The sequence below is a fragment of the Lactuca virosa genome, chromosome 6 (assembly GCF_052849685.1).
Source record: "Lactuca virosa cultivar CGN04683 chromosome 6, Lactuca_virosa_CGN04683_v6, whole genome shotgun sequence".
NCBI classification, from domain to species: Eukaryota; Viridiplantae; Streptophyta; class Magnoliopsida; order Asterales; family Asteraceae; genus Lactuca; species Lactuca virosa.
Window position 1 is genome coordinate 30,914,312 of NC_136431.1, and position 72,089 is coordinate 30,986,400.

The 72,089-nt window shown below is 34.4% G+C and overlaps 5 protein-coding genes across 7 annotated transcripts; 1 reads left to right on the top strand and 4 right to left on the bottom strand.

The window, feature by feature from the left end:
* Positions 1–4,046: 4,046 nt before the first annotated feature.
* Positions 4,047–4,510, top strand: LOC145121414 (uncharacterized). Its single transcript, XM_079057164.1, has 2 exons — positions 4,047–4,232; positions 4,289–4,510. The coding sequence occupies exons 1-2, from the start codon at positions 4,047–4,049 to the stop codon at positions 4,508–4,510; spliced, it is 408 nt and encodes a 135-aa protein (XP_078913290.1).
* Positions 4,511–18,568: 14,058 nt separating this feature from the next.
* On the bottom strand, positions 18,569–22,630 carry LOC145119481 (tubby-like F-box protein 3). 2 transcript variants are annotated; one of them, XM_079055144.1, is made up of 6 exons: positions 22,201–22,630; positions 21,009–21,096; positions 20,626–20,755; positions 20,342–20,521; positions 19,559–20,099; positions 18,569–18,935 (listed from the first exon to the last, which is right to left on the bottom strand). In XM_079055144.1, exons 1-5 carry the CDS (start codon positions 22,516–22,518, stop codon positions 19,598–19,600), a joined length of 1,218 nt encoding a protein of 405 aa, XP_078911270.1. In that variant the 5' UTR covers positions 22,519–22,630; the 3' UTR covers positions 18,569–18,935; positions 19,559–19,597. The 2 variants fall into 2 exon arrangements, with proteins under 2 accessions (XP_078911270.1, XP_078911271.1); XM_079055145.1 differs by having other exon boundaries at positions 19,559–20,096; positions 22,201–22,629.
* Positions 22,631–28,174: 5,544 nt separating this feature from the next.
* Positions 28,175–31,901, bottom strand: LOC145120590 (choline-phosphate cytidylyltransferase 2-like). The gene is made up of 8 exons (XM_079056396.1): positions 31,670–31,901; positions 30,886–30,999; positions 30,718–30,813; positions 30,338–30,380; positions 29,498–29,653; positions 29,301–29,381; positions 28,613–28,723; positions 28,175–28,498 (listed from the first exon to the last, which is right to left on the bottom strand). Exons 1-8 carry the CDS (start codon positions 31,801–31,803, stop codon positions 28,337–28,339), a joined length of 897 nt encoding a protein of 298 aa, XP_078912522.1. The 5' UTR covers positions 31,804–31,901; the 3' UTR covers positions 28,175–28,336.
* Positions 31,902–39,171: 7,270 nt separating this feature from the next.
* On the bottom strand, positions 39,172–41,915 carry LOC145119847 (WAT1-related protein At4g19185-like). Of its 2 annotated transcripts, none has more exons than XM_079055610.1 (7): positions 41,521–41,915; positions 40,739–40,801; positions 40,458–40,574; positions 40,109–40,367; positions 39,869–40,024; positions 39,575–39,726; positions 39,172–39,504 (listed from the first exon to the last, which is right to left on the bottom strand). In XM_079055610.1, the coding sequence occupies exons 1-7, from the start codon at positions 41,727–41,729 to the stop codon at positions 39,339–39,341; spliced, it is 1,122 nt and encodes a 373-aa protein (XP_078911736.1). In that variant the 5' UTR covers positions 41,730–41,915; the 3' UTR covers positions 39,172–39,338. The 2 variants fall into 2 exon arrangements, with proteins under 2 accessions (XP_078911736.1, XP_078911737.1); XM_079055611.1 differs by lacking the exon at positions 41,521–41,915 and adding an exon at positions 41,344–41,421.
* Positions 41,916–56,696: 14,781 nt separating this feature from the next.
* Positions 56,697–59,760, bottom strand: LOC145120587 (ABC transporter G family member 14-like). Its single transcript, XM_079056393.1, has 5 exons — positions 59,555–59,760; positions 58,711–59,473; positions 58,450–58,614; positions 58,074–58,261; positions 56,697–57,520 (listed from the first exon to the last, which is right to left on the bottom strand). Exons 1-5 carry the CDS (start codon positions 59,687–59,689, stop codon positions 56,876–56,878), a joined length of 1,896 nt encoding a protein of 631 aa, XP_078912519.1. The 5' UTR covers positions 59,690–59,760; the 3' UTR covers positions 56,697–56,875.
* Between the last annotated feature and the right edge of the window lie 12,329 nt (positions 59,761–72,089).

A 72,089-nucleotide genomic window follows, 5' to 3' on the forward strand; every position in this document is an offset into this window, starting at 1 on the left:
CAGCTCAAAAGCACATATGACAGGCACATAAGGCATCCTTTCTAGATCCTTAGTCCTACTCTAGCATGCTGTTCTACTAACCGATAAACATAACATAAACTTGTATGGGTATTTTGGGGTACTTACTTGAGCTCGGCTGATTGCATGCACCACACCCTTTTCTCTTTTCAAAGTTCTTTTCTTTCTAAAATTTCCTTTCGCTTTTTCTAAAACTCTTTTCTTTTTTTTTTAAAAAAAAAAAACTTTATACCGCTTCCTTAGTTTGAGTTCAGACACACTCGAGAGTGCGCCCGAATCCCTCAAACCAAGGCTCTGATACCAACTTGAAACATCCCAAAATTCAAGGCCAAAATTTCATTTTTAAATCATAACTAAACCATAGTATTAAATCATTTCAAACATACTAAAAGAGTTATATGACAAATCAGAGTATCTTTTCAAAACACTTGTTCATTTCATCAGAGTAAAACATCCCAGGCTGTCTAATCAATGGTGTGTGCCATGCGATCACCCCGAGCTCTTCCCTCCGCCACCGGAAGTACCTGAAACCAAAACTGAAAACCGTAAGCACGAAGCTTAGTGAGTTCCCCAACCTACCACATACCCTGCATAATCACATACTGCAAATACCGAGCCACGCCCACTACCTCGGGCCTCGCCCGCTTCAACGGCCCCGCCGCTCCTGGCCCCGCCTGGCTTCGAGCCCCGCTCGGATACAGATCTGTTTCTCTTAGGCCCCGCCTGTCCCTGGGCCCCGCCCGCTAACATATACGAACACATAACTAAATATATATATACTACTGAATCCTGTTCTAAGGCCTCGCCTATCTTGGGCCTCGCCCTTGTCCTGCTACTGATGAATCATGGAACCCCGTCCACGCTTCTTCTGATAGTGAGATACGGGCCCATCCCACACTCACTCCTTTCCTAACTTGGGCCTCGCCCCTGCTCTGCTGCTAATGAGATATGGAACACCGTCCACACTCTGCTATTGGTGAGATACGGGACCTCGCCCACACTCACCTCCCTACTAGGCACATACAAGTATCACACAGACAACAAGTATACTCTATCATGCAAACCATTCCTTGGGCACCCGCCCGACATTGGACCTTGGTCCTGAATATCATGCTAGCAAACAGTGCCTAGGGCTAACCCCCGGGTCTTCCTACTCATGGGCCGGCATTGTGGCCGTAGACCCATTCACACAAAGGGAAACTCACCTTAAAGTCAAAGTACTAGTCAAAGTCAACCTTCCAGTTGACTCGACTCGCCGAGTCAACCCGAAGACTCGCCGAGTCCTTAAACTCAGAAGCTCTCAAAATACTACCCAACTCGCCGAGTCACCCCAGGACTCGTCGAGTTCAACGATCTCTGAGTCCCATCCTGTCCAACTCACTGAGTCACCGCTCAACTCACTGATCTGCGTCTTAACCAGAAGAGGTTGGGGGTTCTGCGACCCGACTCGTCGAGTCCAAGAACAGACTCGCCGAGTCCTAGGCAATCTTCAACAGACTCGCCGAGTTGTTCTTCCAACTCGTCGAGTTCCTGCCCATCTTCATACAACTCGCCGAGTCCACCCATGTGACTCGCCGAGTCGCTTCAGTTCTTAAACCATACAGTGGCTTTTCGAGTCATGTAGGGGCTCCAAACTGTAGATCCACTCTTCTAAGGCCCATCCTTCACGTAAAGTTGCAAACTTTACGTGAAACCAAGGAGCTATAGGCTTAAAACACTCTAGGGCTAGGGTTTAAGACAAACATGCTTCACCAACACACCAAGGGCTGATACTTTATGGGTTTTCGGACCAGGACAAGCCTAGATCTGAAGTAGCAACCTCAGATCTGGACTTCTAACTCGAAATGGCTCCTTTACATGCCAAAAATGGCCCCAAAACATCATCCAAGAAAAGATCTAGAAGCAACAAAGGCAAAGTGACAGATTGTTACCTTCAAACTGATGCTCACAACCAAAGAGTTGAATCCTCCAGCTCCTTAGTGGTCAAATCCTCCAAATCTTCCTCTTGCAAAAGCCCCAAGTTCACTTTCCTCCTCCTCTTACTCAAATTAGGGTTTGGAATCGCTTAAAGAAGCTTCTGGCCGACAAGGGGGATGAGGAGACGACATAAGGTCCTTTAAATAGGGTGCAAACCCTAAGATTAGGGCTTTTCTCGTCCAGACCAGACTCGCCGAGTCGGTCACTTATTTTATAACCCGGATCCCGCTCCGACTCGTCGAGTTCTTCCCTGGACTTGACGAGTTGACTTCTTGACTTAGAGCTTTTCCTTTCTTTTCTTGGTCTTTCTGATTCTGGGTGTTACATGGAAATGGAAACATATTCTTATATTTTTTGCTTAGTATAGCCTCTGATTTTCCTTTTTTTTAGAATATATGTTTTTAGAATAGATGTGACATGTTTTGGTATTTAGCATGTAACAGTATTTAATAAAAATTGGAGAATAATGTTTAATAAAAATTGGAGAATAATGTTTTACTCCAACTCAACCTATATATGTGACCTATTTAGCATTTAGCATGCATAAACAATTTATTTGTTTTGTGTAATTATCTGATTGTCAATTGTACAACCTTCATTTGTTATCATTTAGAACCCATAAAACATATAAAAAATCAGTTGTTTGTTAGTGACCTCCTAACTACATAAGCATATATAATGTAAAAAAATATGGTTAGGTAGAAATTTATACTATTTCACTATATTTTGAGGACCATTTCCATAACTTTTTCTTATATATAACAAATGCATTTTAAAAAGGACTAACATTTTGCTATATTTTTCAAACTTTTTTTATCAACAAAATAGTAACTATTAACTGAAAAAGTTAAATTTTTATACTTCTATGTTACATAGGTACCATTCCTGTAAAGTTACGTGTTGTATTTTAATGGGGACTAGAATGTGATATTGTTTCAAACATTTATTTTTAACGAAACATGGACCTTTCGGTTAAAATTTATTCTTTTAGATTTTCTTTTTTGTTATTTATGATGAAGGATCTATGTATGTAGTTTCCAATTATATTATAGCATTGTATTTTTTAAAAGTTTTTTATTTGTGACGAAAATGTTGGGTATTTGCTATTTCTGTAATTATGTATTATTTTTACCATTTTAAGTTCATGAACAAGTGCTTTCAAATTTATGATTAAATACTATGTTTTTTATTATTATATATGTTCTTTAGATTCGGCAACCGTGTAGTACACGGGTTATAACCTAGTATTAAAATTAAATAAGTAACCACTTTTCTAAAAATAATTGCTACAAGGGTATATTAGTCTTTTAGACAATAAATATAAAAGGAAAAAAAATCATATTTGTAGGCATTTTGCCGAAAATCAAGGGATAATTTTTTTAAAAATAATCCAAATGTATTCTAAAAGAATACATTCGAACAATCATCAAAAACTAATTTTTCATTATGAAAGAATGTATTCATTCTTGATTTTTTTTTTTGTTAATTAATAATTTGATTAGATTTGTAGGGATTTTTGAGATTTGATTGCAAATAATCAACAGTACCAATCTACGATATCATTCTTTTAGAATACACCATAAACGAATTTTTACAATAACATTCTTTAAAAATAAATACGATTATGCTACATACACATATGATACAGGTGATTGTGATTTTTGCAATTATGATACATACAAATTTGTTATACAATGATTTCAGAATGCATTAAAAAAACTAAAAAACTAATAGAATATTATCAAAATGATTCCATAATATATTATTTCAGAATGCATTTTAATACAATAGACTTCATCTTCTAAAGAAATCTTGTTATTATCCTATCATAGTAGATTACTATGATTTGTTTCCTTTTATCTTTTCCTGTCTTATAGGCTTCTAGGCTTCTAAATAGAGTTTGTTTAGAATAAGGATTTGTACATTTTCCGGTGTGTGTATATATATATACCATATTTATGATTAAATGGAAGTAAGGCTTTTCGATAATCAATTTGTTTATGGTATCAGAGTAGTTCTCACATCTGCTATAGAGAATCACGTCACCAAAGATGGTGAAAGACAAACCAGATTCATCGAAAGATGGAGTCGTCACCACCATTGACGCCAATTCACCATACTACATCCACTCCTCAGAATATCCTAAGCAGATGCATGTGAAAGATGTTCTAATGGACAACAACTACAACGATTGTGCTCAGGAGATGAGAAAATTTCTTTTGCCAAGAACAAGATCGGTTTTATTGATGGGACTATCGAGAAACAAGATGCGAAATTAGAAACCTATATGTAGTTGATGCGCTGCGATGCCATGATAAAAGGGTGGTCGACCACTGCCATGGAGAAAGACATTAGGTCAAGTGTGAAATACGCTAATGCAGCTAGCGAGATTTGGAGTGATCTTGAAGAAAGATTTGGGAAGGAGAGTGCTCCCTGGGCGTATGAATTGAAACAGACACTTACAAAAACAAGGCAAGAAGGAAGTTTTGTTTCCCGTTACTACACAAAGTTGTGAACCATATCCAATGAAATACAGTCGATGACATCCACCCCTCGTTGTGAGTGTGTTGGTTGTACGTGTGATAAGGGTAAAAGGTTAAATAAGTCCAAAGATAGAGAAAGGCTTTATGAATTCATCATGGGACTTGACAGTGAGTATTCCACTATAAAAACTCAGATTCTAGCCACGAAACCCACACCAAGCCTAGGCGTAGCTTATCACCTGATGGTGGAAGACGAGCACCAATGAGCCATCACTGCTGCCAAGAAACACACAAACGAAACTGCAATTTTTCAAGCATTTGTTCAAGGGAGAAAGGAGATTAGCGGTGATCATAGGCAACAAAACAAAAAGGCGGTGCATAAGGATCCCAAACAAGGGAACATGGATGAATCAGAATGTACCTTCTGTAGGAAAAAAGGGTCACAACAAGGACAGTTGTTTCAAACGTATCGGGTATTAGGATTGATGGCCATGTAAAGGAAAATAGGAAAAGGGAAGGCAAAGGTATCCTACGCAAACTGAGAACCTAGTCCCATACCTGGTTTTTTAACTGAACAGTACCAAAGACTACTCAAACATTTTTCAATAAGAAACCAATGTTTCTCCCACTGTTAACATGGATGGTAAGACTGATCACGACGAGGCTTGGGTCGTTGACTCTGGCACAACTGAACACATAACTTGCAATCAAAGGTTACTTGGAAATGTCACTAAGAACGCCTTTGAGCCTCCCGTCACCATTCCTAACGGTGATCAGATAATTGTTGAATGGATATGAGATTGCAAGTTACAAAACAATATCAGTATTGATAAAGTTTTGCACATGCCTAACTTTAACTGCAACTTATTTTCTGTTAGTACACTCACCAAATATTTGCAGTGCACCATAACATTTCTTCCTGATTTTTGTTATATGTAGGACTTACTCTCGAGGAACCTTACTCGTGTGGGTGAGTGCAAAAAAGGTCTATACCAAATGAGCATGGAAGTGGGGCAAAGAAGAGCGCCGATAACGACAAGAAATATGGATCTATGACACCAAAGATCGGGTCACGCTTCTCAGTCCAAGCTTAAACATGTTAGTGTATTAGGTAGTTTTTGTAATGGTTTTAAGGGTAGAATTTGTGATTCATGTGTAAAGGCAAAGAAAACTAGATTTCCCTTTCCAAAGAGTTCAATAAAAACTTATATTTGTTTTGAGTTAATACATTGTGATGTTTGGGGTAAATATCGTACACGTGCATATTCGGGTGCTAGTTACTTTCTCACTATTGTTGATGATTGCAGTAGAGCTTTGTGGGTATATTTGATGAAATAAAAGAGTGAGGCATGAGCTTGTTTGATGAACTTTCATAGTATGGTCAAAACACAATTTGACCAAAAAGTTAAAATAATAAGAACTGAAAATGGTGGTGAATTTGTATCATTAACAATGAAATAAGGAAGGAATCATGTTTGATACCACTTGTCCCCACACCCTACAACAAAATGGTGTTGTGGAACGTAAACATAGACATATTCTTGAGGTAGCACACGCCCTAAAGTTTGAAGCAAACCTTCCTGTCAAGTTCTAGGGGGATTGTGTCCCGGCAGCCACATACATCATGCATCACCGACACACGATCAACATGCCTCGACGATACATGATCTTGCTAACTTTGTTTATGTAACATCCGGATCCTCGAGGTACTAAAATTCCAAGTATTTTGCATTTTTGGGTGGGTCGTGACGTGAGGGATGCATCGTCACTTCGTAACACGGCCATGATTCGCGGGTTGGTCAGTTTTAGTGTCACGACGTGACCATATATTGTTCATGACGTGACAACCACCTAGAGACCAAAAACCCTATTTTTTTGGGTATTTAAGGAATAAGGGGGGCCTAGGGTTTGCCCATCCTCAGACTCCCTCACTCTCTAACCTCATAAAACCCTAATCATAACCCTCTTGGTGATTCTTGGCCCTTGTGATATCTTTGTCACACCCCCGAACCAGACGGCGGAAACGTCCGAAGGCTCGTGTGACTTAAATTGAAATATCATCACAATGAATATACATGAAACATAACATAAACATCACCATGCATTAATACATTACAACCGTCATTGTTCACATCAAGTACATTGTTTACATTACATAATCCAAAACATAAATTGTTTATCGATTGACATCACACAAAAGACTTTCAGGAACACGCTTGATAATTCTTCATTCTAACGGTTACCTGAGAACACAAGTTATTTTGAAAACGGTCAACATATATAATGTTGGTGAGTTCATAAGCCGGTTTGATGTGAAAATGTTTTGTATTGTTTGTAAAACCCAGAAAATCCGATATTTTCTGTAACAGAAATTGTTTACAAAAAAAATGTGATGATCCATAAGTATACGTGTATATGATTTCAAAACATGTAAAAGTGAAATGCCTTTTATAATAGTTCATTGTATTATAGTTGTTGTAAGTAGAAGTGAATAATGTTGTTCCCCGGAAAACCCGATGTTTGCCGATATAAAAGGTATGATAGTTTTGTATTATTGTATAATCTCTTTGCATCGTCACAGCGTATGAATATGATTTCCCATGATTACTTAGATGATAATGGATCTCTATGTGAGTCGTTATAACCATGCATAATAATGACTAATTCGCCTGTCTTGGCATTTTATCGAATGCCGGTCTTGAATTAAGATTTTGTCACCCTAGACTGGCCGAGTCTAACTGTAGCGAACAGCTCAGGTGTGGGGGAGTAAGCTAAATGTGTGAATATATTGGGCCCAATTATCATGATATTGGGCCATAAAGACCCAATAGCACGAACAGAAGATTTTTCAGCCCAATCATTGAATCATTTTTAGTTTATCGATTTTAAATTCGTAGTGTAGGTATTTGTTGTAAGCTAAATGTTTATTCGAAGTGTTAAAATACTTTGACGTTTGATTTATAACGAAGCTTGGTTATATATATATATATATATATATATATATATATATATATATATATATATATATATATATATATATATATATATATATATATATATATATAAACCATGCGTTATAAACTTGATATTTTTAACCCAATAATTTAATATTTGTTTATTCGGCCCAAAAACATTTAGTTTTACCATTGCATCCCCTTTATCCATAAAATGGCACTTTTAGTCCATTTTTATGAAAATTGACATTTGTGCTCCTTAAACGATTTTTCTTGACATTTTCGACCCAAACTTTATTTAAATAATAATTTCAGCCCAACACTATTGTATTTACCATTTCCAACCCTTATTTGTAAAAATTTTACATTTTTGGCTCAAATTCCGTAAGTTTTACAATTTTGACCCCAAAAATCAAAAACTTTGCATTTTTAGTCAAATTTTTGCATCAAAGTCATTTTCAGCCCCTAAAATAGTTTATTCACATTTTAGACTCATATTTTGATAAGTTTACCACTTCAGCCCCCAAAACTCTTCATTTTTCGCAACTTTGGGCCCAAAAACCCGTGAGGCCCAAATGCAAGCCCAATAAGCTATAATTTATGTTTTTGACCCCTAGAAAAGTGTTATTTTCATAAAAGTCAGATTTTTATGTAAATAATACTATTTTATCCTTGTAAAACCGAAAATATCATATTTTACCAAAATCTTTGTTATTTTTGCAAAAATGACACTTATAAGGATTTTTGACTTTGTTTTCACTTCTTAAGCCTAAAGACTCTTAGATCTTTGAAGTATGTTGTTTATTATGTTATTTGTTTATGTATCCTTCACATTTTAGCCATAGATTTCAAGATATAACAAATAATATCATGTTTTCACAACACAAACCAAAGAAATCACATATAACAAGCATACACATATAGATCAACACATAACACTTGTATTCTCCCCCAAAAAACAAGTAAAAACCGAAAACAAGGGGGTATGAACTCACCTTGCTTAGTTGCTCACGGTTTTGAAGAAGAATTGGGAGAGGTTGATGTGATTTTCGGCCCTAGTAAGCTTCTTGAGAGGACTTTGGTTTAGATGGATTCTAAGGAGCAGATCACGAATTTTGCATGAGTTAAGAGGAGATTTTTGATGAAATAAAGAAACTAAGCCATGGATCTAAGTAACAACTTACCAAGGATGATGATTTTTTATGAAAAAACCTTCTTGAAATGCCCTAGATCTCGAAATTTTTGAGAGTAAATGAGGGGTTGTTGTTGTGAGTGTTTGAGAGAAAATTCAAGTGAGGTGTGTGTGTGTGTGTGTGATCCTCGGCCAAAGATAAGAAGAAGAAAGGGAGGAGAGAAGTAGTGAGGTGATAGATGCATGGGGATGTGAGAATGGTGCATGGATATCCCCCATACAATTTTGAGGTATCACCCCCCCCCCCTTAATAACCCATTAGTCTTATTTCTCTCTTTTTTTTTTATCTTGGGCTGAATTCTTGGGCTAGGAGGAAGGAGGTAATTTAATTTGGCCCACTTCTTATCTTGGTTCGAAATTATGAGGTCCATAAAGAAGTTTTCGGCCCATTGGGCCTTTAGGGTAGTTTACGGCCCAATTTGCATAAAAGAATGAATTTTATGGCCCATTAGGGCTAATTATATTTGTTATGGACCAACAAGGTTAATTAGGCTAGTTATGGCCCAATAAGGTTTATTGGAGTAGTTTATTCCATTTTAGGCCCAATATGGCCCAAAATGTCAAATCTCATGAAGGTGGGTTGAATTAGAGCTCGATTAAGAGTTCTAAGCCCAAACTAGTCAAATTGGAAACTTATTGGTCCATTAGGCCCAATAAGGAAATCCTAGTCCATAATGGATTTAAACCGAGATTTTTAGGGTTTCCAATCTTTTGTTGACCATTTGAAGTGTTTGTATAGAGTGTTTGATGGAATTTTGTTGTCATTGGATAAACATCATGCATGCTTTCAAGTTTTAGTTACAAATGTTATCCTTGTTAACGTTTACAAAAGCATTAGAATTTCCTGGTTGTGACAATCTTGATACATTTGTATTATGATGGTTTTGAGACACTTGATGTATGGTTTTGATGATTTTAAAAATGAAAAATTGTATCACTACTTTTGGGTTGTTATAGTTTCTTATGATAAGTTTACAGATTCACACAAAGCTTTTCTAGAAGCCATTAATTACCACGAAGAACCCACGTGTAACACCCGTTTCCGGGATTGGATCATTTAAGGGCATTAAGGAGTTAAAAACCTGGTTTTTTGGGAAAACCGAGTGTCACAACGTGACCAAAGAGTGGTCACAACGTGACAACCTGAGCAGTCACGCCGTGACACATAGCTGGTCACAACGTGAAAAGGGCTGCAGCTCAAGCCCATGATCTTTTAGGGTTTTCTTCGTATTTAAGTACCCTAAACTCGAACTTAGGGTTCATTTCTTAGCCTTAATCTCCCTTAAACCTCATAAACCCTAACCCTAGTTTATATTGGTGGTTTTGACTCATTTTTTGGATGGTTTTAGCTCTTTGATGAAGAAGAAGGTCCATTTGGTGCATTGTTTCAGCAATCAAGCCTCTTCCTCACCAACTTGTGTTGTTTCTGGACCTTTGTAAGTCCTAAACTCTTGCCTTTTTCAGTTAAGCATGTTGGATCTAAGTTCTATTCATTTTTCTTCATGATTGGGTTGGGTAGAATGCATGAGATCCATAAAGTTAGCAACTTTATGGATTATTGAGGCCTTTTAATTAACATATGTCTCAGATATGAGGATTGGTGGTGTTTTGGACTCCAAACATGAGTTTTGTCCTTATTTTCCTTTATTTTGACCTAGAATGGGTAGAGGACATGCATGGAGCATGCATGTCCATAAAGTTGTCATTTTTATGGACCTTTGGAGTCCCTTAAAGCTTCTGGAAAGGTTGGAGCTGAAGACTTAAAGGATTAAGGACTCAAATAATTAGGATTTTGCTTCAGACAGCGGTCACGTCGTCACCAGGAGAGTGTCAGGACGTGGTGATGGGAGGTTCCTTGACTAATTTGTCTGGAAGTGTTCACGACTTGACCATGGAAGGCTCATGTCGTGAAGTCGGCCGTGATGGGTTTAGTAGGTTACAACAACATACACAATGCGGAAAAACACTTAACAATTAATAACGACGCATGCAACCTAAAAGGATTTATGTCTTCACATTAAGGCAACATACTTTGAATAACAAAATTATGATGAACCCTGGTAAATTTTGAAAATCACAAAGTAGAGTTACATACCTTAAATTTGTTATAGCAAACAAGTTTACTTGATTCCTTCCTTTGTTGAGCTTGGAAAGCTAGCACCAAAAGGATGATGCCTCTAAGCACTCACACCGAAACCCTAGAACTAGAAGACACTTGAGGAGAGAGGAGGATATGTATAAAATTTCGTTCACCACCTTTGATGGAAGTGTATGCATGAATTTGAGGTCCCAAGGGGTACTATTTATAGTTTAGGTAACTTAGGGACACAACAAGATTTGAATAATTAAATAATAGATTTAAATCCAGTTCAAATCATTTCCTTATTAACATACAGAAGGCTTATGGAAACCCTAGAAGTGATCCCAAAACCATGTATTACATGTGTCATATTCTTCCTAATATCTTGACATTTTCACTAAAAGTCTTCCGTCACCTCTTTTTCTTGAGCTTCGGTTCAACTTAAACATCTGGATTCTTATCTCAATCTTACTATATGTAACACCCTGTTTATTAAATAAATAAATAGATAAAGTTGATGAATGGATAGTAGCCCTAAAATCAATAATTATATAATAAGAGTTGGTCTCGAGGAATTATTTGTTACAATATTAGAAGTCGGGGGCTAAATATGTAAGTTTTGGATTGGTTCTGTAAATAATTATGAGGACAGGGACTACTTGGTAATCTATTGGGACTTAATTTGAAGAGATTTTGGAGGCTCAGGGACTAAATGGTAACTTACGGTACTTAATTTGAAGAGATTTTGGGAGCTAAGGGCTTAATGGTAATATATGGACTTCTTTTGAAAACAAATTGTAAGGGAGGGGCTGTTTAGTAACTGTTGGATTGATTATGAAAATAATTGTAAGATTAAAGGTGTAATAGGTAAATATGGGGGCTATTTTGAAAAGGTTTTATGGAAGAGGGGCTAGTTGTGTTATTATGGGAAAGAGCATTAGAGGTGTCGGTTATATATGCTTTACTTAACCCTAACCCTAACTTGTAGCACCAGCTGCCACCCCCACCTTATCACCTCTCGTCCAGCCGCCGCCTCCGTGAGACCATCGTGAACCGCCGACGAACCCCCTTGCGACTCCGATGACGGGTACCGAGGCTGCTGTTGCGTTGTTCCTTCATCCGAGACATCCGTCGCTCTCCGTTATCATTATCCTCCTCCCGTTTCTTCTCCATTTCGATATGCTTCCAGTCGACGATGAAGGTGGGAGCCGCAAGTTGAGGACAGCCGCTGAAGCTCATGCTGCCGGCGAGAGCAAGGACCACCGGGAAGCGAAGTTTCGTGCGTACTGCTGCCGTACTCTCCTTCCCCTGCTCCGTTGATGTGACATCCCCTAATTTCTCGGCCAGAAAAGACCGATTTAATTTATGCTTTTTAAAATAAAATCAGAGAAATCTTTTCAAAAGATGTTGCGGAATTGGTCCCCAAACAACATATGATAAAAGTTTATCAAAACCCTTCATTAAGAAGGTATATATTTTCCATATATATCAAAACCTCGGGATGTCATGTTCCGATACAGATCAAAAGCATAAACAAGACATTATAAGCCTTACTACAGTTATTTACAACTACTGGCCTATAATCCAAAAATCTCACGTCATCCTCCGACTATGCTCGGGGTCCACTACCTGTAATCATAAAAAAAACTGAGTGGGTCAGGCTTGGGAGCCTGGTGAGCATATAGGGTTTTCAACCCACAGTAATAATAAACTTATTAAGTTCACCAATCAACAATAACCCTGATTACCCGTTCCCGTTATCCTCACTTTACGTCCCTAAACACTTTTCACAAGGGACCTAGCCTAAAGAATATGATCGGGATGGACACTACTGCTAAGGGGTTTCCTCAGCCATACATGTCCTAAAGGCAACCATGAGGGGGATGGAGTACAGCGAATAAACACTCCCAAGTTCATTAACACCTACAGGTTGCGGGCCTGCTAATGTTTCCCACTGGACTGTCTAGAAAGTCCGTGGTCGTCATCCAAACTCCGCTAGATGACTGAATCTCAAATCACATCGAGACCTCTCATCACTTTAGTTTATCACACACCAACTATCTACCCATGTTCTACCCAACATATTTGTAGATAAAAATACTTATACAGTTTAAAACTTGTATAAAACATCAACTCAACAGTCACCTCAAATAAACAATTAATATATTTACACATAGCACGTATTATAAGGTAAATACTTCATATCTATGTGTAAAATGAAAGTGACTATACACTCACTTGATTTAATGAAAATCGGGCAGCAATTCGTTTCCTAAAAACGATCGTTTCTAATAAAACCGGGAGTTTTATTCAGAAATCGGGCTCTGCGAGGGTCGGGCTTCGAAACCGAAAAGATAAATTTTCCGGGCTTCACGGGCACTTCGTGGCGTATTCCGGGGCTTATAATCGATAATCGGGCTGTGGGGGATGTTAAGATGAAGAAAATATGAAGAAAGGGGCTAAATATGGCAAAATCTCAAAAGTAACCGGGAGGGTTCGCATGACCCTTCTATTTATAGGGTCCGAAGTCGGTCTGGTGGTGGGGTCCGCAGGCGAGGGTGCGCAGGTGGCTGCACGTGCGAAGGCCTCGGTGGCAGCTGCTGATTGGACCGAGGTCTAGTGGTCCATCTGCGAGGCTCGGAGGCTAAGGCGGTGCGAGGCTCGGTCCAGCTGCGAGCTTCGGATTGGGCCTCCCTTCGGTCGAATCAGAATCCGACACGCAGCTACTGTTCATGCGAGGGAAGGCGACACGTGGCTTCGCATGACTCACCAATTTCGGACACGTGGCACTCTTTCAGCGAAGGTGACGTGGCAAAAACGTGACTATGCGAATTTTCTCGATTTTCACGCCAAAACTTCTAAAATCCATAACTTTCACATACGAGCTCCGTTTTTTACGTTCTTTATATGCACGCGTAGGTAAAACTACGCTCTACAACTTTCGTTTAGACTTCGTTGGCTAATTTTGACTTTAATTTTTATATTATTATTTTTAACAGACCGGGACATGAAATCCGTTAAAAATTCATAACTTCTTCATCCGACGTCTGTTTTTGTCAGACTTTTTACCGTTGTGCTACTATTTATGAGACCTTCGATTCTCATTTAGGTCGTGTCGGCTAAAAATCACTCGATCTAAAATTCGAGTTTTTAGCTGTCTACTGCTAAGCTGAAACTTCGAAAAATCATAAATTCCTCATACGAAGTCAGATTTGGGCGTTCTTTTTATACTTACTCTCGGTTTAACGAACACTACAAGTTTCGTTTAGATCACTAAGGCCAAAAAGTAGTTTATCGAAAACTCACTTTTTACGACATTCGGCCCCGTGCCAGTTTGTCGCGAAACTTCGACAGGTCATAACTTCTTCGTTATAACTCGGATTTCGGCATTCTTTATATACCCGTAATCCTTGTCACGCCCACTACAAGTTTCTTAATAGATATAGGCTTTATCTAAAATTTAATTTTTGACGCTCATTTTCATTCTTAATTAATTAAGCCCTAATAATTAAGCATAAAACATATAATTCACATAATATTCACATAATTCCTTTTCATTTCTTCAAAATGAGTTACAAAGGTTAACCTAGACTATAATGTCAATATGAATGCCTAGCCTAGAAACACGGGCATTACAGTTGTCTCGCGTCGTCACCGTCCCAAGTGGCAGACCATTTTATTCCGACTAAGCGTGTGCCACCGAGAGGAGTGGCTGCGTGATGTATGCTTCGTGTGTGTGTGTAGCGGCTGCACACTCTCTCTCTATTCTCCATGATTTCTGGAAGTCCCGTCTCCGATCACTACTAACTGCCGCCGTTAGCTGCCGCCTTCCCGTCGCCACCAGCCACCGTGGAAAGTGGCTGTGTGCGTGTGCTGCTATGTGTTTAGGTGTGTGATGGCGTATTGTGTTTTAGTGTGTGTTGTATGTAGTTTTGTTTAGCCGGAAAGTCGGGAATAACCACCGCCACAAGCCACCGCCGGCACCACTAGGGTGGCTGTGTGTGTTAGAGTAGTTAGTGTGTGTGTGTGTGTTTATTTTGAATTAAAAGCTTTGTAATTGTAATTAGCAAAAGATGTAATGAAAAGAACCATAACCACCACCGTAAGGTGGTGGTAGCCGCCGTGAGCCGCCATTGACCACCACTACCCTAGGTGGTAGTGAGTGGTGCCGCACTAGCAAAACCCTAATGGGCTTAATGATTAGTTTTGGGCCTATTGGTCCATGTTTGGGTGGGAAACCCTAATTAGGGTTTAGAAAACCCTAATTCTTGATACTTTGGGCCTTGGACTCATTGGGACCCACTTTTGGGCCATTGAGATTGGATTGTGTATTAAGCCCATATTTTTTAATATCATTTATTTAGTAGAGTAAAGGACTTAATGGATTAAGTCCTTAATGGGTTAAGTGAGAAACACTTAACCCTAATCGTCATTTTATGTAAAACCCCTAATTTCACTTGGACCTTGAGTTGGGCTTTCCTATTGGGCGTTGGTAATTGGGCCAATATGGGCCATCCAAGAATAATCTTATGTACTAGAACATTTAGATGGGCTTTAGGGTAAGGCCCATATGAGGGTTTGGGCCCAATTTGGAAAATTGGACCATAAATGGGCCATAGATTGGACCTTGATGATTATATGGTATTGGGCCCTTAGAATGCCAAGAGTTGGACCAAGAATAAATGATTGGGCCTTAAGGCAAGACCATGTAGAGGTTTGGGCCCAATTTGGAAAATTGGGCCATAGTTGGGCCTTGGTCCATTATTAGACTTTTTGGCCTTTGGATTGGGCCTTGGGCTTGAGTCAAGCTAAGTTAGGGGGTAAAGTAGTCTTTTACCCCAAGCATGGATTTATGAATATGTGTTAGAACCTAATTATTAATTGGGTGTTATTTTGATGTTGACAGATTCGAGAATCTGTCATCCAACAGCTAGGGTTTTATCAGCGGGACTTTAGCAGTGTGAGGTGAGTTTTCCTCCAGTAGGAACGAGTCTAAGGCACCAATGCCGGCCCGTTTAAGTAGTAGAGTATGCCGGGGTGAGCCCGATGCCGGGGTTAGCTCAATGCAGTTTATATGTTTCCGGACTTCGGTCTGATGTCGAGGCGGTCCCGAGAAGTAGTTAAGTATGCTTGATGTCTTTGTGATTCATGCATGTATATGTGTTATGTGTTATGTGTTCCGGACTCCAGTCCGATGCCGGGCAAGCCCGATGCAGTATATGCGATTATGTTATATGTTATGTGTTAATTGTTCAGGGGTAAGCCCGATGTCGGGGCAAGCCCGATGTATGTTAGTCATTATGTCATGTATTATGTATTGCGGGGCAAGCCCGATGCCCGATGCGGTCGGATGCCGGGGTGAGCCCGATGCCGGACAGGAGTCCGATGTCGGGTAAGCCGATGCCGAGACTCGTCCCGATGTAGTTGGGAGTAGTCCCAGAGTTATGTTATTTTTGATATGCTATGTGTATGGTATGTGGTAGATTGGGGGAGACTCACTAAGCTTCGTGCTTACAGTTTTCAGTTTTGGTTTCAGGTATTCAGTTTTCAAAAGAGGAGCTCGGGAAGATTGCAGTGCACACACCATTTGTTTAGCCTGGGATGTTTATACTCTGATATATTTTGACATGTGACTTTGATACATGACTTATGATTTTTATGTGATGAGGATATTTATGGTTTTAATAATGATTTGAAAACGAAAATTTTGGGCTGTATTATTGGGATGTTACACTACAGGGGTTGTTAACATATCATTATTTGTGTATTATGTATTATTAGTCCAGTATTGTTCATCCCAATTGTATTTGGGAACATTTCCTTTGTAATTTATATATATACCTTTTATGTTGAATGAAAGAGGGTTACGGGATATCACAATTTCAGTTTATAACTCTAATCCCGAAGATCCGAGATGCTAAGTTTGTTTCTAACTTTCGACCGATAAGCTTAATTGGATGTCAATACAAAATAGTTAGGAAGATCTTAGCCAATAAGTTAAGTAAGGTGGTGGGTGATTTAATCAGTATTGAGCAATCAATGCTTGTCGAATGAAGAAAAAGTCTAGACAAGCCTTTTATTCTTAATGAGGTGGGGTCTTGGTGTAAAAACTAAGAGAAAGAAAGTGATGATTTTAAGGTAGATTTTGCTAAAGCATACGACTCAATTAGTTGGAGTTTGTTAAATGATATCCTAGAGCGATATGGGTTCAGTCACAAGTATAGGAAATGAATTTAATGCTTCTTAACCTCATCTACATGATTGGTGGTGGTTAATGATAATGCTACTAATGATTTCGATTTCTCAAGGGTTTACATCATGACGACCTGCTTTCCCTTTTCCTTTTTCTTTTGGTGATAAATAGTTTAAATATAGCTTTTAAACATACTATGGCTGCTGTTTTTTCACAAGCATTTTGATTTGGATTATTTCACATATTTTAGGCAAATGATGTTTTTATCGGGAATTGGAGTTCTTCTAATTTTTCAAATATTGTTCAGATTCTGCATTGTTTTCATTTATCTTCAAGGTTTAAAATTAATCTCCAGAATTGTCGTTTGCTCGGGATTGGTGTCACAGACTCTGAGGTGTATATGGTGGCGGTGGTGATGGGGTGCAGGTCTATGACGAATCCTACATGGAGAGTAAAGTCATTATCGGTAGGAGAGATATTGACCCTAGTCAAATCAGTGTTGGGAGCAATCCCTACTTATTACACGTCTCTTTTTAAGGCTCCGTTGACTATTCTTTTGAAAATGGAGTCGTTGAGAAATCAATTTTTATAGGGGATGATTTGGAGGAGTGGAAAATTACATGGATTAGTTGGGATAAATGATAGCAAATAAGCAAGTGATGGCTAAGTAAAAAAATGGTGGGTTGGGGATTAGTAGCCTTTTTTGCGTTAAACCGTGCTTTGTTGTTCAAGTGGGTATGACACTTTCGGATGCAAAAAAAGGTTTTTTAAGGTGAAAGTTGTTAGTACGATTCATGGCATTCATGGTTTACCGGATAGAGACTTACCTCCTCATAAAAGGTCAGTTTCGTTGAAGGGAGTTCATGATCTTCATAACAAAGGAGTAGATCTTTTATCCTTATGTCGGTTACAATTCAGGGATGGGTCTATTATTTCTTTTTGGAATGATATCTGGTTGGTTGATACACCTTTGCATCGACATTTTCCTACACCGTATGCGTTGGAGTTAGATAATGGGGCCACAGTTCAAACCAAACTTTGTACTGATTGGGTTATTTTCAACGAGCTCAGTGAGGAGTGAAGCTCTTTCAGCTCCCGACCTTTGTCTCCTTATTATCCTCTGTTTCTCTTGGGGATAGTAGTGATAGATGGGTTTGTTTTTTATTTCTCTGGTGTGTTTGTTGTGTCCATGGTTTGTGAGTTTATAGATTAGTTGTTGTTGTCGTTCCCAAATCCAACAAGATGGGTGAATCTTATCCCAATTTAGCAATTATGTAATTGTTCCGTCTTTGTACTCTCCTTGTAGGTCGCTAGTTTAATAAAATCTTTTTGCAGTTAAAAAAAAATATGACATGACATGTAAATAATCAACGTAAATGGTATAACACATTTACCCAACAAAAAAAACAAGTGTCTTAACATCCTTGTTCCCACGTAAGTCATAAGTAAAATCTCACCTAGTCACCTTCCTTGCTGTTGGGGGGGGAACTGAGATTTACCTTATGTTCTAAAGCCTTAGGTTCGGAGAAATAAGCATAAAGAGAGGGGAGGGCAATGGAATGGATCATAACACAATATTTACAGTTAAAAAGCTGCTTTTTTTACTGAATGAAAAATTGTGTGTAAAAATAGCTGGAAAGTAAAATCAGTAAATTGTATTGTATTGTATGGTTCCACAGCAAACATATAACATATATTAATGAAATGAAAAGGTGAAAACAAAACAAGCAGTTTGACAGTTTTTTTAACGCAACGAAATAAATACTATTTACAACAAAAAAAAAAAAAAAAAAAAAAAAAGACCGAAAACCCACACCATCACCATCAATAACAATTACGATTGGAATGGAATGAGGCTTCTTATTTGAATTTCCCTCTACTCACTTTCATCAATGCATGCATAGAGTCTTCAAATCTGCACATTCATGCCCCATGAAACCATACCATACCATACCTCTTTTATTTCCATCTCATACATGATTTTTTTATTTTTTTTTGTTTTTTTTTTATTTTTTTTTTAATCCCATCAAATTTGTTCCTGTAAGACACCAAATAAGCAATAAATAAATAAGACCATAGAAAACTATAAGTAACAGGACTTTTATGACTCCAAAATTACATTTTTATTTCCGACTATAGTTAGTTTTTGCAATTTTGGTCCCTGTATCGGTTAAGCTAAACAGACTAGCTATTATTATTAATTTTTTTTTTTTTAAAATGTGCACTTTGCCCTTGGATCAAAACTGAAAACAACAGTATACCATGATAACCAAATTTGTAATTTTCTCTTATTTTTTAATTGAGGTTTATAACATTTTATATGTGCACATATTCATTTTGAATTTGGTACTTCTATAGTAGTATTACAAAATAAAAAATCATAAGCAAATATAAAATGTTATAAACCTCGATCAACAAATAAGAGAAAATTACAAATTTGGTCATTATTGTATACTGTTATTTTTTCCCAGTTTTGATTCAAGCGCAAAATGTTCATATTTAAAAAAAAAATAAAAAAAAATTAGACAACACACAGACCCGAATCGTTAAGAAGATTCAAAATAAGGACCAAATTTGGAAGAGAAAACTTTTAGGGACCAACATTGCAAAAATCAGCAATACTCAGAGACCAAACATGTAATATATAATATAAGCAATTACTTGAAAGTTGTAAGTTGTAGGTTGTAACATGTGTTTATCTCATTCACAAGCAATCTTGGTGTCAAAGCTGCTTAGACAGATGGCAAATGCTTGAAAAGCAGAGATTGGGTAGCGATAATCCATGGTGAAAACATCTTTCCCTACTTTCCCAAATTGAAGAATAACTTTTTCGTATTGTGGGCCCGATTGTCCAGCTGGCGGTGTGGCTACCAGCTGGAAGTTTTTCACTGAAGCAACCGTGACACGCCCTTGAAAATTTAAACACCAACATTGAAGCTGTTCATGCCATCTTGGAGATTTGTTTTTTAGAACAAGAGGTCCGTCTCTTTGACTTTGACTTTGACTTTGACTTTGACTTTGACTTTGACTGGTGGTTAAGGTTTTTTCCACACAGCTTGATCTTGAACGAAAGAATGGAATTGAAGGAAAAGATTCACCGCTGGAAAGGGGGAATTCGGTTTGTGTGGGGGCCACACCTCCAGCTTCAATGGAAGAACTTGGAATTGGATCCATGATGCATTGCATTCTTCTTGGACCCCTGCTTTTTAATTTTGTTATAAAGACTAAATTTTAGAAAAGTTTTTATATAAAAAAAAAAATAATCATCTTTTTGTCAAAGAAATAAGAAAAAGTTTATACAAGGAATCAGATTCCTCCAGGAACAGTCCATTCCATTCCATCAGGCAAAACAAAAAGCTTCTTTTTCATTGGAATGGAACGAACCATTCCATTCCTTCCCTGATTCCATCATACCAAACACTACCTGATATAATATAAGCATACCTGGATCCCAACATGTTCAACTCATATGAGATGTGAGCTACTGGATAGCTTCCAGCAGGAACTCTAGGGGAAACCTGAGTGGACCCCATAAATCTTGTGGAACGACTCTTTGTCATTTTAGCTCCATCATGAGGTGGCAAACCATCATATACAATAAACTTTGTTCCCAAAAAGTTTGACCTATGTCATCAAATCATATAAAGAATATGATGTTTACTTTACTTTCCAATCATATCATAACAAACCGAATGTTTCAAATGGTAATTGTAAGTGTAAATCCTCACCTTAATTTTCCAATATATCTATTGCTCCCTTTTGACATGTCATCAGCATGTAATGAGATGATGTAATCCGTACATGTGGTGCGTCTAAACTTGCGAGCAGCAAGAAGAAACTTTCCATCATCAGCAAGTGCTGCCAGATTACAGGGACAAAATAGTAAATATGGAACCCAAATGTGAGAAAACACAGAGCTCATAATAAAACAAGAAATACCCTTCAAATTTAATCAAGCTAAAAAGAAATTTAGGAATTCCAACTTTATTACTTATTACCATGTTGTTTTACAGAAGAAATGTAAGTACAATGGTATAATAATAATTAAAAAAAAAGTACATTGCTCTATTTCATGCGTTTATCCCTAGAAAAAAAAAGATGTTTACTTTACCTTGAGTCAAACTAAGGAAAAGGAAATATGTTTGAGTAGACCGTTTCCGTTTTATAAAGCATTGGAGAAGAGATTCTCTAGGTCCAGGCTGCACGTTAGCAAGAAACTATTAATTATTAACTGAAACAGTTAAGAAGCCAATTTAACTGCAAAACTCCTAATTATACATTTATTTGAAAAAAAATTAGGAGCTTATACATTATGTAACAATGTATTCACATGTGTCAGCAAGAAATATCAATCTCAAACACTAACTATATGGAAACTTGTGACATATGAGGCATGTGATAGTTAACAAAGGAACAAAAAAAACCCTATAAGGTGTCAATTTGATGAAAAAGTATCAAGATTTACAAAAATAAGAAACAGAACTCAAATAGAAAAATGAAAACATCTTACTCTATCTTTTGTGGGATAAAAATTCAAATGAAGCTTGTCCTTTTTTGTCCATGTGTGGTTTAATGTACGTGTGTGAAACTAGAGAATGGAATAAAGGAGCTGTAATGACATGTGTGCTTTTAGAACATTTGAGCAAGTTGTATTTCATTTGTTGATTCTATTGTTTTATGGTGTTTTCTTTATAACTTTGTTAAATTTTCATGAATCTTGGTTTGATTATATCTTATATTGTTAAAATAGTTGTGATATTATTCTGTTTCTTTTCTCATTTAGATTGTAATTTTCTGTTAGTTAAGAAAACTGATCAAACAACCATGTTTTCATTTAATACTTATTCAGACAGAGGAATAAAATGGTAATTATTTATCATTTAACTCATCATTCAGAAATCAGAATACCAATCAAACTGTCTGGCTGTCAGTTGCCATACATGCACAGTCTAAATAAGTGGATAAGTAACACATAATCAACCCTAATAGTGGATCATACAAGTATAATAGATATGGCTATCTCTTAATTTCTCAGCCCATGTACCATATATGTATTCTAATATTTGTTTCCTTATGTGATTAACACAATCAATCCCTTGTGTATCCCTTTGTCTACACCCAACAAAATCCTTATAAACTTATAGATATGAACTAACACGTCAGAATAATTACCACACAATAAAGGGATACACCCAAATAGTGAATCATACAACAAAATCCCAACCCTAAAACGATTGATAATCATCGAGGCACACAAAAAAAAAACGAAACAATCAGACATAGTTGTAGGAATTGAGGTAAACCTGCTTGACAGAAATTGGGAAAGTCAACATCCCGGAAATCTCAGGCCTCTTAACGATCTCCTTCATGATCTCTCTCCAACTCCTACAAACAGTAGCACAACCAACAACATTCTTCCGGGAAGGCCACTTATTTTCGGATGATTCAATCCTGATCAAGACCTCTCTCAAGAGCTCTTGAGGCATGTTAGCCCAACAGCTCTGTTTCAAACCGTCATCAATTTCTTCAGCGTCATCTTCGAGTTCTAAAGCAGCAACAGCCATGGAAGTCTCTTGAATGACACGGCAGGATCTGGTTCTCAAGCCACAATCCAGATTCATAAAAGAGAGTGGGTTATTGCTGGTGAAGCCAATTATACAAAGGGGAATTGAAGAGGGTTTGGGTTCGGTGTGGAAGGGATGTCAAAAGAGTAGTGGATACACAGAAACCGGATTTGGTGAGTTTTCGTTTGGTTAAGGAGCGCGTGAGATCACGCGCATCTGTAACGGACATTGACAGATCATTCATCTCTATAAAAAACGCAAATTGTTATTTATGTAATAAACTTATATATTTCTAACTAATTTATACGATAATTAGAATTTTTTTATCAACTTGTATTATCATATTTTAATTCATTAACAATTTGCATTACATATATATTTACGTAGTTTCTTTTTTGTTTTGATGTGATTCAGTGATTCTTGCTACTAAATATGTGTATAATTTCTAAATGAATTTTCTTTTGATATTTTTAATAATTTTTATGTTTCATTTATATCACTTCATTTTTCTCTCACCCCACAAAACTATGGGTGTCATACCACATTTTACTATACTTTTGGTATTTTTTTAATTAGATAAAATGTAGTTTAATAAAATTAATAAAAAGAAAAACACTTCATTAATTTAATTAAGAACGATTACATAGCTAAAAAACAACAATCAAATAAAAACACTATTTATAATATTTTTTTCATAATGTCCACTCTAGCCTTGAAAACCATATGGAGCTCGATTTCACTGAGATAATCGAAGGGTTTTGTTAAAAATTTCATATCCAAACTTCTTTGCTTCTTCTCTCTAGCTTTCTTTTTGTCCTCCAACTTCTCCTTTTCAAAATTCAAAGGACTTTCATTTTAAAGAGGTTTAATAGTTGAAATTGAAAAAGATGCATATAAAAATGAATATGGTGTGTATATATATATATATATATATATATATATATATATATATATATATATATATATGTGTGTGTGTGTGTGTTAATATTAAAAAAATTACCGTTTGTAAATAGTTACACACACCAAAAGACACTAAAACACACACACACTTAAACGACTCAATCTTCCGCGGTGAAAACTCACCGTGCGACAAGCTTACCGCACTAAAACTCCCTAGTCGGAGTTGTGTTTCTCGCATTGTTGTAGTGCCATGTAAGCCATCGCGGTGTGCGGTATGTCGTGCACCGTGTAGCCTTAGGGGTGACATGTGTTACCTCTTAAATTTCCAGGCATAAGGTAAATTTTTTGAGAATTTTTTCGGCATAGTGTTAATTTTCCGTCGTGTTACCCCGAAATTATATGTGCTACACCTTGGACTTTGTCCCGATTCCGTCACTACTTTTTATTATATTTTTTTTGTTCGATGTAAAATATAGGTGTGTGTATCGGTTTAGATTCATATCATATTGGAATTTATAGAAACAAAACAATAAAAATAGAAGACCATGAAACCAAATTATTCTAAACCAACTTGGTTATGATAAAAATTTTGTTCAATTTTTAAATCGGATTGAGAACCAAATACATACTTAAGTTTGCTTTTACTTGAAAAAAAAATTACTCCTTTTATGAATAGGACTAGAGAGAATCGTAACTGATTTCTAAAGAATCTTGAATGTATAATAGTATTCATAATCGATAACAGACAAAATATAATCATTTTGATTTGATTTTAGTTCGATTACTTAAGTATATGTTTGACAAAACTAATTGACAGTTAAAAACTAATAGCTGGTAACTAGTAGTTGAAAGCTAAAAATTGTAATTTATACAAAAGTACTGTTAACTTTTGAAAGTGTAAAACTATACACAAATCAAAGCTAAAAGCTCCCAAAATTTGTTTAAAGTAGTTTTTGGATTTTAAGTTTTTTATTTAAAATAAAAAGAACGAACAAATTTTTTCGTTTTTTAGCATTTATTTAAAAGTTAAAAGCTCTCTAAAACTTTCAAAAGCTTCGGTGCCAAATTCTACCTGGTTTCTTCCATGTGAGCCAAAGTTTGTACATACCTAATAAAAATTATAAATGTACATTTTACTAAATAAAAGTTGGTAATAAATGAAAAGTAATTAATATTTTTAATAATTTCTAGTAACTTCTGGGACATTATTAAGTATCTAATAGAATCTATTAGAAAACAAATGTGTCATTCTTGAAATGAATAATTATTATAATACTTATAGACTCATAATTAAGATCAAGGCTCAAAACTCAACGTAGCAAACCATCTAAACTCGATATTCGATAACGACTTAAAGCTATAAAACTAATGTCACTCTCTCCTTTGAAAGTGTGTGATATCATTTTAAGGGGTTGCTTGATATGCTTTTAATTTGGTCCGGTTTTCGATTACCTGGTCACTCCTTAATCGGTCTTTGGTTATTTCGATTCTGGTCTTGTTCCGAAATCAGTTACATCCCTAGCAATGTCTGACTTGGTCAGATTAAGAAATTTTGATATTATATTTAGAAGCTCTGATATGCATCTTACTTAGTCAGACCTTGACCCAATCAGATCCAACTCCAAACAAGCCCTAAGTGTTCAAAATTCTTATATTGGGCTTGCTTGAAAGACAAAATAAAATCGTTTAAGTAGTTTTTTAAGGGGCATTAAACTTGATGAACACAAAACACAGTCATATTAAGCATTAAATGTGTGATAAGATTATTGTGTTAGCACTTTAGTTGCGTATGAATCTTAATTGACTAGTGTTTGTCGATAATGTGATTTGAGTTTTGTATTTTATTCAAAAATAAATGATAACTGGATTTTTTTTAAATGCATAAACGAAAAGATTATAATGATTTAAATAAAGTTAACTTCACATCAATTATTAGAAATAATGTAAAGAGTATGATTATACTAATTTAGACATGTAATAATTAAAGTTGATTTTTTTAATACACAAATGAAGAAAGCATAATATTATTTTAATCCATCTCGGGCCTTCTTTGTCCCTTTCTTCGTTTCATAATCACGTTACCTGTTTTTTTTTATCGATTATATCTATGTAATTCAAATTGATTATCATATACAATACAATTAAATAAAATAACTTTCATTGAAAAAAATATTATGTCTACGCTAGCCATAATAAAAAGAGCGATATGATGATATGATGACTATTTTTGTCTATCGAATTTCATAAAAAAAAAAAAAAATAGATTGCACGTTTAAAATAGTTATAGAGTTTTATGATATTTTATGAAATGAGTTATTTTGTACATAACTATTAGTGAAATATTTTAAGTTATAATAGAATACTAACTTAGATAGGTATAGATTTAAAGGATAATAATAACATAAATATTTCATTTTCTCCGCTAATTGTTGAAGAAAATTATATTTTAATTTAAAATCAATGTGTATATATATATATATATATATATATATATATATATATATATATATATATATATATATATATATATATATAAAACATAGCAAATGAATACAACAAAGTTGTCAAGATCGGGATCCTACGTATGATCGTTTTTGGGTTTGCAAGAGCGGGATCGGAATCCTAAGATTCCACAAAATAAAACATAATTTTAATTTATAAATTTAAAACATGAAAAATATTAAAACATTCAATTTTTCGTTCAAAAGTTATAAAAACTTCAAAATATTAATCATAAGTCACAACACAAAATGATAAATGGTAAATTGGTAAAGGGTAAAAGACATAAAATAGTAAAAAAAATCATTTGCAAAAAAAAAATAATAAATAAATAAATAAATAAAATTAAGGGAAGGTAGGATCGGATCGGATCCCGATCCTACATACGATCTTACGATCCTACTTGCGATCCTACCCAAAATACGATCCGTTTATTTTTTAATAATTTTTTTGGGGTTTCAACTTTCAATGGTTGTTCAGTAGTTTCTTATTTTGTTGTCAGGGTTGAGCTTTTCTCTTGTTGGCCAGCAAATGTAGATCATTTGGACTGTGGAGTACCCCGGAAGATATTCTATAATAGCCTTTTATATATATATATATATATATATATATATATATATATATATATATATATATATATATATATATATATATATAGGTTTAGGTTCTATGTAAAACAAAAAAACCCTAAAAAAATCCTAAAAATCATAAAAATGCATAAAAAAATACGTAGAGATCACAAAACTTTTTTTTGAATTTTTTTTATCAAAAAATCGCAGCTTTTAACATAAAATCGTTGAAATTTTTTTTTTTTACAAAAAAAAAAAATAAAATAAATTGATTTTTTTTTTCAGCGAAATTGTCAAAAAGGCTGCGATTTTTGATAAAAAAATTCAAAAAAAAGTTTTGTAATGTCTAGGCATTTTTTTATGCATTTTTATGATTTTTAGGGTTTTTTTGTTTTCCAAAGAACCCTTATATATATATATATATATATATACACACGAATAATAAACGGTTGCATTTAAAAAAAATTAAATTAACTACCAAAACAACTACTTATTAATTATATTTTTAATTTTCTTTTATAGAAAATCATGTATATAGTTTTGGATTATTAATGTTTTCTCATCCCTTTTTGCTTTAATTTAATCATTTATGTTTAGATCTGACAACGGAACGAGTTTTGACTCTGATCCGCTCTAAATCCGTGCAAAGTTAATGGGTTTGGATCATATTTTATGATTCGTTTACCCGTTAACCCTTTTATTAAAAGGGTCGAGTATTGATCACTATCGATTCGATCCGTTTATGATCCGTTCCGTCTAGAATTTTAAAACATAAATATATTTATTATAAGTTATACATTTATCACATAAAAAAACATTCTAAAAAACACAATTTTTTTTGAACGACGGTTTAGTGCAGCAGACAATGACATTCGATATGGCAGTATGTCATAATACCCAATGAACCGGGGTTCAAACCCTCCCTCTCTGAAGATAACATCCTTAGCAACTTAGTTTTCCATTAAGGAGCTTCACAGCTTTGGACACATATATAACTCAACACCATTCCCCCAAAAACCTTTGGGAGGGGAAAACTTGAGTGTGCCTCCATCCAGATCAGTTGAACTGAACCTCATTGGCTAAATAACACAACTAAATATTGATGTTATTTATTATAAGACAGGGATAAAAAATCTCATTTACTCGTTTTAATATCACGCCAACCGATCACTCAGTGAACATAAGAAAAATAAATCACAATGTGGCTCCATACCACCACTTATGGATACTAACATTGTCTTGAAAGTCTCTCTAGTGGTTAAGATGTAGAATTTCATACAAGATGTCTAAGGTTCAAATACAATTTGGCATTCTAATCTAGTGGTTAAGATGTAGAATTTCATACAAGATGTCTAAGGTTCAAATACAATTTGGCATTCTAAACTATTGTCAGTGTGATTTACATACATGACATTTTGGCACTCTAAAATATTGTCAGTATGATTTACATACATCACCGTTCATGGTACGATTTATTAGTATTATTTTTTTTATAACCTTGGACTTTTAAAATGTTATTTTAACATGTGCATTGGAGCTAAACCTATCATCAATAATGTGAAGAAAGTGTTGGTCTAGAAGTATCTAGGGACAATAGTCTTTTCATTTGCACATGATACAACATTCGAGTCCTACATGTCCTCGCAAAATCAAATGGATATATGTATAAAAAAACTAAGTTGATGAGGGTTAGTACAAAAAACCTAACCAGATGACCAAAAACAATATCAAACAAAGTGTCAAAATAGTCCAAAACATAACTTCCTGTCACTTGAAACCCTTAAATTTGGGTACATTTAGAAAACCAACTGAAAAGCCAAATTGCAAATTTATGATACACAGACTAAAACACGCCATTTATATCACACAAACACATTCTATAATGTCCACACCACACAGATGTTGATTCATTCTGATCCACTGGATAACTCTTCTTCATCGGTGCTATAATCATAATAATATTCATCTTCATCTTCTTCCTCTTCATTTTCATTATTCTCATACGTGAGTCCCCTCCTGTTTCCATTTGCCTTTAACTGTTCTTGTATTCTGTCTCTGATGGCTGTTCCCTGAAAGATTTATTAAATATATATTCAGATTAGAACAGAAAAAAAAGGGGTTATCACTGGATCTCAACCCTAAATATATAAGAAAGTATGGAAGAGAAAGAGAAGAAAAGAAACCATTTTGTGGCAACCCTCTTCAAACATTTCAAGGAAACCAGCAACCAAGCGATCAGCATTCTCAACCCACAGGTTATGATTCATACCAGCAGTTTTTGCAACCGTCTGGATCTGCAACATTCAAAAAAAAATCACACAAGGTTCAGCCAACAGGGTTATTTTGGTCAAACTGCATCTACAATTTTATATGGAATCCTTGTTCTTATCCTATTTATTTAGTATATCCCCAACCATTTATTACACAATCTTAGAGTAAGTTACATTTTTGGTCACCAAGAAAATAGTAAGTTGATTTTTCAAAAAGTTTTTCTCTTGCAATTTTGGTCCTTATTTGAGACAAAAATTGCAAGAGAAAACCTTTGGAACAAAAATTGCAAAAATCAGCTATACACAGGGACCAAAAATAGACATTTTACTTAAAACAAAGACCAAAATCTTTACAAGAACCTCAAATAAGGACCAAAATTGCAAGAGAAAAACTTTCGGATAAAAATTGCAAAAAAGAACTATACACAGGGACCGAAATAATCATTTTACTTGGAACATGGACCAAAAATGTTACAAGAGACGCAAATAAGGACCAAAATAGAAAAATCAGCTTACTCAGGGACAAACAATGTAATTTACTCTTATAATCTACAAAGTAGTGTCTCTAATGTGCAGAAAATGAAATTATAAAAATACTTGCCTTCTCTTCCACCTTTTCTTGTTGCTTTTTTACTTTTTCACGCAGCTTCTTTAAACCCATATTCACTCTCAACCGCTTTTCCTAAAACAAAGAAACAGATGGAAACTCAAACCTCAACCTAAAAAAGCATGAGACAATAAATTGATCTAAAAAAATATAAAACAATAGGTTTTAATTAATCAATAAGAAAAACACACTTTTACGTAGCTGACACCAAGATCTTTTCTTGAGTACCCTCGATCCAAGTTGCGCATCACATACTCGTTATAGTCTTTTACAATTCTCATGATTATATCTGATGTGGAAATCCCATCTGTCCGTTTTGTCTCCTTAAATCTTCCAATTGACTTCACCTAAAAAGGGTATTAATGTAAATATCATCAATACATCAAAGTAAATAAAGTTGACCTAAATAACAAATATGTTCAAAATCTATCATAGTAAGGAAGCAGTTTGAGATTTTAAGCTGAATATTTTATGATGGTAATTGGTATATTTAGTTTATAACATTGAAGAACTGTTTCTTTTTAACTAAATGAGCTCAATGAGTTGAGAACTAAATCTTTACAGATAGATATACATGGCTGTTTCTTTCTGACTTAATCTGAAAAAAATGATTTAATGGGTTAAGCCAAAAAAAAAAAAACTGGCTTAACATATTAAGGCACTAACCCTTTACCCATTTGTCTTTCTTCATTTTTCCTCCCATCTACTCTCATGTTAAAATGAACTAATATTTTTAAAATTGATGAATATTGCGAAAATTGTTTTTTGGAATGTGAGGGTAAAACGGTCATTTAGTCTCATTCATACAGTTTATTCAGTCTAGAAAAGAAACAGACCTCATGTATACAACAATTTATCCAGACAGACATCATTACCCATACAGCACTTAATGAAGAAAAAAGAGGAAATAACCCATAAGAAAGCTACTAATGAGTACACATGGTGGTTTTTTATATAATAACTACATGAAGCTAATAAAATTCAGCAGAAGAAGGGGCATATCGTAATATTTAATAACAACTTCAACTTACAAATTCATAGACGTCTTTTCCAGCACCACTTGCATCGGCATAACTGATTTTAAGAAGTCAGACACAATTAATATATCACACGCAGTCCACAATTATATGCACCAAATTTACAACTACACAATAAAAGTCCAAATTTTCAATTAATATTTTCATAACCATATGCATCGTATACATAGACAGCCATGACCTTTCATGAAAAAAGAAAAGTCTGTATGCTTATATACATGAATCATGTATACGTGTATATGCATGCAAAGAGAGGAATATGAAGTGTTATATGAGAAAAATGAAACTTTTTATATATATACCCCTTCAAGACAAAGAAGGCCTTGGGGGTTTGAGGAGCAAAAGGAATGCAGCTTTGGACAGGTTGACCTTACGGAAGAGAATCGTGAGCCACATAGTCTATCTGATGTTTGTCAATAAACTCTTGTGTAAGTACCCATGGTGCATCTGGAATAACTTCATCAACCCACCTGCATAACACCATTTTAGAATATCATCATAAAGTTCATTAATACAAGCATGATATCACATATCAAACCTACTTGCAGTGGCGAAGAGATTCATAACGCTCCTTGTCAGTCATGACCGTTTTACCCTTCAGGCTGTGGGTGACTTCATCATTGCAACATCCAACAAGCAAATAAGTATTTGGAAACCTGTATTAGGATAAGATGAGAAGAGAAGTTGCAAGATCTGCACACTTTATACAATTCTAAACAGAAACGGGATGATTAACTAACACAAATCAAAGACTCGTGTATGTGATAGTGTATCATTGACATGAATACATAGAGACAATGAGATGAGGAGTGGAATTGATGTGAGTAAAATTTCTGGAAGTGCTTTCTGCCCTAGCTAAAATCCAAGTTTGTCTAATAAACTTTTGACTTCTATAAACTCGTTTGAATGTATTAAGGAACTCAAAAACACGGTTACAATTTCCAAATTCATTGATACAGAGCATTAACATCAATAAGTAGTATGCCTTGTTATCAATTGTTATTAGATCTTCTCTGGTTCGTTAACTGAAATTTAACCTATTCATTGCCATCAATGGATGCAAAGTTGAGAAGAGACTTCGAAAAACTACAAGCACCTAGTTCTCTTCTCCAACCTTAATATATCTCTACACGCCGTTTCCATCCAAACACCACCACATTAAGTTAACATAATCACAATTATGAAACAGAAGTCGTATAAAGTAAGGTCAAACAAAATTTTCTCAGACACATACTCCATCGACCAACCAAAAGCGAGATCCATATTTTCAGTATGGAATCAAAAGTTACGAAATCGATAAAGGTGGGGGCAGTCGAGAGCACTTACGATTTTTTGGCTTGCTCAAGGGAACGAGCATGGCCGAAGTGGAAAAGGTCATATATGCCGTCGGCGTAGACACGAACTGGACGGTCGGTGGGTGGTGGAAGCATCCAATTTCTCTGTTTGTGTTCACCTTCCATGATCGACCTTGAATCCTTGATACCTTCTCAGAAGATCTTCGGGGCCTGCCCCCCTTTGCTCAATGCCACAACCTATGAAAAACCCAGGCCGTGATTGCCGTAATCTTAATTACCAATATACCCCTCGTTCAAACTAGCAGGCTTCCAATCCACATATTTTTAGAGTAAAAATTACATGATTATAATAACAAATACTTTTTAGAGTAAATTACACAAATTTATAATAACAATACTTTTTAGAGTAAATTACATGAATTTATAATAACAAATCGTCCGGCCGGTTTGCTCCGATCTACTCGTTTCATCCTTATTTTTTTCGTTTTTATTCGGACCATCCGATTTAGTTTTAAACCTGCACACTTCATTCCAATTAGAGTTGATAAAAACTTACACGACACGAAATAAATAGATTTAAGTAAGATATTTCAATATGTTTAATTAAATATGTTGATACGAGACGACACACAAATTAAATTTGTAAGGTAAATTCAATTCGAATATGATTCGAAAATGACTCATTTATTTATATGTAAGTTTTGTAAATTCTGTAGATAAACTAGAAATACCTAAAACCAAAATAATATGTAAAAAGAGTTTGGGTTCAATCAGTTTGTAATATGGAACGACTTAGCCGTCTAGGTTAAAACTTTATTTTCATTTTTCTCGTTTTTCCATAAACTACACAGCCTCAACCATTACCTCCGTCTTATGATGTCGCCCCTCTGCCTCCGTAATTTCTACTGCCTCGCTAATTTCTACTATTTTCAGTATGCAGTATAAGCTTACTATGAATTAACCATTTTGCCACTTAGCAACTAATTTTTCTAACTTCTACTCTTTCAACATGTTTAATGTTTCAATCTCACATGACACGACATATTTTAAGGTCTAACCCCAACGTGAAACTCGACAAAAGAAATTAGGTTGACACGACATGACACGTTAACATGTCGGGTTAGGATTAGGGATGCAAACGGGGGCGGATATTGGCGGAGACCATAATCCCCGTCCCCGTACCCGACCTCCAATCTCCATACCCATCCCCGCCTCCGCCCCGCTAAATCCCCGACGGGTTTGGGTGAAAAAATCTCCGCCGGATACGGGGAACCCGATGGATACCCGTTTTATAAAAAAAAAATCCAATTGTTTTTCTAAATCTAAAGAATATAAAAAAAATAAACAATAATCATTACAAATAAATTACTTAAATGTTAATACTTCATTCTCATAGACACAAAATACAAAAAATAACGACAATTTCATGTTTATTAAGAAACTAATATAAAAATAACAATTTTTAATTTCACTCATATGTATCAAAATCTAGAATGTTTGGATCCACAAAGCTTGTAATGATAATGCAAGTGTGTAGTGCCATTATTGCTTTTTCCACTCAATTTTTTCCCCGCAAAAGTTGCAAACGGCCTTATCAACTCCATCAATTTTTTTATTTGTAAAATGAATCCAAACTGCCAATCTTCTGTTTGGTTGTGAGCCTGTTGATCTTGCGCGACACTACAATTATGCAATCAAAAAAATTAGATGATATTCGATTATACAAAAAGACTTAGACATATGTTATGAAATTTAAAATATACCAGATCATACAAAATTTACACAAAATCCATGTTATTCACTTTAATTGATTCAAACATACCAGATTATACAAACATTCAGAAATATATATATATATATATATATATATATATATATATATATATATATATATATATATATGATGAGCACAAAGACGTATTGAAAATCAGATGATTATCAATTAATAGTACTTTTAGAAATTAATCGATTCAACTTATACCATTTGGGTATCTACCAATTGCGGGTTTTAACAATCAATCTTGAGTATAGCCCTGAAGTTCCACAATACAATAAGGTCTCGACTAAAATACATGAAAAAAAATCGTATATGGGAAATCAGATTTCAACCAAATCATACATATTATAGGCATAAAACTCCATACATGAGAAATCTAGATTTAAAGAAAATACATTATAAAAATCATTCAGGTTATATAGGTATTCTACATTCATGAGAATCGATTACATAATAAAGAAAACCGATTATCACTAATTAGACATGAGATTGAGAAATCAATTACAGAAAATCGGTAAGCAGATGCATGTGAAATCAATAAATAAATAAAAAACTTACTTGGGGTTGGGATTTAGTGCTGGAAAAGGAAGATCATCCATTGAAATTTACTCTTGAACCTTGATACAACTGTGTCGATATCAAATATCTAGGGTTTAGGATCGAGGATTGAAAACTGGTTTTATTCTTGAAGAGGGGAGACATTAATGTCTTGAACCTTGATTATGTGAAGCGTGAACGTGACCGAAGAACGAAGAGTCGGCTGTGCTTCTCGAAGAGATGAAAACAGTGGAAGTGAATCGTGGGAATTGGAACCGTGCCTAACTTTAATTACAAATTATATATATATATATATATATATATATATATATATATATATATATATATATATATATATATATATATATATATATATATATATATATATATATATATATCGGGTTTCAAACGGGGTGGATAATAGTATAACTGTCCCCGCCCCGTCCCCGCTTCGGGTAAGATATCTAATCCCCATCCCCGATCCGTTACCCGCTAAGACGGGGAATCCCCGACCCGTTCGGGTCGGGTCCCCACGGGTAGCGGGGAATCCCCGATCCGCTTGCATCCCTAGTTAGGATCTAGATCTCTCAAGTCCCAACTTTTTACCATTTCAACACGACACAAACCTGGCACATCACAACACATTTCTTAGGTCTAATCTCATTCATATATAAAATGACTATACTGCCCTTGCCTATTTTTTAAATATTTATTTGTTATTTATATTAGACCCCACCATCCTACCCCTATCCTTCCCCGGGTTTGGTAGTGGGTTTTTCGAAGGAAGTGACCGATGGTAGTCGTCGAAAGTCAATAGTTGTTAGATATTTTAACATTGAGGGGAAAATGGTGGGATAGGTTAAGATAGTGGGTCTCTGATAAAAGAAATAAGTAATAATAATAAATATAGATACTAAAGTATTTAGTAAAGACATGATAATCATTTCATGTATGAAAATGAATGAAACATGTAAGTTTAAAATTAACTGGATACAGTACAAAATGAAAAACAAAAGATACACATGAAACAATTTGATCAAACCACAAAAACATGTAAAATTAACTCTACCTTATGTTATAATATCATGTTAAAAAATCAGTTAACGATAATAATATTATTTAAATATAAAATAATATTTATTGTTATAATCAAAATATTTTATAAAACAATACTAAAAGACCAATAAAAATACAATATATAGCTTAATAATTTTATATTAATTAAATTAACATATTATAATAAAAATAAAAATACAACATTTGGTAGATTCTACATATATAGTTAAATTAAATAATAAATATAATAAATAAGAATATGTTACTTCTTTAATTTAATCAACTATCAACATCGTATTTATTTTTAGTATATTCTTTTGGATATGCTTTCTTATACTTCTGTATTTTTCTATATTAAAGTTAAGGCAAAATTACATTAAAAATTTTAAGTTTTTCAAATAAAATATGTTTTTATATAGTTATTTTTAGATACGTTAAAATATAAAGTTTTTATAAGAGTCGGTTAGCATGTTTTGAATCCTTTAGTTATTTATCTTACTATGCGGCTTGGTAAAGACAATGTTTTAAAAATTGGTTTTTAGGTGAATCGTTATGGTGGCGGAGCCGGCTTGTTAGAGGTGGGGTCCAAGCACCCCACTTGGAAGAGGATTAGAGCCATAATATTACCATATATACCCTTAAATAATTTTCCTTTTACTAAGAAACACCCTCAATGGCACCCACTCTTAAAAGAAAAGTCCCTTATTGATTTTTTATTTACTGAAAAAAACTATAAGTATCCTAAAATTTCAAAGTGTTGTAATTTTATTTGTATTTTTTATATGATGGACCCCGGTTAATTTCCATCCTGGATCCGCCACTGATAGTGATCGGTTATCAGTTTAACTGGTTCGACTGTCGGATCAACTGGTTTCTATATTTTTCATCTTTTTTTTCCTACACATACATACATACATACATAAAAACAAATTGTAGATCAATCCAAATACATTAACATAACAAATAACTATAAATTTTGCATCAATCCACGTGCATAAAAAGAAAATAAAGTATAATAGTGAAACAAAATATAGTTTTAGATGAATACAAACGCATCAAAAAACTTCATAACATTCGCCATATTTTTTATTTAGAAAAATCTAAATTGATGTGAAAAAGATCAACAAAGTTTATTATGTAAAATAGTTTTTTTTCATGTGTTTTTATTTAATGAAACCGATTCAACCAAATTTTTGTAAAAACCAACTGGTTTGTTCCGGTTCAGAAATAGACATAAAATCGGTGATAGTTGAACCGCTCTCTTTCTTGGTTCAAACCAGTTTTTAAAACATTGGGTAGAAGTAACACAAATCGACACTACACGATAACCTGATATAAACTCGATACAAAATAAACGTGTTTGAGTTAGATATTTTAACTCGTTTATTGAATGATTCACACGGCACAAAGTAAAAATTAAACCGATAAGGTTATGGTTGAAAATTTCAACTTGAATATGACTGAAAATGATATATTTATTTATATCTAAGTTTTTTGTAATTATTTAGATAAACTATAAATACCCAAAACCAAAATCATATGTAAAATAAAAACTCACGTGGGAAATAACCTGTGATTGCCATTTTTTCAATTACCATAAAGTTTTCGATTTATGTTTATGATTTTCGATTTACATTGAAGAACATTTAAATATTCGATTTATGGTTATGATTTTCAGAAATGAACACATCATTAAGATTTAGGGTTATGATTTCCAATTTTTGAAAATGAACATTCAGATTTTCGATTTGTTTTCAAAATGCTCCTGTTTTTTGTTTAAATATCATGAATACTCTTCATATGTTGTTCAAAAATCATGAATAACATTCAAACTTCGTTCAAAAATCCATTCAAAGATCATGAAGAAAATTCTTATTACATTCATCAAATCATCCATTGTTTTTTGTTTCCTACTAATGAACTGATTTTAGTTTTCAGAATTCGAAAAAACCCTTTGGAACTTGTCGGAGAAGATGGCCAAAAACTCATATTTCGCTGGACAATATACCTGAAATGGACAAAAGCCACTATTACTGGTCATATTAGTAATTTTTGAACAAAATCAACAAGTTTAATATGACATACAAGCGTAATGACAAAATTTACAGGTCATTATTCCATTTGTGGACACCCATATTCACCACTAGAATTAGGCAAAACCTAGTATTACCGGTCATATTAGTAATTTTTGAACAATTTCAACAAGTTTAATGACATATAAACATACAAATAAGCGTAATGACTAAATTTACAAGTCGTTATTCCATTTGTTGACACGCATATTCACCCTTTATGTAACATATACTTTCCATATTTTCCCTTGAAAAATCAACTTATTGTCAATTAACATTTTCCATTTTTTTTTTGTTGCTTTCGCAACTAACCCATTTATAGAAAATATTAGACCTGACAAATGTGTCATATCAAAACAATAAACGGGTTGAGAGAGTTTGACCTTAACCTAACCCGTTTAATTAACATGTCGTGTCGTGTCAACTCATATATTTTCATAGAGAGTTCGTTTCGGGTTTCGGGTTAGGGTCATACATTGAAATGTGTTGTGGCATGTGAGGTTGAAACACTAAACATGTTGAAAGAGTATCAGTTAAACATGTTGAAAGGGTATGAGTTAGGTAGACGGAAAGAAAAGTAGTTAAGAGGTGGAATGACTAAATTCATAAGTTTAGAGGGAAATGGAAAAAAGTATGAGTTGGGAGGCGAAGGGCGAGATCATGAGGAGGAAATAGTGGTCGCGGGGGGGGGGGGGGGGGGGGGCATTGTAGTTTGAAACATAACAAAAAAACTAAAAACGAAGTCTTGACCTAAACGGCTAAGTCGTTTCTACATTACAAAACAACTCAACTCAGATGTTTTCTTTTGTGTTATGGTTTTGTTCTTGAGTCTTTCTAGTTTATTTAAAGACATAAAGTAAAACTTACATATAAATAACCAGTCATTTTCTAGTCATATTCAAGTTGAAATTATCAACCCTAATCGTATCCATTAAATTTTTGCGTTGTGTCGTGTCAACCAGTTTAATTAAACGGATTAGATATCTTACCAAAATCTGTTTAATTGAGTTCGTATCGTATCAATTTTTGTCGCCTCTAAAAAAATACTTAAGACTCTTCATGCAACATATATTCTCCATATTTTCCTTTCCCTAAAGAATCAAACTATTATCACTTTACACTTTGAAATCTTCGTCTCTCGCAGCATAATGATACCCATGGTCATCAATACTCTAAGTGAGAATATATTCGGTCACATTTAAGGCACACTTCACAATTAAAATTGTTTATGCATGTTCATCACGAAACTCAATGGCTTTTATAAAGTAATTTAACTTGGATTTGAAAAGGTTTTGGGAGTTCAACTTTGAAAGTTTATTTTATATAAAGGGTAAAAGTGCTTGACAGGGCATTATCATATAAATTAAAGTCAGAAGCTTAATTTATAATTAATGGAAATGTATGGGCTGCTTCACAATTAAGCTAAAATTGGACAAAGTTAACGTTCGAAGTTTATTGCAATGTAACGAGTCCGTAAAGTATTACTGATAAGCTAATTAGGGCTTTTCACAAAATTTTCAAATATACATTTCCATAAGTTTTTTAACATATAGAGAAATTAAAGATCATTTTCACCTAAAAACTAGTTTTCCCGTTGATCTACCAAACACAACTTAAATATAACAAGTCAAGATGCAAAAAGTTTTTGTCATATTTCCATTTTTGATGCAAAAAGTTTTTGTCATATTTCCATTTTTGATGCAAAAAGTTTTTGTCATATTTCCAATTTTAAAATTCAATGATACATAGGTTTCTTTTTACTCAATCTTAGAAAGAAATTTGTTCCATAAAAAGTTATACCAATGGTCTTGTATGATATCTGGTTGTTCCAAGATTAAAAAAAAAAGTGAAATAGTCGATGTATTTTCTCTATCACCAAAGCCCCATTTTCCAAGTCCACCCGCAAGTTAAACATCCCAAACATTTTCCAAGATGGAAGGAGTATGAAGAATTTTCACCAAATATCCCAATTAACTTGAAATATTTCCATAAAAACAACACCATATCATCACCACAACATCACATTTTTTTTTTCTTTCTGCTATGAGTGATAGGGACATATTCTGTGGGAAGACTCATTACACTCATGAATGACCCCATCAGGAAAAGCCCAAAATGGAAGAATATATATTTCTATCTGTCACTATTCTGCTTACACATTTTGCACAAAAACCAAAAATACAATTGAAGGGCAAAAGGTAAAAACAGAAGAAAACAACAACAACATTTGCCATTTGGTGTGTGTGTGTGTGTGGTCCTTAATCTGTAGACTTAAGTAGTGATGGGGAAGGCCCACCAAAAATCTGGTCTATGAGTGGCTCTGAGGAACGACCTACTAAGGCTGCCTGTTGCTTTTGTTTTTCCCGATAAGTCGCCCATGTCACCACATATAACCCCACTATGATCAACAATCCTCCCAAAATGCTGTTCATAAAATAAAAAATAAACCATCATTTGGAAAAATCAAATTAAGTTGGATGCTGAGAAAACAGACCTTCCCAAATAGATTGGGTCACCAAGGAATACTTTTGACAAAAAAGCAGAAGCAGCAGGTTGAAGTGGATTATAAAGAGCAACCAAAGCGGGTCCCATTATCTTGTTCGACCATGTTAGAAGTCCATAGTTCAATGCAGACGCGATGATTCCCTATTTTATTTTATTTTAAAAAAAAAAAAAAAACATCATGTAAATTTTATCAGTAAGACTCAGCTTCTTACGAGACCGAGTAAGAGACATATAACTGTATAAGAGTTTTATACAATACAAGGAGAACAGAGAAGATACTTACAGCATAAATTACTGCCAAAACCTCGGACCCAGTCAAATGCCAGTTCATTGACTCATTGTTGAAGGAGACAGCTGTCACCACCATAAAAAGTGTACCAAAAAAGTACGAATATGCTGTAACTGATAGATTTGCAGGATACATAGCCAACACTGGAGCCTGAATTCATTTCAATAAAAAAAAATCATACTTCAATTCAAGTTCAAACCATTTAATAAAGTAAATGTACAATAATTCAACTACCTGAACAGCTAGAAAGGTAGCCATGCATATACAGTTTCCTATTAAGCATAGAACACCAATGTGCCAGTTGTCAATTCCTAAGGTTGCAAGATTAGAAAACATTGGTTGTCCAGCTGGAATTATTTCAGGGGCAGTGTTTGCAAACCCTAGTAAAGCTGGTCCTTTGAAGATAGCCATTAAAATGGCACCAGAAACACAAACTAAGGTGCCTCCAATTTTTGCCTGACCTTCACTTTTCAGCACATTTACTGTTTCTGTACTGCATTTATCACATCACATATAAAACATGTTTATTAAATATTATTAGTAAATAATATTTTTATAAGTAAAGGTTGCCATTATATATTACCCCATCATTGCAGCAAGTATAAATGTGAAGACAGGAATTGAAGGTTGAATGGCTGCAGCATAGGTTGGATTTGTGTAGCCAAGACCAAGAAGAAACAAAAGCTGGTTCCCAAAAATCCTACACAAGAAATTAATAAGTGGAACAATAGCCATAGAAGGGACTATAAGAAATGTTATAAATGTGTTATCTTAATGAATCATAAAGTGTCAACAAAAATAACTGAGTCAAACGGGTAGATAACTTTTAAAAGTTTTATCATGGTCAACCAGGTTATAACTTACCCTGTCAACCCAAGAAAGAAGAAATACATGAGCAACTGCCTAGTCATAGTTGGTCTGATTCTCCTACAAACAACATAAAATCAAACCAACTTTAGTTTCACATATTTCCCTGATGATAACGAGTAGTATTTACAGGTCAAAATGATGATTAGTAGGTTATCCGTGAATACAAATATTGGGTTATGTGCACCAATTAACATATTTGACTTTTATCACCAGCAAAAAGCAACATTGTATATCATCTTGTAATGAAAGAAAAGAGAGTCGGATTTGCAACATTGGTTCTTCTCCATGTCCTTGTTCTTGGTTCAACATTATGGTGAATGCTAAATCTCATTAAAAACAATCAAATGTAACTATGTAAGAATGAGAAATCCAGTGGGATTTGCCTGATGCATTAGTAATTACAGTAAGTCCTGACTAATATAGTACAAGAATAAATCTAATCCATATAATTTTTTTTTTAATTAGCATGATAAACTACTCTGTACTAGAGGTTTGGAGGTATCCTTAAAGTATATTGCAAGTACAAGCAGAATTGACTAGGGGAATCTTTCCGGCATCAACTATACTTCTAGAGATCCATTCCAAAACACTACAATTACCTTATTCTCGATTCAATCTCATTTCAACCCTAGAATAGTTAGAGGAAAAACAGCTGTTATATTGTCCCATAACACAATGAAAAATCTGGCAACTCTTCATCAGTATTTAAATAACAGAAGGCATTAATTCGAACCACAATTTCTAAGCAGGAATAAACAATTGATAAGTTGACTAACTTTTCACGGAAATAGGCGATGGGAGCAAGGATAGAGATGGCAAGGATGTCACGATACACGCAGAAAACAATCTCATTGACTCCACCATTCAGAGCTACTTTTGTGATGACATGATATCCTCCATTGAACAATTGTACCAACGCCATCGCCGCGTGTGCCTTCCATGCTTCTCCACCAGCGCCACCGCCACCGCCTGATGCAATCCTCATCTAATCCGTTGACACACACGCACACAAATTTTGAAATCTGTTGGTGTATCTAACAAATCAGTTGTTGATCAGTCGTTCAACTTCAACCAATTTGAAAAATGATGTTAGGTGAATTGAGTGGAAAGTAATGATGGGGTCATTTTGATTTTTGAGATTTAAGTAAACGTAAACAAAAAGGGGGAAAATGTTGCAATTTTGGAATTTTCTCCAGGGGATAACTGGATTTGGATTAGATCATACACGTAAGCAATACATTATTGCCACACGTTTAACGCAGTTGACTTGTCGGTTACAAATACAAATATTACATTTGGTGGAATATAATAACTTTTTTTGGGATCAAAATAGTTGGATGATATCTTTGTAGGACCAAAAATAGTTGGATTGTGGTACAAGTTAAGTTTATCATTAAATAGGGTAATGTTAACGACAAGTCATTTTTAGTTATTTTACTAAAATGGCTAAAGGCTGGAAATATTTTAAATTAATCAAAATTTCATTTACTTAAAAGCAAGTATTAACCTTGGGGACTAATTGTCTTGAATTAATGATATTAGGGTTCTCTAGTTTACTAACCTTCTTGATTAATTGTTTTGAATTAATGATTTACGGTTCTTCTGGTTTTAGATTGATATTGTTTCACAAGTGTGATTTATTTTTTACGAACCTATAGTACATCCAAACAGTCACAATAATAGCTATTGAATGAATCTTTAAGTACTCAATTAATTTTACATATATACATGTTGAAGATGTGATAAAAAAACCATTACAAAACAACATTTATCGTCGAAAAATTCATAAACAATGTCTCTTAAAGAAGACAATGCATAAAATACATATGAAGTTGGTGATCTAACAAATATCCTCAATTATATGCAAGTAAGTTGATAAATGATCTACACGAGACATCAATAGAATGCTAGTTTCTTGGATCAATCAACAACACCATCTTTTTGTCCTGCTCTTATCCAAATCGATGACCAAGGTTGGGGTCCTCAACTATAGTGCAAGGAAAGAGGATAGCATTCAGGGTTATGCTTAGAGCATTCACACTGGTGAGTTCAATGGTATGGTTGAATGAGGTCACAATTCTGGTTATCATTTAATGGATAAAACTCTATCATAGTGAGATGTGACCTAGACATTTAATGGATTTGGAGTTTAATGGTCATTGAACTCTTAAGTGGGAAAAGGAAAGTTTTCTAATCTTAAATACATACTATAAATTAGCTTTTGTAACTTTCTATTAAACTTTGTAAAGTTCAATGCATTGTAGGAAAAAAATGATTGAGTTGTATGGAATGTAGAAAAATGATGTGGCAATCCATTGAACTCTATGGAGTTCAATGCATTGTGGATGCCCTTAAATTCTGTAAACACTCAAACCAAATTATTTATTTTAATTAACTTAGTCAAATTTATAATTTAAATATCTCTTAAATAATAGTAGTAATAATAAATAAACATTTTTTTATTTTGGTTAATTAATAATATCTACTAAACATATAGTATCCATTTGATATTGGTGTTTTTCATTGTGGACCCATATGTTCAATTGTTCATGTATAATTAATTGTATACTTAATTTAGTTGTTTATATATATATATATATATATATATATATATATATATATATATATATATATATATTACTATATTATTATACAAACCTTACTATTTCTAAAAATAGATTTAAGACGTCCAAATATTTAAGCTTAAAGTACAACAAATCACTATATAAGTAATATTATAATACAAATTCTACAAACGATAATGCAATAATTACAATTACTTAATGCATACATACCTTATTTGTAGGCTTTTGACCAAGCCTACGTGAACGAGTCTCTATTTCTATATTGAATCCTGATATCTCGGCATATATCTCTGGGTTCTGGCCTTCCTTACTTTATATTTGGGGTCTATATGCTGAACTTCTTTAATATAGTATCTTTCTCACACTCTTTCACCGCCTTCGACCGTTTATGGGGAACTAAACGCCACCTTCAACTACCTGCTTCGCTCTACTCCTTCTTTGTAACCCTAAAGTAAACCTGACTAACTTTAAACACCACTCACCACCGCCAGACTACTAACCAGTAACCACTGCCATCACACCACCGCTATCACCACAATCCACCGCACCAACGCAAATTCACAGCACTGCAGAACTCTCGCAAGATACGAAGGCAAATCCATCGAAGTTGCTTACAGCCGATATTCCTTAGTTATAGTAATGTAAGTGTTTGATTATGTATACTTGAATTGATTTATGCCCTGACACCATCATAGCACCACCACACCGTCGCCGCTCTAATCATCCTAAATATTGTCGCCGCCCCCATATGTGGTTATGTCATCGCTTTTTTAAGGCATATGCATATCAAGGAAATATTTTCTTGATATTTTTTAATATCGAGGGTGAAGTTTAGGACCTTTGGGACAGCTAGACCAATTGGGACAACTAGGGCTTTCTTTCTCTGTATGTCTTGGCGCACACACACTCACAAACCACCACTACTCACAATTTCTTTCTCTGTCTAGGGATGTGAATATCCACATAAATGTTGAACAAGACCACGAATGATTGATTTCATTTTACGATTTTGAATTCCAAGCATCTTTTTATCGGTAATCCCATGTAGCTTCATGGATTTTAATATTTGTTTTTGGTTTTCACTACAGGTTACATGATAATTTTTTACTTTTTGTTAACTGCTTTGGTATGATGTTTGCAGGTATGCCTTACCGGCCCCATATATGTGTATCTAGAGTAAAGCTTTCCTGTTTAAGTGGTACCAAGGGCATTTGTGTCCTTTTGACATTTCTCAACTATCTGTATCGATTCAGGTATATCTTCAAACTGATAACTCCAGTTCATGAAAGAAATATATCATTTTACGTTAGTTACTGAATTCTTATCCATTTAATTATTCACACTGTAATTAAACCCCAATGTTGAAGCCTTCACTAACCATCTTGGGCTTCACCACCATCCAGGTAAATAGTTCTATCAAATTCTCTATTCCATGTTTTTTTTAGTTTTACTTAATTGTCATATATTGATTTTACTCTGTTTTTCATGGATATACCGATTCTTACACTCACCTATGTTGTTTAAGATTATTTGAAGCTATTCATAAATGTCAGATTATTTGATGAGATCAGAACACACTATTTCCAACCAGTTTTAGGGTTAGTTGTTTATTTTATTCACAATTTATGAGTTTCTTTTACATGATTTTTTTGCAGGAGTCTATTGCCTAATACCCAATGTGCAGAATATTGGTTCAAGTTAATTCAATATGTTTCAAAACTTGAATATGATTATTGTGTTTAATACATCTTGGTTTCGTTTTTGGATTGTAAGAATTTTATTATTTTTTTGAGTTGTTTTAATAATTTATCTGATTTATAGGTTTTGGATAATTTTTTCATTTGATGTCCAATCTCTCATTTTTTTCGAAGCAGGGATCTGTTACTTCATCTCTTCAACTGATTGTGATTCTCATGGTTAAAAGAAAGAATGATTTTATTTTAGAGAATTATATCCCCTTACAAGCTCGAGTTAAGTTTATTTTCACCCAAATTGCACATTTGCTATTATAAATATTCTTAATATTTGAATGCAATTGCAGATTAGCTAATATCGTACTTCCATTTTATCTTATTCTTTGCACTGAAAACAACTAAATACAAGGAATAGTGTCGTACTTTCATTTATATGATTATTTTAGCATCCTACTTCAATTTACTATCTTTTTTTCTATCCAAGTCATTTTCTTTGAGGAATCTACCAAACTATAGTTGTGTACTTACAATTCATTTTATTAATAGGACTATGTGCTTTGAAAATCTACATATTTATTTTGCATTCAGATAATATCGCTCTCATGACTGCATCTGCATGTATTTAAATGGTTGTAATTATTAGCTTATTATGACATGGCATCTTACTTACAATTCATTTTTTAGGCTTCCTTTTTATGAGCATCTTACTTACAATTATTAGCTTATTATGACATGACACTTAATATACTTCTTTTACACCACCATACTTTCATTTTTTTTCTGTTATCAAGATATTTCTCTTTGAAGTATCTACATGGATATATAAATGTACTTCTAATTTTGTTTCTTATTAGGACAATGTACTCTTAGTCGTAATTTTTTTCTTCATTCAGACCTCTGCAAGTGTACTACGTCTTTCCTTCTTCTTTTTTGTAATTTTCTTCAAACAGGACAACTCCAAAGATAAAGATAAAAGTTGCATAGTTGATGATGAGTACATTCAAGATGATTTTAATGTTCGTGGATAAGCATTGTCATGTCCCTTACTTTGATTATGCTTTTTGATGTAATTCAAGAGTTACAAAGATGTATGATGTATTCATCTAAGATGCTTACATTGTTGTACATGTTTCAAATCTTTAATATGTTATTTGTTTTCGGTTGTTTCATCAAATTATTTGGCCTTGGGTTACTACATGTATCTTCAATCCTCATACAGGAGTCAAATTCATTCTAATATTTACTTATACGTTTTACAATCAATTGATTTATTTAATCTAATATTTTATACTTTGTGCACTGAAATTGTTAAATACATAACAAAATTAAATGCACATAACTTTTTAGTTAGATTCAACGTCAAACTTTAAATTTATTTTTCTATTAATGAAACTAAAATAACAATTTTTTTGATAAAATAACATCGTGTCATTTTCTATCTGCAAAACCAAATTAACATCTGACTAATTTATGTGTATTCATTCACATAACATATATTGATTTTAGTATGTTTATATTTATCTTACTTAATAAATGAGCTATATATATATATATATATATATATATATATATATATATATATATATATATATATTCCTGTATATAGCTCATTTATTATATATAAAGTAAACCTCAACCTCGCAAGATGCAAGGTCGAAAAAAAAACGTTAAATACTTTAATTAGTTAAAACAGGAAAATAGCTTTGATCAAATTAGTTTTTGTCCCAATTTTTTTAGTTACATATATGGTCTAGATGGTTTTCGTCCCAAAAGGAAAGTAATTGTTGAAACAAAGTATTCGCCGCCCCCGGATTGGTCTTTTAGTAATTCCATTTATTGGTACCAATTTATATGGTGTATGAATGCAATGAAGATTTATTGTGTATTTGTCTTAAACAAACCCCACTCAGATGTTGGTTTTAATGGTTATTATTATTATTATTATTATTATTATTTTGCAAAGTTTGAAGGGAGAAAGAGTCAAAAGAATTGATGAGAGTTTCAATTAAGAAAGACCGATATTGGTTACTCCTGAACTAATGGTAAGAAATTTCAACTTAATTCTATTTTACCATTTTCTAATGTGTTATACCCCTTTATCACCAGTTTGTGTGTTTCAAAACTGAAACGGTCTTTCCAAATTGATGATGGCAGTGCTTTAGACCCCTCTGACCATACAGGAGGAACACATATCGGAAAATGGGTAAACAATGGCCCAAATTCCCAATTTACATGATAGACCTTTGAATTTCACTATTATAAATAAAGTAAGCCTTCTACAAATGGGTTAAATTAAACACTTGATTTCACGGCTAAAGTCATAAGAAAAACAATTAAGTTCTAGAGGCAAGGTAAAAAGGTTCTCATCTTCTTTATTTTAATGAGGATTTATTCAAAACATTTTGTTTAGATTATGGTTATTTTTTGTATCAATAGCAACGAGCTTTGGGGGATTGAAAACTTAGTTGGAGTATACTCTAAATTTACAAATAAAAAAATGCTTTTTTCCACTGTATTATCATGAATTAAAAAATGATATATTTTCGAAAGAATAGATCAAATATATGAAAACACTTATCCAACATACATAAAAGCGACAAATACAAGGGGCAAATACATTAAAAAATACACTATGCCTCGGAAAGAAAATGAATTGTTGAACTAAAACTAATGGTTAGTGACATTTGTCATTACATAGTGTCTTATTTTTAATATAACATATCTCATAAAGCAAAATAATCGTTGAATTGAAACCAATCATTCTTCGCCGAAAAGAAACGAATTACCAAAACTATTCACAACCGTCGCTTAGCGCGGGTAAACGGCTAGTGTATATATATATATATATATATATATATATATATATATATATAATTCATCACATATGATTTATTGAATCAAGAACATGAAAACAAATCTTTTTCACAAAAATGACATGTGATTAAATACACGAGACCAATTATTGAACTAAAAATGCAAAAATGAATATTGTCCACATAAATCATATGTGATTAAATACATATAATCACATGTGATTATATGTACCTAATCACATACGATTTATGTAGACAAGATTCATTATTTCTTTCTCGATTCAATAGTTGTACTCATGTACGTAACCACATGTGATTATATGTATCAAATCACATATGATTTATATTGATAATATTCGTTTTTGCATATTTGATTCAATAGTTTTTCTCATTTATTTAATCATATGTGATTATATGTATTTAATCACATATGATTAATGTGGAAAAAGAAAAACTATTGAATCGAAAACGCTAACATGCGACTAAATGTACATAAATCATATGTGACTAAATGTACAAGAACAACTATTGAACGAGAATGCAAAAACGAATATTGTCCATATAAATCATATCTTATTACATACATATAATCTCATGTAGTTAAATACACAATAACAACAACTGAATCGATAACGCAAAAATAAATATTTTCCACATAAATTCTATGCGATTAGATACATATAATCACATGTGATTATATGCATTTAATCATATATGATATATATGGACAATATTTATCTTTGTGTTCTCGATTCAATAGTTGTTCTCGTGTATATAATCATATGTGATTATATGTATCTAATCACATGTGATTATATGTATCTAATCACATATGATTTATATGAACAAGATTCGTTTTCATTTTTTCCATTCAATAATTTTTCTCATGTATTTAATCACATATGATTATATGTATTTAATAACATGTGATTAATGTGGACAAAAATTTGTTTTCACGTTTTTGATTCAATGGTTGCTCTCTTGTATATAATCACATGTGTATGTATCTAATCACATATGATTTATATAGACTAGATTCTTCTTTGTCCGTATAAATCATATATGATTTGATACATATAATAACATGTGATTAAATGTATTTAATAACATGTGATTAAAGTTGACAAAGAACAATTAGATGTATGTAATCACATGTGATTATATATGTATTTCATCACATAAGATTTATATTGACAAAATTCATTTATGTCTTAGATATATTAATCACATGCGATTGAATACAAGAGAAAAACTATTGAATCGAATGAGAAAAAATAAATCTTGACCAAATAATGATATGTGATTGGATACATATAATCATATGTAATCACATATGATTTATGAGGATAATATTCATTTTCCCATTTTCAGTTCAATAGTTTGTCTCATGTATTTAATCACAAGTGATTGTACGTATTTAATCACATATGATTTATATGGAAAATATTTCTTTTCGTTTTCTTAATTTAATACTTGTTCTCGTGTGTATAATCACATGTGATTATATGCATCTAGTCACATATGATTTATGTGGACAAGATAAATTTTCGTATTCTCAATTCAATAATTGTTATTGTCTATTTAATCACATGTGAATATATGTATCTAATCACATATGATTTATGTGAATAAGATGCAATTTCACATTCTCAATTCAAGAGTTGTTCTCGTGTATATAATGATTAAACCCAATACATACATACCACCACCACCCTCCATCGTCACCCACCACCACCACCATCACTGCCACCTACCACCCAACACCCACCACCCATTTTATTCACATTTGATTCAATTTTTGTTCTCGTGTATTGAATCACGTATGATTTAAAATACGAGAAAAATTAATTAATCGAGAACACAAAAAACAAATCCTGGGTGGTGGGTGGTGGTGAGTGGCAGGTAATGGGTAGTGGTGGGTGAGTGAATGGTGGTGGTGGTGGGTGGTAGGTTGCGGTGGTGGCGGTAAGTGGTGGGTTTAATCACATGTGATTATATATATTTAATCACATATGATTTATATGGCCAATATTCATTTTGCATTTTCGGTTCAATATTTGGTCTCGTGTATTTAATCATATATGATTATATGTATTTGATCACATACAATTTAAGTGGACAATATTCATTTTGCGTTTTCAATTCAATAGGTTTTCTTATTTATTTAATCACATGCGATTATATATATTTAATCAATATGATTAATGTGGACAACAAACAACTATTTAATCGAGAATGTGAAAATGAATCGTATGCACATAAATAAGATGTGATTAAATACAATATAACAACTATTGAATCAAATATGTAAGTGAAAACAAATATTGTCCATTTAAATTATATGTGATTAAATACATATAATCATATGTGATTAATACACAAGAACAACTATTGAATCGAGAACGAGAAAATAAATTTTGTCCGCATAAATTATATATGATCAGATACATGTGATTATATGTATTTAATCACATATAATTTATATTGACAAGATTCGTTTTCGCATTCCCGATTTAATAGTTTTTATCGTGTATTTAATCACATGTGATTGTATGTATTTAATCACATATGATTTATGTGGACACGTTTCATTTTTCCTTCTCGATTCGATAGTTGTTATCGTTTAAATCACACGTGATTATATTTAAATCACATATGATTTATATGGAAAAAATTTGTTTTCGTGTTTTTAATTTAATATCTTTTTTCTCATATATTAAAAAAAAAATTGTATGTTTACTTTAAATTTGTAAAAGCATATTGTTTTTCATCTTAACATACTATAAGCAAAATTAACTAAGCAAAAAAATTAATATTTTAACAAACAGATATTTCTGAAATTATTTTGATCGTAAAAAACAAATTAAAATAATAACTAATGAGTATGTTTTTTCTTATTTGTTTTGTAACGTTTATACATTGTAACTAAAGACTTATTTTAAGCAACTTAAAATTAAAATATTTTAATAAAGGGAAAATAATGAGTAAAAAACATGAATAAACATGATGAATATAAATAAAATTGAGATTAATATAAAAAAATTTAAAAACACATAAATGGTACCTTTTTGGGTTTCATATGCGAAAAGACTGGATGTTTGACTTTTGTGTGCCTAAGCTACCAGCATGCTCTATTCCTACATAAAAAGTTGAAATCAAATAAATTTAAAAAAGAGATACGACTCTCTGTATATTTTATTCGTTCACTTTCTATGAGTTTTCTTTAGGGAAATTGCTAGAAAAGTGTTAATATTTTCGAAAAAGTTACACTTTAGTCCAAAGATTTTTTTTTGAACATAAAAGTCTCGATTATTTCATTTTGACTCAAGTTTACAAAAAAGTCCTTTTGTTTCTTTTAACAGGAAATGACATATTATCGTGTTTTTACAAATAATCGGGACTTTTATGTTTAAAAAAATATATTGGGACTAAAGTATAACTTTCCTGACAATATTGAGCCTTTTCTAACAATTTCCCTTTTCTTTAAACTCAAAAAAATCATATTAGTCTCTCAAACAACGAAGAAGCCTAGTTTGAAAATTTTCAAATATCTTGAATCTCACTTAGGGTTTGGGATAAAGTTTTGGCGGAATTTATTACTTTGTTCACACTTTTTTTTGAAGTTCATTCAGTCGATTTTGTCTCTGAAAGGGAAGTATGAATATGATACAGAGGTTACTAAGAAGGATGATAATGGAACAAAGTCGAGTTTTCCTGCTTTAAAATGAGTGGTTGTTTATTACCCGTACCAATGTATTATCCCTCAACGAGCCCACGTTTTTTGAACAAAAAAAATGGCATTGAAGCTGCCGAGAAGAAGGTACCTTCAACGGAAGAGAAATCGATGATCCGTTCTGTGAAGATTTCAGATCCGTTGATCTATCTGATGGACCATTTCGCTTTCTTCCGGAAGCAAGGGATGGTGTTGATTGCGAGAAACAACCTACTCTACTCGTTGGAGTGTTTTAGGTAAGATTCGAGAAGCAGACTATACATCTCGAAGTGGATGTTTGGTTCGACGGAGGTCCGAGGTCCGACACAGATGAAATCAACGGCGAGTAGTGATGGAGAAATCAAAGCGATGCTTTTCTGGTCCGATATGTAGTTCAACAATAGACTTCTACTTCAGATCTAGATCTGGTTAAACCAGATCCGGTGACGGGTGAAAACGAGATCGAAAAAGAGACGAGAAGGAAATGGCTTCCGGTGAGTGAACGAGTGGTAGTGAAGCAAGGAAGTGACAAGAAGATCCATTAAGAATGAAAATGCAACTTTCCGGCAGTGTTACAGTGGTTTCGGCGGCGGCGTAACGGTGGTCCCAACGGTGGCGTAATGGTGGTTCTGGCAATGATTCGGTGGTCCAGATCTAACTTAAGATGAGAGAGAGAGAGAGAGAGAGAGACTATATGTGTGACGGATATAAACATTTATATTAAATATGAAATATTTTTTTAATAAATTTGAAATTTATAATATTTAAAACTAACGGTTCAAATTTGTTCTCAATTTAAGGAATGTTCTCATTTGAATATATATATATATATATATATATATATATATATATATATATATATATATATTAAATATGAAATATTTTTTTAATAAATTTGAAATTTATAATATTTAAAACTAGCGGTTCAAATTTGTTCTCAATTGTTCTCAATTTAAGGAATGTTTTCATTTGAATATATATATATATATATATATATATATATATATATATATATATATATGTCCAATTATTCATTTTCATTTTCTTGAATCCATGTATTTTTTGCTATTATTTATGTTTCAAAGTGCTTGATTTTTTTCATGGCTGAAGAACATAAATTTTCATAATGCAAGTTTTATCAGTTTTGTTATAATATTATGTAAAAATGAATTTTATGAGTACGTCAACATCTTAGATGTGTATAGATTTATATCTTATATCGAACTATTTGTTAATTTCATAATGCTTGCATATTTTCACAATCAATGAATATAATATTTTGCAATGTATATTTCTCGATTGTTCTTATTAATATTGGACACATAAGTTATAATTATGACATAAATACACTAGAAGTGTTATACAACTGAAAATAAACATGTAAGTTAGTTTGAACTATTTATTAATCTCATAGTGTTTGAACATTTTTTCGCAACTAATGAACATAATATTTCATTCTTATTAATACTGGACACATAAATTATAATTATGACATAAATACACTAGAAGTGTTATACAACTGAAAATATACATGTACCTTAGTTTGAACTATTATTTATTAATCTCATAGTCCTTGAACATTTTTTCGCAACTAATGAACATAATATTTCATAATGCTTGTTTCCATATTTAAATCTAACAACAAAGAACTTAGGATTTTGATAGAAACGCCATATATGTGTTATATATTTGAAATATAATATATAACTTATGTCAAACTAGTTATAAATTTTGTTGTTTGATTTTTATAATGATAAATGGTTAGGTTGTTTGTGTTTTAGTTGTCGTCCAACCAAGAAGATTGTTTGGAGATTCAACCACAATCCAAAACATTTGATCCTAAAGAGCGTCCTATCTCATGAGCCAATCTACCTTTACGCAACGTTTATAAACTACTTGGTTATGATTAACAACCACTTAACCTGTCATCTAAACAAGAAAATGATGACATACATGTGAAAAAAGATGTGTAAGAGCTTAATCATTATTATTAGTCAAATAATGAGTTATGAGGTTTATGACACATCTACATGAGTTGTTATATTCGAACCAAGTGATGGTGCAAATCACTTTTTCGGTAAATGGAAAACACAAAAAGAATCAAGAGAAAAGTATGATCCGAAATTTCAAAGGTCCAAGATTTTGTATATCCATGGTTCAAGAGATTCAAGAAGAAATATTTATTCATTGCTTTGATGACAACTCAAATAGAAATGCATCGCAAATTAATATTTTTTGCTAGTGGTCATAGTCCAAGAAATAGATACATAATCTTGGATCCGCATATAGAATGGTAGATTTTATATGTAAATTAAGAAATGTGATGAAAAACGTTATGCTATATGTTACTTTATTATAATAAACAAGTGAATAATTTTACGTTAGACATAAAATAGTAGTATTGACTATGTAAATGGGTACGAATAAGGCTATGGCCTATGAGGTATCCTCATGCATGAAATATAAGTCACATCATCATCAAACCATTCCACAACCATTTCATAAGGTTGTGGAAATAGTGTTCGCCGGTGAAGAAGAGAGAGAAATAAGAAAAGAAGAGAGATAAAGAAGTGCATTTCGTGAAGATCTGTGACCACCCCTACTCCACAAGACACCTATTATAACTTGGGGTGGTATTCATCGGTAAAAACTCTCCATATCAGCTTCTACCCGTGAAAGGTGCTCCTTACCTAGTAGCCTAATGTCTAGTTCCTAAGTTGTAGCAGAGAAAAAAAGAAGAAGAGAAAAGAAAGTAGGGAGAAAAAAGAAGAGAAAGGAAAATAAAAGAAATTTGTCTTTTGTGTTTTCGAGTTGTAGAAAAGTGGAACGAAAATTAAACATTTCGTTATTTCTCTCTAAATCCTTCTAAATCGGAAGGAAAGTTAGGAGGAAAAGTGATCATTCTGTTTCCTCCATTTCCTTCGTTTAATGAAACTCAAGAACACAAATTTCTTTTACTTTCTTTTCAACACCCCCCCCCCCCCTAAATTGTTTTCTTTAAGTTGAACTAGGAAACAAGGTGTAACTCTCCAATACTAAACCTAATTACTCTACATATTAAAAAAACATTTCATACGATATGGTTATTTTTGTGATGTTTAGCTAAAAGGTTTTAGTTGTTTCAAATAAACGATCCCAAACAGCTCGTATTCCTGCACATGTTATGTAAGCTTTATTTACCCACGGAAAAAAAATCCGCACTAATGTTTCTTTTGTTCCCGAGTTTTTTTGTAAATTAATTAAAGGAAAGGGAAGGAAAATTTTGACACAAAGAAATGGAGGTGAAGGAAAATATTAATTATTCCGTGTTCCCGAGTTCGAAGGAAATGAAATGAAAATTTTAAGTTTCCGTGTTCCTGAGTTAGGAGGAAAAAGAAAATAAAACTTAAAATTTTCTTTTCCCTCACTTTCTTCCCAAATCCGCCCAAGTTAGGTTTGTATGATTGACTTGAATGCCCAATTGAAGTTGGAGTGCTATTTACACACTGAACTTGTAATTTCCAGCTGGCCTTTATCACCAATATTCTCTTTGGATTTGGAGAATTTTCAAGTTGGGTATTTTGATATATAGACATTTTAGATATGAATGAAGGATTATTACTTCCAATAGTTGATCGAGAAGGTTCTCAAAGCAAGAATGACCATTTGTTATTATTCAATTAAATATGGAATCATTACACCAAATGATAGATCATCAAGCATCAAAGCAGTATTTATGTTCTTTTTTTATTCTACAACTTTCAGAATTGTTGAAAAGCTAAATTAGAAAAGCCTAACCAAGGTCAATACAAATGTCATTACTGAGGTATGAGGTTCAAGCATAGGCATTGCCTTAGAGCTGAATAGGTTAAACATTTAATCTGAACAACTATACATGGTTGTTTCTTTTTTACTTGATCCGGACAAAATGACTTAATGGGTTAAGCAAAAAAAATACCTGGCTTAATTTATTAAGACAAACTAACCTTTTGCATATTTACCCTTCTTTTTTCCTCCCAACTCCACTTGATGAATATTGTGGAAAAAAGATTTGAATATAAGTGTAAAATGGTCATTTTAGACTCATTTAGACGATTTATTCGATTTAGAAAAGAAACAAACCTTCTGAGTACAACACTTTATCCAAACACACATCATTACCCATACATGACTTAATAAGGAAAAATAAAGAAACAACTCCTTACTTTTGCCCTAGGGAACCTATTTTGTTTGGCTAGTCTGTTATATATTCTTAGGGATTTGGAAATGACATCGGATGTAAATGGAGCTGACATGACAAAAGCATGTTTGTTTTGATTGGTCAAGTAAGCTTTATCATAACCTAGTGGTTATTCTCAATGCCATTCTTTGATACAGTAAATTTATAGGTCTAAATTGGGAAAAGATCTGCTATAATGGTGGATAAAGATTTATGTTGATGTCACTTTGATTCCACATGTTGGTCATTTGATTGAGTTGGGCTAAATCTTTAATTTTTTCTCCTTAATCTTAAAAAAAAAACTTACCTAACTTCAGGTATCAATACATATCTATGAAAAGTTGTGTGGTTCATATTATATGAAAAAGATCACTCTGTTTGTAGAATATTCTTTAGATGTCATTATCATCTTGAAGCCGTTGTAATTTACTACCCGTTTAAGGAAAAAGAGATGCACTTTGACTATTTGGGGTTAATTTAGTACTTTTGATATCATCATTGATATAGGTTATACTAAAATTAAAACAAAAACTATGAACAAAATTGTAATATACTTTGATTTGTTTGTGAATACAACATTCTACTTCCGTCTCTTTATACTACAACATTGTATCTTCATTTGTTTCTTATTAAGCTTGAAAAATATATCCACTTATAGCATTGTACTTTCATTTATTTTCTTATTAGGTCATTATATTTTGAAAAATCTACCAAATTATAGCACTTCAAATTGTTTTGTGTTACAACGAAGGTGATAAATTAGGTAGATATTTTAGAGTATAATGCTGTAATGGGAAGAATGAAAGTAGGATGCTAAAATAAAAAATCAATGAAAGTACATTTTTTTTTTGCATGTAACCCTTCTTGAAATGGAAGATAACAGGACCAATCGTAGTTTGATATAATGGTAGCAACGGAAACAACATAATATATATTCAATCCAAACATCATTTTTATAACCACTCCATTCATTAATTTTATTAATAATTCTTTTTATCAAATTGGCGAGTTAGTTTTATGCATACACTTGCCACAAGGGCGTTTTGGTAAATGTGATCAAAATTCTTGCAACATGTGATCTAAATCTAATATTATTTCTCTTCCAAGAAAACTGGTCCTCATGTAAACTTCACCGGACCCTGTGCAATGCAAGAAAAGCAATGAACCGATATCCAATCAACATGAACCCCATAGCCAACAAATCTATATGTAAGTTCTTCAATCCGACGGATTTAACCCCCGGAAAATCCACAACATGGCAATAAACACCCTTGGAGCATTCATAAACATCGTTCTCATCAAACTGAACCCCAAGAAGAAGCTTGTAACCATAGTAACTATAACTCAAATACTTTAACCACACTATGAATGTCGGGATTTGTTGTATATAATACCCACCGGCAATTAAAAAAACCAGAGTTGTAACCGAGGCTAAAGTAGTGGCTTGTTTTACATCCATAAGTATAGCACCAATTGCAAGTCCAAGACTTTGGGCCACGAGAACATTGTAGAGGACAACAAGGAGTGAAAGGATGAAAGTGGGCGGGTCGGGTTTTAGCCCACCCATCCAATAAAGTATGAAGGTGAAAGCAGTTGGGAGTGCAAGCTCAAGTGGTAGGTCACTTATGGTTCTTGCTAAAAAGTAAGAGGAGAGACGATACATTCCGGATGAACGCTCTTTTATTAGCATTCTTCTTTCTTGAGGGAAAGTGAAAACCGCATTGTAGAGTGGGTAAAATCCCCAAAATACTGAGAAGAAGAAAAGCATTGCTATCTGCATCAAACAACCAAATTGTTTTTAAAAGTTAAACACTTAATCTGGATATCTATACTGTATGATTGTTTCTTTATTACTTAATTTGGACATAATGACTTAATGGTTTAAGCCAAAAAAACATAACTTAATGTAATAAGACACTAATCCTTTACCTATATGCCGTTCTTATATGTCGTGGAATGTAAAAGTCAAATAGTCATTTAGACTCATTCAGGCGCTTCTTATGTATGTTTATTCAGACATCATTATCACTCTAGTCATTTTACCCATTCAGGAGTTGATAATAAAAAAAAAAACAACCTCTAAGTGTTGTCCGGTAAAAATATATTTGAAAAAATGACGGCCCACTTAGGGAATGGAAAGAAAAGGATGCATGGGAATAGATTTGTAAAATGTTAGGACTTAATGGAAACTGTCAAAAAGAAAACACTCATATGTAGCTTATTAGATTAAGTCATGTCTCTGTTAAGTACATTAAGTCAAAAGCAAACAACAAGTAACTTAGTTAAGATTTTTGTATATGATGAGGTTTTGAGATGAAAATGCTCACTCGGTCTTCAATATGGGACGAAGGAGTGTGCCACCATAGGAGTCCAGCCAGTATAGCAACACTTATGACTTGAAAGATTCTAAGCTTATTGAAAGCTTCAAATCTCCTCTCCCTAAGTCCTCTGAGAACCAACACCTTGAACTGATGCCACCAGCTTGTACACCATTGCTCTGATTCCATACGGTTTCCTGGATAAAGTGTTGTATACATAATGTCATTTTCTTTTCTAGTCAGAATAAACTGTATCAATGAGACTCAATGATCATTTTACCTTTACATTCCAAAAAAACAAATTTCACAGTATTCATTGATTCTTTTTATTATTATTATTATTATTATTATTATTATTATTATTATTATTTTTACAAACACTTACTTGGCAAAGCCTCTTTTCCAAGATTGTAATTGCAAACATCCAAATCACATACATCAGTTTTCAGTCTTGTTTCATAACAAGTGATGAGTTGTTGCCTTATTGATTTCTTCTCATCGTCCGTGTTTTCACCTTGCTCATAATCATGCATTGAATCAGGTGCAATCCCTGTGACATTTAAAAACTTTTTTTGTGATTAATAATGATGAAAAGTCACATAAATATAATATTATATCAAATTATTGAGTTGAAAGAATAATTTACCGTTAGCAAGATCAAGTAAAAGGTCAGCCGGGTTGACTGTAACAGACGTGGAAAATCCAATTGAAGAAAAATAGTCCAAAGCTGTGGAAGCAGAACCATAGTAAATTTGTGAGCCTTCAGAGAGCAAGATCACTTTATCAAACATGTGGTAGATCCGGCTCGATGGCTGGTGAATTGTGGTGACCACGGTTCGTCCACCACTCGCAAGCCGTTTAACCGTGGTTAAGATCCGGTGAGCCGTGGTCGAGTCCAAACCGGAAGTCGGCTCATCCAACAACAAAAGGCTTGGGTTAATTAACATTTCTTGACCTATACTCACCCTCTTTTTCTCACCACCTGATATACCCCTAAATAGTGGGCCACCAATCATGCTATTCTGACACCGGGTCAGACCCAACTCAGTTATGACTCGAGTCACCTGGTGCACCTTTTCGGCTTGAGTCAGGGTTTTTGGGAGACGTAACATAGCGGTGAATAAGAGGGTTTCGGTCACGGTTAGATGAGGGTAAAGAACATCATCTTGGGTCACAAATCCGGTTTTTCTTTTGGTGGGACCCGAAAACGGGTGGCTGTTGTATGTTATTTTCCCGGAGAGTTTTCCGGTCAGCCGCCCGCCTAAGGCGGTCAGGAGGGTGGTTTTACCGCTTCCTGATGGACCCAACATTGCTAGTATCTCTCCTGGACAAACCATACCTGTTACCCCATTTAGTATCGTCTTCTCTCTTGAACCTTCAAGTTTGACTTTATAAACAACCTCTTCAAACTGAAAAGAATGACAAAATCACCATGAAAAACATTTATGTAATTAACTCAAAGAAATTAACGGGTGGTGATGTAAAAAGACCTTTAATGTTATGAGGTATAAGGCCTGATCAGGTTTCACCATTGTTGAAAGTTCTTCCATTGGTTTAGTAATGGTGGTGGTGGTGGTGGTGGTGTCTTCAGGGTTTAGAACCACCGAGTGGAGGGCCATGGCCATTGGCCAAGTGGTAATGATGTCTATATGCTTTGGTTTTTAACACTTATGTTTCTTCACAAAGTAACTTGCATGAGTATATATATACATAATGTATGTGTGTATGCATGCTTGAGTATGGTCAAGAGAAACTCAGGGTATCAAGAGAATCTGATAAGGTGGGCCCGGTTTCTATGGTGTACTGCCGCCACTTTCATAACATGTGCCGCGTCTCTGAGCTACTCGCAATCGTGAGTCAAATCAAGCTGACATGCCGCAGCCGAAGCACGGTTGTCAAGCCATCTGGCAGACTGTTGTATATCTGGTTTGCATATCACATGATGATGCTTCTAGAACGGGGTGGTGTGGGCCAACTCGGCTTAGGTTTGTGTTGCAGAGAGAATAACCCTTTATGTGGAATGATCCATGTGCATGTCATGGACTGGAGGTTAAGTTATACACGAATCAATAAAAGTAAAGAAATTCGAAGACCAACACCTCCTTGATTGAATGTGTGGGCCCATGGAGGAAGACGAAAGCAAATATTTAGGAAATTTGTAGGAAATCATAGTAAAAAAGGAAATGATTAAAAACACAAGTCAAATTAGTGTTTATGGGCATCAAGGTGGGGGGAGAATTGATTCTGTTCTAATAGCGGTAATGCCTCTAACTAAACGAGAACAATGTAGGGAAGCAGGTGAATTTTTTAGTAAAGTTAAAGTGAAGGATTCAAAGAAATAAATACTTTTCCTATTAAAAGTAAAGCTAACTGATTCCTTACATATACGCCTAAAGCTTCTAACAAACCATTCCTAAAAAATTAATTTATTACTATCTGTTCATAATATGTTTACTGCATATAGGATTGATGACAAAACTAAAAGGGTAAATGTCATTCCTAGGTGCCCCATGAACAGGTCTCACTCACGGTTAATATAAGAAGAGAAAACACTATAGTTGATTTTGATTTGATTCTGTAGAGTTCTTCGGTTTTATGAGATTAATTTTGTTGGCATAAGTGTAGTTTTAAAACCTATGACTTCTAAATTTGTTGTAAACAGTTTTAAATTGTGTTTGGTAGTTTTGTCGGATAAGCTTGTTTTGATAAATTAGTAAGGTATTGTTTGTTTTGGAAGTGGTTAAATGTCTTTGTCTTTTTCCATGTTTACGGAAGAAGACATGCACTTGAGAAACGTCTACCCGCCAGAAGGGAAAAGTGCTCAAAAAGTACCTTTGTAGAAAAACAAACGAGGTCTAAGTGTTTGGTAAATAACTAAATATTAGCGGGCATAACAAATATAAAATAACATAAAAATGATATATCTATAAAAAATTGTAGAAAATAATTATGTAAGAAGACATTGAGGAAAATTGTAAAATTGTTGTAAAAATAATTATATACAAGTTGTAATCTGGTGAGTGATGTAAAGTAACGTGACCATCAACACTATAAATTGTCTTTATGACATGAACTCTGCGAGCAATTTGTTCAACAACGAAGGCTCATCTCCTTACGAAGAGCAATGCTCGATTAAAAGCGAATAAACTACCAATTCTAAGTCCCATTTCTTAGACAAAACATTTTTTCATCTCACCCAAATAGTCTTTTTTTTTTCTCCTAAATCAATACGTTACAATAAACTTTAAAAAATACACTAATAAAATCCCAAACACAACTTTAAATTTTAAGTTTTAACAACTTAAAAAGATAGCTAGTTGGGCTACAATTGTTGTTTCTCTTTGACTTTAAAAATTCTTATTGACAAAAAAGATAAATATGCAATTATACTTAAAAAAGTTTTTAACAACATATCTAAAATAAAATATATATTTATAGTCATATTAGTTGCATACTATTCGTCCGGTTTTCGTTAAATTAAGATGAAATGTTGATTTAGAAAAAGAGGAAAGAATAATTTCATGGAGAAAGTGTTAGCATCTCAATGATTATGGTATTTTATGTCAGGCATTTTGATAAAAGTAATAGAAGAAAATCATGTAATGAAATGGTTACAAGTATAAGCATATACAAAGTTATAAACCACCACCAAGGTGGTTCAGGGGAAAAAAAGATGTGAAAATACAATAAGCTTTTTTCTTATCACATATAATCTTTTTTTTTTAAAAGATGTGAAAATACAATAAGCTTTTTTCTTATCGCATATAATCTTTAAATACATCTCTGAATTTTTTGTGGTTTTATGGAAGGATGAGAAAGTTATCAAATATAATTTTTTGACAAAATTTCACCGTTGGGCACTACTATTTTCGAAAATAAAACCTTCCAGATAACTTTAGAAAACATTATATACATAATTTTTATGGTTTCAAAATCTTATATTGTTAGTCTTTTTTTATAAACCCATTAAAAATAAGGGTTAAATATTTATGTATGACATATTTACCTTTGTTAATATTTTAATGTTATATTTATTATTAACCTAATTATAAGAATGTTTAATAAATATGGGTCTCATCGACTCTTTTATCCTTATTATCATCTTCCTCACATCCTTCAACAACCTTTTCTTTTTTCTGTTGACACTCTCATTAGGTTTTGCAATCGAAACAATTTTTCATTGGATTATGCTTATTTTAAAACAGAGTATTTTTCATTTTGTGGAATTGGTCCCATAAAAATATTTCTGAAGAAATGTTTTTTCATTGATTTAATAAAAATTTGGGATGTCATAACTGATAGAAGAAACATAAACATAAACATAGTCATTACAAGCATTACATTAACTTATTGTATTAATGACCTAAACTCCTCGAATCTCTTGGTGGATTGTATCTTCGTACCGCTACCTCTGACACAAAGAAACCAAGTAGGTCAGACTTGGGAGTTTGGTGAGCACATAGGGTTTTCAACCCACAATAATATTATTTATTATTCTCAACAAACAATTAACTCGATTACCCGTTCCCGTTATTCTCACTCTCTATGACCCTAAAATGCAAAACCTAAAAGATTTACCCTAAGGATCTCTGTGAGTAGACAATACTACTTCAGGGATTCCGTAGCAGTATGTGTCAATAAGGCAACCCTGATGGGGATAGAGTACCCGGATGAACAACTTTCATTTTCCTTGAAAAGTATGATCATTAACACTAACTGCTAGTGTTCCACCGAATTGAAACATCCCAAAAATACAGACCCAAAATTTCTTTTTAAAATCATTTACGAAAAACCATAATCCATTAATATCATATAATAAATCACAAATCATATCTCTTAAAACATCATGTCAAATACTATATCAAAATCATATGAGAAAAATATCAGAGTCTAAACATCCAAGGTTGAAACTGTGGTGTGTGCCATGCGATCATCCTGAGTCCTTCCCCTTGCTAGTGGAAGTACCTGAAACCAAAACAGAAAACTGTAAGCACGAAGCTTAGTGAGTCTCCCCAACTACCACATACCATACATATAACATACAACTAAGAGATACGGGCCCCGCCCACTCTCATGGAGATTCGGGTCCCGCCCATACTCCGCTGTCTAGGAGATTCGGGCCCCACCCACACTCCGCTGTCTAGGAGATTCGGGCCCCGCCCACACTCCGCTCTATAACATACATACAAGTATCACACATACAACAAGTATATCTACTTCTAGCAAACAGTCACGTAACTATACTCAAATAATACTACGAGATTCGGTCCCCGCCCACACTCGGCTGCTATAAGATTCGGGCCCCGCCCACACTCAACTACTATCATATCACATATACAGGCCGGCCTTGGTGCCGTAGACCCGTTCCTACTGAAGGAAACTCACATTGCAAAGCTGTCTGCAAAAACTCACGGTGAGGAATATCTGATAGCTACTCCAACGACTCCCCAACTATCGATATCACAATAATACTTAGTCAAAATCTAATAATCCTTCTCAAGGTAAAATGACCATTTTACCCTTGATCAAAGTCAACATCCAGGTCAAAGTCAAAGTCAAGGTCAACTCCCAGTCAACCCCAACTCGTCAAGTTATCTCCTAACTCGGCGAGTTCATGTACTACTCAGACTCGTGGTCAACCGAGTCAACTCGTTGAGTCCCTTCCCAGACTCGTCGAGTTCTTCCTGTCATTGCATCAGGACAAAACGTATTAACTCGTCGAGTCCCTCCTTGGACTCGTCGAGTTCTTTAGTTTCCGAGTCCTAATCTTGCCCAACTCACAGAGTCATCTCCTAGACTCAACGGTTTCACTCAAACCAGAAAAGGGGTTAGGGGTCCACGACCCGACTCGCCGAGTCACAAGAACAACTCGTCGAGTCCCTCATATACCAAATCCATACAGTCGATTCTAATCAGTTCCAATGCTTCCAACTCATAGATCTGGACTCCTTAGACTAGCATTACACGTAAAGTTGCTAACTTTACGTGCATGCATGGTGTTATGAAGCTAAAACACCCACCACAAGCTAAAATGGAGGTCTAAGTCATGCAATGGGGCCATGGCTGAATAAAGGTGGCAACTTTGAGCTCCTAAAGCTCAAGAGTGCCCAGATCTGAAGTCCTTACATCCCCAAGAGTTCAGATCTCGGAATGACCTTGGAAATGGCCCAAAAGTGACAATATACAAGCTCAAATGAAGATCTAAGTGAATAGAAGCCAAGGTATAAGCTTTATACCTCTATCAAGACAGAAATGAGTCCCTAACTCTGGATCTTCAGCCTTCCTTCTGCAACTCCAAGTCCTTGCTTTCTTCTTCTAGCTTTAAATCACAAAAATGGCAAGAAATAACTCAAGATCACTCAAGGTTGATTAGGGTTTCGAGGTGCTGTAGGCTGGGGTGGAGGCCAGATATGATGCTTAAATAGGGTGCAAGCCCTAAAGATTAGGGTTTCATCCAGACTGTCCCACTCGTCGAGTAGCTCACTTAAAACCCGCGCATATTCTGCCTTCTACTCGACAAGTTAGGGCCACCAAATCGTCGAGTAGCCCTTCCAAAATGAATAAATAAATAATTTAAATGCATACCAGGAACCAGGTGTTACAAATATCTAGAATAGTTAGTGGTCGTCATCTAACAAAAGTTAGATGACTAGTCCCGGTAATACAATGTGTAACCTCTCACCATTATTTTATTTTCCCATAAACCATTTACTACCCAACCCATTATTTTATTTTCCCAAAACCCTTTACTACCCAACGCAAATTCAAATATGATAATGTAATTTATATAAGTAAAATCATATCATATTATTGCACATAACACATATATCAAGAACACGAATAGTAAACACATATAACAATTAATAGATACTTCATATTTATGTGTAATATGAAAGTAATTATGCACTCACTTGTTAAAAGTGAATGACTAGTGATTTAGGCAAAGCTTCGCCTAACACCTTGAGTATTCCCTTGACGTGACCTAGGTTTATTTATTACTGAGTCTTAGTTTAATATCCTTGAGACCAATCATAGTCTAGATTCCTCAACAATCCTAATGTCTACATTAAGATCTATTAAGTAAGGAATAATCAGGTAGGATCATATTGGAGGTAGGTTCTGTTTGGTATACAAAGTATACTGTTTGGAAATCTCACTTTAAACACCTCACTAAATCCAGCCTAGACATCACTCCCGTAAGTAGATCAATCAGTATAATGACTTAGAATCACTGATAAATCTTACTTATAAGTTCATAATAACGACTATGAACATAAATATAAGTTACACTTGAAAGTGATATGAGTGTAGCTTAACTTACAAAGATTTTCTAGAAAAAATCGGGAGATTGCACTGACAGAACTTTAACTCGAGAGTTCCTATTAGTCGAGCTCTGAGATATCCTAAAGCCTAGCTAAAAGGTTCAGATGTTCGAAAAAGTTGGAGCTTAAGAACCAGAGAGTTTTCAGAGAGAGATAAGAGAGTGTGGGATGAGAAATGATGGAATTTGAGGGGGTATTTGTGACATCCCCTAATTTCTCGGCCAGAAAAGACCGATTTAATTTATGCTTTTAAAATAAAGTCAGAGAAATCCTTTTAAAAGATGTTGCGGAATTGGTCCCCGAAACAAAACATGATAAAAATTTATCAAAACCTTTCTTTAAGAAAGTATATATTTTCCTTTTATATCAAAACCTCGGGATGTCATGTTCCGATACAAATCAAAAGCATAAACAAGACATTATAAGCCTTACAACAGTTATTTACAACTACTGGCCTATAATCCAAAAATCTCTCATCATCATCCGACTATGCTCGGGGTCCATTACCTGTAATATGAAAAACTGAGTGGGTCAGGCTTGGGAGCCTGGTGAGCATATAGGGTTTTCAACCCACAATAAATAAATTTATTAATTTCATCAAACAACAATAACCCGATTACCCATTCCCGTTATCCTCACTTTACGTCCCTAAAACATCTATCACAAGGGACCTAGTCTAAGGATTTTCATCGGGGCGACAACACTGCTTTGGGGGTCTCCCAGCAATTTATGTCAAATAAGGCAACCATGTGGGGGATGGAGTACAGCAAATGAACACCCAAGCTCATTAACACCTACAGGTTGCGAGCCTGCCAGCGTTCCACTGGACTGTCTCGAAAAGTCCGTGGTCGTCATTCATACTCCGCTAGATGACTGGATCACAATAACATCGAGGCCTCTCATCATTTTAACACACATCAGCTATTTCGTCTACCCATGTTTTACCCAACATATTTGTAGATAAAATACATATACAGTTTAAAACTTGTATAAAACATCTATTCAACAGTCACCTCAATTAAACAATTAATATAATCGGGCAGCACTTCGTTTCCTAAAACGATCGTTTCTAATAAAACCGAGAGTTTTATTGAGAAACCGGGCTCTGCGAGGGTCGGGCTTCAAAACCGAAAAGATAAATATCTCGGGCTTCTCGGGCACTTCGGGACGTGTTTCGGGTGTTTGGTATGATACCGGGGCTTTGGGGGAAGTTGGAATGGAAGAAATATTGTTTAAGGGGTGAAAAATGACAATTTTCCAAATTACCACAGGGAGGTCTCGCACCCTTCTATTTATAGGGGCGAGGCTTCTGATCCGAGGGCTGAGAAGCGACCAGGTGTCAGCCGATGCGAGGGGCATGCGCGTGCGAGGGTCCAGCTGTTGGCTTCTGATTGGACCGAGGTCTAGGGTCTGAGGGTGGAGTCGTGGCGCACCTGCGAAGCTCGGACACGTCAAGAAGGGCATACGTCGGACCGCGGTTGGACCAACACTTCAGATGCGAGGGAGTGCGACACGCCTCGCCAGCTGGCCTCGATGACTCAGCAGTTCGGACACGTGGCGCGCATTGAGCGAAGGTGACGTGGCCGAAGCATGACTATGCGAAATTTCTCGGTTTTAGCATTTTTTTTCTCGATTTTTGTGCCAAAACTTCTAAAATTCATAACTTTCGCATACGGGCTCCGTTTTTGACGTTCTTTATATGCACGCGTAGGTAGAATTACGCTCTACAACTTTCGTTTAGACATCGTCGGCTAATTTTGACTTTAATTTTAATATTATTATTTTTAACAGACCGGGACAGGAGATCCGTTAAAAATTCATAACTTCTTCATCCGACGTCCGTTTTCATCTGTCTTTTTACCGTTGTACTACTATTGACGAGACCTTCGATTCTTGTTTAGGTTGTGTCCGCTAAAAATCACTCGATCTAAAATTCAAGTTTTTAGCTGTCTACTGCTAAGTTGAAACTTAGAAAAATCATAACTTCCTCATACGAAGTCAGATTTGGACGTTCTATTTAAATACATACTCTCGGTTTAACGAACACTACAACTTTCGTTTAGATCACTAAGGGTAAAAAGTAGTTTATCAAAAACTCACTTTTTACGTCATTCGGCACCATGTCGGTTTTGTCGCGAAACTTCGACAGGTCATAACTTCTTCGTTATAACTCGGATTTCGGTATTCTTTATATATCCGTAATCCTTGTCACGACCACTACAACTTTCTTAATAGATATCGGCTTTATCTAATATTTATTTTCGACGCTCATTTTTATTCTTAATTAATTAAATCCTAATAATTAAGCATAAAACACATAATTCACAGAATATTCACATAATTCCTTTTCATTTCTTCAAAATGAGTTACAAAGGTTAACCTAGACTATTACGTCAATATTAATGTCTAGCCTAGAAACACGGGCGTTACAATTCTCTCCCCCTTAGGATGATTCCGTCCCCGGAATCACACATCAGCAAACAAATGCGGGTAGCGACTCATCATGTCACTCTCCGTTTCTCAGGTGAGATTTGGCCCATTCGTATGTTTCCAACGCACAAGCACTAAATCGACCATCTTGCGTCGCGACTTCTTAGTCTTATGGTCAACGATTGCCATAGGTTCTTCAATTAACCTCTTGTTTTCATCCAACCTTAATTCAGAAATTGGAATTATGTCGGGCACATCTCCCGTGAACTTTCTCAAATAACACACATGAAAGGTATTATGAATACCCTTTAGTTCTTCTAGTAATTCTAGCTTGTAAGCTTGATTTCCAATCCTATGAAGAACTTTAAACGATCCAATAAACCTTGGACTCAATTTTCCCCTCTTACCAAACCTTATAAGTCCCTTCCACGGCTAGACTTTAAGTAAAACCGAATCTCCAACTTCGAATGATATCGGTTGTCTTTTCTTGTCAGCATAGCTCTTTTGTCGATCTTGAGCTGCTAACATCATTTCTCTAAACACTTTCAACTTTTCAACAGTCTGATGGACTATTTCAGGTCCCATAAACTGCTTTTCCCCGGCTTCCAGCCAACATGACGGCGTTCGACACTTTTCTCCATACAAAGCGTGATAAGGTGCCATTTTGATGCTCGAGTGGAAACTATTATTATAGGAAAATTCTACTAGAGGTAAGTGTTCATCCCAGTTACCTTGGAATTCCAGGGTACATGCTCCCAGCATATCCTCCAACGTTTGAATTGTTCGTTCGCTCTAACCATCAGTTTGCGGATGGTAAGCTGTACTCAAACACAACTTGGTACCCAATTCCTCTTATAGACTCCTCCAAAACCTTGAGGTAAAACGGCTATCACGATCGGATACAATCGTTAACGGAACACCGTGAAGCCTCACAATTTCTTTCACGTAAGAATTCGCAAGTTTATCCATAGACCATTTCTCATTGGCTGCTATGAAATGCGCACTCTTAGTGAAGCGATCAACGACCACCCAAATCATGTCGTGACCGTTCCTTGTTCTGGGCAGTTTAGTCACAAAATCCATGTCTTCTCATTTACCCATGGGTACAGGTAAAGGTTCTAAACTCCCATACAGTTTCTGATGTTGTGCCTTAACCCTAGCACATGTTACACACTCGGCCACATACTTAGCAACATCGATCTTCATCGTCGGCCACCAGTAATAGGGTTTTAAATCCCTATACATTTTTGTACTGCCGGGATGAATCGAGTACATGGTCTTGTGAGCTTCTTCCATCAGAAGATCTCTTACTCCTCCCGTCTTAGGTACCCAAATCCTATGTTGGCATACCTTCAGTCCTTGACCGTTTGTATCAAACACTAACGTTTTGCCCAAACGTTCTTCCTTTCGGTCATTTTTCTCTAAAGCTTCCTCTTGAGCTTTCTTTATTCTTTCCACAATTGTCGAGACAACTTCAATCCTTAACGCTCTTGGCCTTTTCTTTTCAAGGTTTACCTTCCGACTGAGAGCATCAGCAACAACATTTGCTTTACCAGGGTGGTAAAGTATCTCACAGTCGAAGTCCTTGAGTAACTCTAGCCAGCGTCGTTGCCTCATGTTCAATTCCTTCTGATTAAAGAGATATTGAAGACTCTTATGATCAATGAAAAGTTTGCATTTAGTACCATAAAGATAGTACCTCCATATCTTTAAGGCGAATACTACCGCTGCCAACTACAAATTATGAGTGGGGTAGTTCTTTTCATTCTCTTTCAATTGCCTCGATGCATACGCTATCACTTTATCCCTTTGGGTCAGAACACAACCTAACCCAACTCCAGAGGCGTCACTATAAACTGCGAAGTCATCAACTCCTTCAGGTAACGAAAGAATCGGTGCTTCACACAATTTCTTCTTTAACTTTTCAAAGGCTTCCTTATGCTTCTCATTCCAAGTATAAGTAGCTCCTTTGTGGGTCAAAGTTGTTAATGGAGGCGCGATCGAATAAAAGCCTTGGATAAATCGTCGATAATATCCGGCTAATCCTAAAAAGCTTCGGATCTCCGTAGGACTTTTTGGTTGTTCCCACTTCATCATAGCTTCAATCTTTGCTGGTTCAATGATTATCCCTTCTTGGTTAACCACATGACCCAAAAATTGGACTTCTTGAATCCAAAATTCACATTTGGAGAATTTGCATACAACTTCTCCCTTTTCAGAACTTCTAGCACTTCACACAGATGCTTTTCATGCTCCTGCTTGCTTTTTGAATAAATCAAGATATCATCTATGAACACTATCACGGATTTACCAAGGTATGGTTTACAAACCCTATTCATCAAATCCATGAAAGATGTTGGAGCATTGGTTAGTCCGAACGACATAACCAAGAACTCATAGTGTCCATATCTTGTTCTGAACGCAGTCTTCTCAATATCCTGCTCTCTTACCTTTAACTGGTGATATCCTGACCTAAGATCGATCTTCGAAAAATAGCTCGAACCTTGCAACTGATCAAATAGGTCATCAATCCTCGGCAACGGGTACTTGTTCTTTATTGTTGCTTTATTCAGCTCTCTGTAATCGATGCACATTCTCATGTTCCCGTCCTTTTTCTTTACAAATAACACCGGGGCTCCCCAGGGTGATGAACTAGGTCGAATAAAACATTTGTCCAATAACTCCTGAAGTTGTGTCATAAGTTCTTTCATCTCTGTTGGTGCTAATCGATACGGTGCTTTTGCTATTGGCGTCATTCCTGGTAACAAGTCGATACGGAATTCTACTTGTCGACCAGGGGGCAATCCGAGAAGATCTTCGGGAAAGACTTCCGGATAGTCACACACCACATGAATATTCTGCACCTCCTTCTTTTCCTTCTTAGCATCGATCACGAACGCTAGATATGATGTACATCCCTTGACCAAACACTTTCTGGCTTTCATTAGGGAAATGATTCCAGAGTTTACTTTGTGTTTGTCTCCATACACCATAAACGACTCTTTCCCTGGCGGTTTTACTTTTACTATCTTCTTTCTACATAATATTTCAGCATCATTGGCGCTAAGCCAATCCATTCCTAGAACTATGTCGAAACCATTTAACTCGATAGGTAATAATTCCTCGTGGAACTTATTCCCATTCAAGTCAATGAGGATGTTTTTCATACGATGGCTAACAGGTATAAACTTGCCACTAGCAATCTCGACAATTATAGAATTAACTAGTCTATCTACAGGCAAAACTAGTTTTCTACCAAATTCATGCGAAATAAAGGAGTAATTGGCTCCAGAATCAAACAAAATTTGGGCAGGCAATTCGTTTACGAGAAAGGTACCTGAAGCGACATCGACTTCTTCTTTCGCAGCTTCAAGTGTCATCTGAAAGGCTCTCACCTTCGGCTTTGGTGGAAGATTGGGCTTTGTTGCATCCTTCTTCTTCGGACAGTCTTTCAAAACGTGCCCTTCTTCGTTACATCCAAAGCATACCCTCTTGTTGGACGGACACTCATTGGCATAATGCCCAGTCTTTCCACATTTGTAGCTAGTCACCTCCTCACTACATTTCCCAGAGTGCTTTTTCATGCACTTTTCACACCATTTCACTTCGCCTCCTCCTCTTCCTCCAAACTTCTTAGACTTTGAAAATTTGCTTTTTTTGTTGGAACCTGAAGTTTCTTCAAACTTTCTCTTTTCTCCAACTTCTGCCCTCTCCAGACCCTTCTCTCTGATCTGAGTCTCAACATTCTTAGCAGCCCAGATGGCGGCTTTCAAAGTGGTTGCTTGCTTGACCATCGGACCAAAGTCCGCTGGTAATCCGAGGGAAAACTTGTTGACCTTGGAGAGTTCAGTCGGAACTAGATAAGGAACAAGCTTCATCTTTTCCGTAAAACTAGCAGCGTATTCAGTAACGCTCATCTTTCCCTTCTTCAAATTCTGGAACTCATTATTGATCTCCAGAAGATCCTGCTCAGAGCAGTATTGCAATTTTAATTGTACCATAAAGTCTTCCCAAGACATCTTGCTAGCTTCTCCCTTGGGCATCGAATCAGCTAGTAACTTCCACTAGCTTAATACACCAGATTTTAACAGAGGAATTGCAAGTGCGGTCTTCTGTTTGTTACTGTACTTACAACTTTCAAACATTGTCTCCATTTCGGAGATCCAATTCATGACTTCCACCGGTGTCGGGCTTCCAGATAGACACGGTGGTTTGGATGCCATGAAATCTTTGTATTTGCATCCACGTCCATCAACTCCTCCATCCTGGTTGT

Coding starts and splice junctions, on each gene's coding strand:
- LOC145120590 (XM_079056396.1), bottom strand. CDS start 31,803: ATGGAAGGTGAACACAAACAGAGAAATTGGATGCTTCCACCACCCACC. Junction 31,000..31,669: donor CTTGAGCAAGCCAAAAAATC/GTAAGTGCTCTC, acceptor ATCCTAATACAG/GTTTCCAAATACTTATTTGC. Junction 28,499..28,612: donor AAGAGGGTTGCCACAAAATG/GTTTCTTTTCTT, acceptor TAAATCTTTCAG/GGAACAGCCATCAGAGACAG.
- LOC145119481 (XM_079055144.1), bottom strand. CDS start 22,518: ATGAATCTGGATTGTGGCTTGAGAACCAGATCCTGCCGTGTCATTCAA. Junction 20,756..21,008: donor TTTCCTTAGTTTGACTCAAG/GTAAAGTAAACA, acceptor GTAATCTGGCAG/CACTTGCTGATGATGGAAAG. Junction 20,522..20,625: donor AGATATATTGGAAAATTAAG/GTGAGGATTTAC, acceptor TTGATGACATAG/GTCAAACTTTTTGGGAACAA.
- LOC145121414 (XM_079057164.1), top strand. CDS start 4,047: ATGGTGAAAGACAAACCAGATTCATCGAAAGATGGAGTCGTCACCACC. Junction 4,233..4,288: donor TTTTGCCAAGAACAAGATCG/GTTTTATTGATG, acceptor ACCTATATGTAG/TTGATGCGCTGCGATGCCAT.
- LOC145119847 (XM_079055610.1), bottom strand. CDS start 41,729: ATGAGGATTGCATCAGGCGGTGGCGGTGGCGCTGGTGGAGAAGCATGG. Junction 40,802..41,520: donor ATCGCCTATTTCCGTGAAAA/GTTAGTCAACTT, acceptor TGTTGTTTGTAG/GAGAATCAGACCAACTATGA. Junction 40,368..40,457: donor ATACTTGCTGCAATGATGGG/GTAATATATAAT, acceptor TGATAAATGCAG/TACAGAAACAGTAAATGTGC.
- LOC145120587 (XM_079056393.1), bottom strand. CDS start 59,689: ATGGCCATGGCCCTCCACTCGGTGGTTCTAAACCCTGAAGACACCACC. Junction 58,615..58,710: donor TTTACTTGATCTTGCTAACG/GTAAATTATTCT, acceptor TAAATGTCACAG/GGATTGCACCTGATTCAATG. Junction 57,521..58,073: donor CGTCCCATATTGAAGACCGA/GTGAGCATTTTC, acceptor TGTTTGATGCAG/ATAGCAATGCTTTTCTTCTT.